The sequence below is a fragment of the Dendropsophus ebraccatus genome, chromosome 8, assembly GCF_027789765.1.
Source record: "Dendropsophus ebraccatus isolate aDenEbr1 chromosome 8, aDenEbr1.pat, whole genome shotgun sequence".
Taxonomy (NCBI): Eukaryota; Metazoa; Chordata; class Amphibia; order Anura; family Hylidae; genus Dendropsophus; species Dendropsophus ebraccatus.
The window spans coordinates 91,326,151-91,387,098 of NC_091461.1; the positions used below are offsets into that span (position 1 = coordinate 91,326,151).

The following is a 60,948-nucleotide window of genomic DNA, read 5'->3' on the forward strand; positions in this document are numbered from 1 at the left end:
GATCCCCCAGGACGCCATTAGTCCCCATCTTATATAATCCTAACATCCCCGAAAGTATGCAGGGGGGGATGATTAGACCCTGGCAATCGGCTAAGCTTTTCCATCTGGCGGATGTCGTGGATATATTTCAAAGAAAGCTGTTACCCTTTGCTAAGCTGCGTGATAGATACCTTCTTCCACCACAGGCATACCCCTATTATGTTGTACTGGCTCGATGGCTGGGGGATCTCCACGGAACGGAGCCGGTTTCTAAGCCTACCCCGTTTGAGTGGTTATGTAAATGTACGAAGACTACTAGGGGTTTGATCTCAGACATATATGATCTTTTGACACCCTCGGCAGACGATCCCGCTTCTAAGCATGCATATATGACTAAGTGGGAAACCTATCTGAATAGGGAGCTGTCTCCTGAGCTCTGGAGTATTATTTGGTCTCGTGCGGCCAAATCATCCTCCTGTGTGTCCTATAAGGAGAATCAATACAAAATCTTAATGTACTGGTACCATACCCCAGACTTATTGCACCGCATCTTCCCTCAGGTGTCCATGATGTGCTGGCGTTGCTCTCGGGGCCGGGGGACCTTGCCCCATATATTTTGGGAATGTGCTCTCCTACAGAATTACTGGAGATCAGTAAAAGAGATTGTTCACTCGGTCTTATCTATAGATTTGCCGCTTGACCCCCTCCATTATATTCTTAATGTTCCTCCTAAGCACTTAGGCAAACCTGCAGCTAAGTTGCTGCTGCATATTCTTACGGCTGCCAAATGTTTAATAGCTAACTGTTGGAAATCAACGGTCCCCCCGTCCCGAGAGCGACTGCTGACTAAAATTGCAGATGTTCGCCGCATGGAGTACCTGTCGGCTCTCAATGAGTCTAGGATGGAGAAGTTTGAGAAGGTATGGGATCCTTGGGACAGTGCCTTTCCTATACCTGTTTGATATGGTGAGGGATAAGCCCTTCCCACCCCCTTTCCCCCCCCCCCCCCTCCCTCCTTCTGTGTCCCCCCCTGTGATTTGTTTGGTCTACTTGTGTTGATTAATGTGGTTAGATTGGAGTTTTAGACCCGAATTCCAAACCATGGTTATTGTATCTTCTGATGTTCCAGTTATATGGCAGTTTCTTCTATCCATCAAGTTCGAGCCCCTCATTTTGCGAATCTATGGTTTGTACTGCACTGTTGGCGATTGATGATTTATGACTCATGTTTGAGCTGACTCACTGTGATCTATCCAGTCATGTCTGTTATGTGTTTGTAATTGATAAAACTTTCTGAAAATAAACAGTTATAAAAAAAAAAAAAAATAAACTCAATAGTGTTAATCACTCCAGTGACGTGACCAGAGAGTAGTGATCGTCATAAATGGATCAGATAAGGCAAGTGCTACACAGCGACCGCGGTCATGTGACTGCAAATCTCATCCAATTCATGTGACCAAAATATATTGTACAAGCAACTTTCAGTCACACAAATTTATCACTGTTGCAACTTGACTATTAAGTCACATTACGACCTGTGACCAAAAATGCATCATGGACAGGTTGTTCACGTCACTCGTGCACCTGGGAGCTAGGAGAGCAAACACAGGGGCTGTGCCTGGCCAGGTGAGTATGTATATGGAGGCTCTTTTGTGGCTGGAGGTGCAATGCTACCTATAGCCACAAGAGAGACTCACAGGGCAGGAAGCCAAATCAGTCATACAGCCATAGGGTAGCTTCACACGTACCGACTCGCAGCGTTAATAACGCTGCGAGTCGGCTAGGTCCTGGCAGATCACTTTCACTACATACACACAGCAGTCTGAACGACTACTGCGTGTATGTAATTCTGCTGGCCGTTTAACCCCTTCAGCTGCCACCCGGCTCCCGCTCTGTATACATTACCTGTCCTCGCTGCACGGGGTCCCGGCGTCCTGCTCTCCCGCCCGGCCAATCAGTGTGTTGCCCTGCCGCAGCCACTGAATGGCCGGGCATTAACGCTGCAAGTCGGTACGTGTGAAGCTACCCTAAGTGTCAGGAGAATTTTCTTTGTCTATCAACCACGGGACACGGATGATCTGAATTAAGGATAAGGTTTATTACTTGTTAACAAGGACACCCAGCTTCTGCAAAGTGCTTCTACCAAGTGCAAAGAATTACAACGTCCTTTCACCTTATATACAGGAAATGTGCGGTTAAGACGGAAGTTTCAGTGGAAAACAAAAACATAAGTGAACTAGAGGTACAGGGCGTTAAGCCTCCTGTCTAGAGATGCAAAGAGCGGTCAACCAGGCGTTTTAGCTTTATTTCCACACGTCTGCACCTTTCACAATCTAACTTCTCTAAACATCTTTAAGGTTCAACACTTAACCCATTATATACCTCTTCAGTAACACAGTATATATGTTAATTATATATATTGCCTCTATAAGCTTCTCAATACTTAGGATTGGGCGCAATCACTTAAGTTTCATTAGCGCATAACTATTCTATGAATATATTTTAGTATGATTAACCTATCAAATATACTGGAGATAAGGAAAATGAGTACAGATATAGAATTTCATTTCTAACACTAAGGCTGTATCCATCTTTTCCTAGCAGCCCTATAATGGCAGCATCCAACTTCTGCAGATGCAGGGAATCAAATGCAGAGCATTCGGGTTCAGATAACTTTGCTGCACCAGAACATTTTGACAGGTTTGCTCAACTCTATTCACCAAGCCTCGGAACCTGGAACTTGACTTTGATTATGCATGTAACTGGTCACATGATCACGATGTCATTAAAGGTCCTTGTAACTTCTCCAGCAGTACAGCCTCCAGCCTGGACTCCTCCTATACATGTAACTGATCACATGATCATGATGTCATCAAAGGTCCTTTAGCTTCTCTAGCATCCCAGCCCAGGGACTGACTCCTCCTATGCCTGCCTGTTACTGATCACATGATCATGACATCATCAGTGGCTTTGTAGTTCAGGAAGTTTTTGCAACTAATTCCTCTGTGGGTGAAGGTATGTTATTATTAATGGTTTTTATTTATTAGGATCTATTAGGTTTTACTAGTAGTGATGAGCAAACCTATAAAATGTTCAGGGACGGCAACATTGTCTGGACTCAAACCCTCTGCATTTTATTCCCCACGGCTGAAGAAGATGGATGCAGCAATAGGGCTGCCATTAAAACATAGGCTTTTAAAAGCCATTTAAATGCAGCTGTCTGAATTGACTGCAGCATCTAGATGGTTAATTAGCAGGCATGGCCGATTCTGCCGTGCCGGCTAATAGCTGCGGTCCCCGACTGCTGATAGCAGTCAGAAGTGGTGTAGTACAGAGAGGGCTCAACTCATGAGCCCTATCTGTACCCCCTTAGCAATGCTATGGCATAGAGGTATGTTATGGGCCATCTAAAGGTTAAAAGAAAGCAGCTGTTTTTCTAATCCCAGATAACACCCTGTTTAAGGGCTTGTCCATGTAATACAATCAATAAAACATCAGTACAATCTATTAAAGTTCCACCATGCCATACGTCGCCATAGCTTTTCACTGGTGATGAAAGGTGAATGTGTGTGTGGCAAAGAATGTGACAAATGTGTTCAACTAGTTCTCTTCAATTGTTTCTCAATATTTCTGTTACTTGCAGTTTTTGTGTGACTGACATTGGCTCATTTTCCTTATATTCAGATTCCTACAATATAGGATCCTCTCTTCTATATCGTCATAAGATAATTTTCCTTAGGAATGACCGAATCTAAAGTATTAGGAAAGCACTTTGCTACAATCGGCTGTCAGCTTGTCAGCCGGCTGCCTTTGATCTCCGCTCCTGGTGCCTGGCAAATCTGAATGCTGTCCTAGGACTGCATCCAGCTTTTCCAGGCACCCGGAGCGGAGTTCAAGGGCAGCCGGCTGACAAGCTGACAGCCGATTGTAGCAAAGCGCTTCACTAATACTTTAGATTCGCTCATCTCTAATTTACTTCCACCATTTTGTTCAAAAAAGGATGCATAAGGAAAAGAACAAGATGGCAGACGGTATATTAAATCTCACCCTAGAGATAATCTTCTGGCTTACTGGAGAGGTAAGATATCCTGAGAATGATGCCATATTACATGTGTATGAATGAAGAGATGAGGGGGTCTGTAAATGTATTTGAATGTATCTCTGTATAAAAAGGATTACAAAGTGGTGAAGAAGGCCTCTAGTGAGCGCTGCCAGGAGCCTGTGTCCGAAGGATCGGAAAGAACGCTGAGCCAAATGACAGAGACTTCACCTCAATTCCTGATACAGGAGGAAATAAATGAACAGAAGATCCTAGAACTCACCAACAAGATCCTAGAACTGCTGACTGGAGAGGTGAGCGCTGCTGCTGGGAATGCTGGGACATTATACTGTAATATTAATGGTGTTATGTGTCTGGATGATGACTATTATTATTATGTGTCAGGTTCCTGTTAGGTATCAGGATGTCACTATTCATTTTTCCATGGAGGAGTGGGAGTATATAGAAGGACACAAATATCTGTATAAAGACCTCATGAAGATCCAACAGCCCCAAACTGTATCAGGTAATACACAACTAAATATATAAACCTGTAATGTGGCGTAGATACTATAGAGGCAGGGCAGACAGCTGCTATGGGGCCCTTGCAGGCCCTTGGGGAAGGTAAGAGCCCTTCTGTGTCCTTCTGCTTAACCCTTATGTACTGCAGTGTATAGGTGACCCACTGTTCACTTACTTGCTGCAACATAAAAAAGGGTTAATAGGCAGAGGAAAAGAAGATCTCTGCTTCACTGCTCTGATAATCTCTGAACTCTGTTCTCCGGCTGCTGAAATCAAGTAGGAAAATGTGCGGAGCTCCATGCAGAGATCAGAGGTTATCAGTGCAGGAGCAGTGAAGCAGAGATCTCCTTGTCTTTCTTTTTAACACTTTTGTGTTGCAGCATGTAAGAGAACATTAGGTCACTTACACACAGCAGTACATAAGGGGTTAAGCCGAAGGTGGTCTGCTCCTGTACCCATGTATTTAACTATAAGGGCTCCTAATGGGCCCTTATAATTAAATACAGTGGACTGACAGAGCAAGCAGCCATTGGCTCTCTGCTCTGCCAGTCAGTCTTGTGGCTGCAGGCAGGATTCTGCCTCTGGCCACAAGAGATTTTTTTTTGTCACATCACAGAGAGAGCCTATATTTTATAATATATATGCAGTTCTTAGTGATGTGCGTAGGGGAGGGGGGGCTCCGTACAGTTTTTTGCTATGGGGCCCCATAAATCCTAGCGACGCCCCTGCTGCCACCCTGGCACATAAGGTCTATTGCATTGTCTAACACTGTAGGAGAACAGGAATAGTAAAAGAGTATTAGTGGGTCTCCAAAGCGTTGGCTGATCTCTGGCACCTATACATGGGCCGATTATTGGCTCAATAAGCATTCCTAGGAACACTTGTTAGCAATTATCGACACATTTGAAAGGGCCTTAAAGGGGTTATCCGGGTAACAAAAACAATATTCTAAAAAATCCCCCTTCCCAATACCACCCTACATGTAATAGACATGTATAACCTAACTTGCACCCTTTCCCTGTTTTTTTCCTCATTTTTATCCCCTCTAGATGTCTAAAATCCTCTACTATGGGTCCACTATGACCACGCTCAGCTCCCTCTTCCCCCTCCCTCACAGGACATGTGATCTCTTCTATCGGGGGGCTGAGTTAGCTGTCTATTGACTTGGTAACTCGACCCCCAGGAGACATTATCTGCATCATCTCCAATGCACCTGTGCTGCTTCCATAGACTTACATGTGTCCCGGAGCCTAGCTTTCTGTAATATGAAAAGTTATAGTTCTATCTGTGTTTGCTGTCAGTGAATGTAGGCATATGCACCTGTCTTTGCGTCACAGCTTTGTATATTGTAAGTGTTATAGATGTTCTTAAGAGTCTGGATGGAGCTAGAATGCTTTCATTCACAGTCAGCAAGCAGAGATCTAAACCTACAAAAACAGATGCCTTTTATGCAGCACATAGGTAGCCATGAACAGGTCAAAAGGGGGCAACGGACCCCTCAGTCTGAAGATAGGTGCTGGTCCCAGATGGGTATGCACCCTCACTCAGGGCCCTATTACACAGAGCGATTATTTGCGAAATTAGTTCGATTGGGACAGATATATATATATATATATATATATATATGAAAGCTGAAGGACTAATCATTTGCTGATCGTTGTCTTTTAACATGTATAAAGATAATAAGTTCTTGAAACAATAATGAAGGTTACGGTAAACATAAATGAAAATCTGTTTTATTTTTTGGCAGATTGCATGACCAGGAACTCAGGGAAAGATTGTACTGCTCAACATACAAATGAAGACCATGCCAATAAATCAGATATAGACTCCACTCAATACAGCAAAGGCCCATCATCTAATTTATTTAAAAAGGTGCAATCCTCTGATTCATCATTGACTGTTAAAAAGAAAGAGAATTACAGAAGAGGTGTTAAGCATCGAAGAGCCCATAAAGAGAAGTCCTTTTCATGTTCAGAATGTAACAAATGTTTTTCCTTCAAATCAGCTCTTGTTGTACATGAACGAATTCACACAGGGGAAAAACCATTTTCCTGTTCAGAATGTGGGAAACTTTATAAATATAAACACCAACTTGTTGCACATCAAAGAAGCCACACAGGAGAGACACCATTTTCATGCCCAGAATGTGAGAAATGTTTTGCTCAGAAATCATTCCTTCTTGTACATCAAAAAACACACAAAAGAGAGACTAAATATTCGTGCACCGAATGTGATAAATGTTTTAAGCGTAAATTACTACTTGTTGTTCATCAGAGGACTCATACAGGAGAGAAGCCATTTTCTTGTACTGAATGTGGGAAATCCTTTATCCACAAACAATATCTTATTGAACATCAGAAACGTCATAAACCGACAAAGCCATTTTCATGTTCAGAATGTGGCAAATGCTTTGCCTTCAAATCAATTCTTAAGGTACATGAAACAACTCACACAGAGGAAAAGCCATTTTCATGTTCAGAATGTGGCAAAAGATTTAATCAGAAAACACATCTTGAAAAACATCATAGAGTTCACACAGGGGTGAAGCCATATGTATGTAATATATGTGGAAAAGGTTGTTCTCAGAAGTGTGATCTTGTTAAACATCAGATGACTCACACAGGGGAGAAGCCATTTTCCTGTCAAGAATGCGGGCAGTGTTTCTCACGGAAAGCAACTCTTATTAAACATCAGAACATTCACAAGAATTCATTATTTCCTTATCCAGAATGCGGAAGTTCTTTCTCAAATGAAGCACCTCTTATTGCACATCAGAAAACTTACAAAATAAAAAAAACATTTTCATGTTCAGAATGTGGGAAATGTTTCTTGACTAAACAAAATCTTGTTAATCATGAAAAAACTCACACAGGGGAAAAGCCATTTTCATGTTCAGAATGTGGGAAATGTTTCCCGAGTAAAGGAGCTCTTGTTAAACATGAAAAAACTCACACAGGGGAAAAGCCATTTCCATGTTTAGAATGTGGAAAATGTTTCTCGTGTAAAGAAACGCTTGTTAAACATGAAAAAACTCACACAAGGGAAAAGATATTTTCATGTTCCGAATGTGGCAAAAGTTTTAATCAGAAACAAAATCTTGAAAGACATCATAGAATTCACACAGGTGTGAAGCCATATTTATGTAATATATGCGGAAAAGGTTGTTCTCAGAAAGCTGATCTTGTCAAACATCAGATGACTCACACAGGGCAGAAGCCATTTTCCTGTCAAGAATGCGGGCAGTGTTTCTCACAGAAAACAACTCTTATTACACATCAGAACATTCACAATAATTCATCATTTCCATCTCCAGAATGTGGAAATTCTTTCTCAAAGGAAGCGCCTCTTATTGCACATCAGAAAACTTACAAAGTGGAAAATACATTTTCATGTTCAGCATGTGGGAAATGTTTCTCAAGTAAAGAAACGCTTGCTAAACATGAAAAAACTCACACAGGGAAAAGGCCATTTTCATGTTCAGAATGTGGGAAATGTTTCTTGAGTAAAGGAACTCTTGTTAAACATGAAAAAACTCACACAGGAGAAAAGCCATTTTCATGTTCCGAATGTGGCAAAAGTTTTAATCAGAAACCAAATCTTGAAAGACATCATAGAATTCACACAGGGGTGAAGCCATATGTATGTAATATATGTGGAAAAGGTTGTTCTCAGAAATCTGATCTTGTCAAACATCAGATGACGCACACAGGGGAGAAGCCATTTTCCTGTCAAGAATGCGGGCAGTGTTTCTCACGGAAAACAACGCTTATTAAACATCAGAACGTTCACAAGAATTCGTAATTACCATATGCAGAATGTGGAAATTCTTTCTCAAATGCACATCAGAAAACTTATAAAGTGTAAAAAACATTTCCATGTTCAGAATGTGGGAAATGTTTCTCAAGTAAAGCAACTCTCGTTAAACATGAAGAAACTCACACAGAGGAAAAAACATTTTCGTGCTCCATGTGTAAGAAGGTTTTAAACCAAAAGTCGGCTGTAATTTTACATGAAAAAACTCATGAGAAAATATATTCATGTGCAGGATGTGGGAAACGTTCTACTCGCAAATCACTTCTCCTTAATCATCAAGCAACTTGCACTAAGAAGTAGCTCAGATCTTGTTGTCCTTCAATGTAATAATGAAGAATGTTCGATTTGGGGATAATGTAATGGTGGTACTGCCCCACGCTGCACACTTTTTAACCCCGGTAAATCCATACCATGCAGGTTTGGTGAATAATCTATAGGAGAAAAGAGATTTCGGTCTCCAGCTTCTTAAAAAAAATTCAAAATTTTATTGAAGCATCATCATCTAAAAAATCTGAAGTTAAAAACACGCCGACGCGTTGCGAGGTAGACACCTCTTAATCATGGCAAAGAAGATATGGTTACATTCAAGTATAAAGCCAACCTTCTAAATCCTCACAGGCTCGGAATCGGAAATACTATGCTGGCCAGGATCCTCCAAATACACGCTCCAAGAGTGGAGATAGAATGGAGCTTCCACCAAAAAACGATCAAGGCCCCGCCGGGCGGGCAGGAAACACTGCTCGGGGAGGAGGAAGGGGCAATCGGAGGAGGTAAACTCGGCAGACAGCTTAGACGTCTACAACCTTTCGGCTTGCCATCTGTCCTCGGACCAAATTAAGGTACTGTCTAAAGGTTTAACTTTTGTCCCATCAAGAAACTTTGATCTGTATAACACGTTGCAGGACATTAACCGCTTCATGCGGGCACTTACTGTCAAGAGACATTTTTTGGTTGAGCCAACCGAGATTGAGTCAGAGTCTAACGACTCAACACTAACATCTGATAATATTAAAAATGACTTAAATGTGGTTGGTATTGATAAGGTGCCCCTGAATTTGGTTTTCTCTGAACAAGTGTTGGTACATTTATTGCAGGATTTACAAAGTAACAACTTATGTGATACAGGTTTGATACACAGTACATCCAACAGAATGAACATTCCTAACCCAGGCTTTTACCCTATTAACTCTAGAGTTCCCATTATGGACACGTTCCAACATAAGGTAGAGGCTGAACTTACACTCTTGAGCAATGGGTTAAAAATGGATTCTACTAGGGACAACCTGAATATTGTGGAAAAGATAGCCCTAAAAGAATTACATGAGAATCCCAATATAGTTATACGTAAGTCTGACAAAGGGGGCTCAGTGGTGGTCCTGGATAAGACTTTGTACATACGGGAGGTTTTGGGCATTCTGAAGGATACCGTCACATACAGAGAATTACGTAATGACCCCACCAACTGGGTTAGAGAATCACTCATAGATATCCTGGACACGGGGGTTGAGCTGGGCGTCATTGACGTTAAACAACGGGACTACCTACTACCTGATTTTCCGGTGGTCCCCGTGTTTCACGCCTTACCAAAGGTACACAAAAATGTTTTTCCCCCACCCCTTCGCCCTATTGTTTCGGGGATAGGGTCATTACAGGAACGGTTATGTGTGTGGTTAGATAACCTACTGCAACCACTTGCGAAAAGAACAATAGGATACATAAGGGACAGTAAAAGTCTTGTAGCTAACATTGAGTCCTTACCACGTTTTCCAGGGGGTAAATGGCTGTCATGTGATGTGGTGGCCTTGTATCCAAGTATACCTCATGATAAGGCCCTACAAGTCCTGAAATTCCACCTTCGAAAGTATAGCAACTATAATTTGATGTTACAAGATTACATTTTGAGAGTCACTAAGTTTTTGCTATCCAATAATTTTTTTCAATTTCTGGACATTTTTTATTTACAGTTGGTAGGCTGTCCGATGGGAGCTAGCTTCTCCCCATCTTTGGCGAACATCTACATGGCATACTGGGAGGAGGTCGTCCTGTACAGCACCCACAACCCATATTTGGGGGCCATTGGGTGGTACGGTAGGTACATTGACGACCTCCTCCTGGTATGGCTCGGTACAGAAACTCAGGCACATGACTTTTTACAATACATCAATGCTAACACACTTAATTTGAAATTCACTGGAATCTATTTCTTTTTTAGATCTATCTTTGAGTTGGGTGGATGGCACCATTCACACTAGTTTGTACCGTAAACCCAGTGCGGGCAATGGCCTACTGCACGCCAAAAGCAGTCATCCCCCACATGTGACACGGAACCTCCCAATAGGAGAATTTATTAGAATACGCCGTAATTGCTCAGATTTTGACAGCTACAACCAGAATGTACAGGAGTTGACAGTGAGGCTAGTAGCCAGAGGATATAGAAGAGAAATAATTGACCGGGCTAAATTAATAGCTGAAAAAGAAAATAGATCATATCATCTGATGGACAGGGTTAAAAATAATACAGGGGTTAAAACTAAAACTAACACGGGACAAAATAAGAAATTTAACAATAATTCCAACAAAAACAACAAAAACCCTTTTCTGACATTTTCAACCATGTATAGCCCCCAATACAAGGATGTGTGTAACATTATACGCAAATACTTACCCATGCTATACCAAGATCATAAGTGTGAACGAATACTTACTTCGGGGGTCAGATGTGTAGCACGTAGAGGTAGGACGATCGGTAATTTATTATCCCCAAGCGTTCTGAATTTTGAGAATAAATGTAACAGAACATAATTGGCTTTCAACTACCGTTTTTTTCAGATGCGCACAGCCGCGATGCGGTATGTGTGCGTTAGTCACTAAACAATCAGTTAACACATCATATAGTACGGGGGTAAGTTACTCTATAAAGTCACTCTTGAATTGTTCAACTACCTATACTGTTTATATTGTCCAATCTACTGAATGTAGATTACAGTATATAGGTTCGAGTGTGAGAAAATTAAAAACCCGCATAGGTGAGCACTTGGGAGATATTAGGAGAGGCAGTTCCGATAATCCACGTAGTTCCGTTTCGGGTTTCTCAAGACATTTCATAGAATGCCATAATAGCAGTATAGCCACCCTACGGGTGAGTGCCCTGGAAAGAGTGAACAAACCTAAAAGGGGTGGTGACTGGGAAAGTCTGCTTAGAAAACGTGAGGCTTTTTGGATCTTAAAATTTAATACCAGATTTCCACATGGTCTAAATTACAGGAATGATTTACTATATATATACTGATCCAGTCCACGCTTTTGTTTTCCTTTCTGATGTAAGCAGGTCATGTGGTTCCCTCTGATCAGGTGTTACCCACGGAGGTGGGGTTTTATCCCCCAGAGGGCGTCACATCATGCACAAGGTATTTATACTTGAATGTAACCATATCATCTTTGCCATGATTAAGAGGTGTCTACCTCGCAACGCGTCGGCGTGTTTTTAACTTCAGATTTTTTAGATGATGATGCTTCAATAAAATTTTGAATTTTTTTAAGAAGCTGGAGACCGAAATCTCTTTTCTCCTATAATTCACACGGGACACGGCCCGCAGTATAGGTCTCTCGTGCTTCTAATTCCGGAGAGCCTCAATATAACTATCACTGAGGTATGGTGAGCTGATACAATCATGTTGCAGTGTTCCTTCTTGGTGAATAATCTGCTTGTATTGGAAATATACAAGAATCCCATACCTACCCTAAACCGTGCTAATCGGTGGTGATACTCTATACTAGCATCATTGCTCAGCGATGAGAGCCATGATGCCAGTAGTACAGCCATCACTGAGGTCACAGAACAAATGTAATGGAGAGGCAAGTAAAGGGGTTTATTACATTTGAGGCTCTTTATTTTATTATTTGGATTTTTAAAATTTAAAAAGAGAACATTCTTTCTAGTATATTTTAGATTTTTTTTTTATGCAATACTTTAGATTTTTTTTATCCTCTATATGTTTGGCTTTAAATTAAAAGAAGGGAGACAGGGGGCGCTTCCTCGTGTAGTGAAAAGTGGCCAGGTGGATGGAAAGGAGGTCTGACAGGGATCCACTCACCTGAGTAGGTTGTGCGAATATTAGGCACAACTCTAAATGCAGCATGAAGGGGTGTACTCCGCAGCTATACTGGGGGACATCACCACCGACGGTGGGAGAAACAAATGTAGAAGTATAGTCAACCGACTACAGGACCGAAGACCAAATCCACACCAGAATACGATGAGCGCAGGAGTATACACAATTTGCACACAGCGGTGCAGCCAAAAGTCATCCAAGAGTAGATGGCGTAGTAGGTAAATGTTCTTTTATTGCAACGCGTTTCGGCCCTATATTATCTAACATGGGCCTTTATAAAGCATACAAAGCAGACACTGCATGAGGTATATATAGGCACAATTTGATGACATCATGTGGGCATTCCGGGTCAGTGACCTCAGGAATGCCCACATGATGTCATCAAATTGTGCCTATATATACCTCATGCAGTGTCTGCTTTGTATGCTTGATAAAGGCCCATGTTAGATAATATAGGGCCGAAACGCGTTGCAATAAAAGAACATTTACCTACTACGCCATCTACTCTTGGATGACTTTTGGCTGCACCGCTGTGTGCAAATTGTGTATACTCCTGCGCTCATCGTATTCTGGTGTGGATTTGGTCTTCGGTCCTGTAGTCGGTTGACTATACTTCTACATTGGCTTTAAATTACATACATGTAAAAAAGGTGTTTTATGTAGGTACTGTATGGAACTTAAAGGGGAATGCTGATAAAAATGTAATTCTTTCAGATCAACTGGTAGCAGAAAGTTATATAGATTTGTAATTTACTTCTATTTAAAGCGAATGTACCATCGCTTTAAGTGTTGCATATGTCCTCTTTTTGAACCACGGCCAGTTCCCACGCATGGCTCTGGTCTATTACCGGGCATCGTCCGGGGCTGAAGCACTGGAGATGGGCCGGCCCACCCCCTCTGTGACGTGGCTTCTTTAGAATCAGTGGAGCCGCATCACAGGGGGACGGGGGTTTCCTCAGACTGTGGGTTTGCCAGCCCGCCTCCAGTGCTTCAGCACCACTGCCCGGGAATAGAACGGCTCCGTACACGGCGCTGGCTTCCCCGGGCTGGCGCCATTCTATCCCTGCGCAAAACTTAAAGCGAATGTACTGATGGTGCATTCACTTTAAGCTCAGGGCACACCATACCCTCTCCCCCCCCTTCTTTCTACCTTTCACCACGGCACTGGCGCCATTCTTTTGATATGCAACACTTAAAACGATGGTACATTCGTTTTAAAAATCTGAAATCTTCCAGGGCTTATCAGCCGCTGTATGCCCTGCAGGAAGTGTGTATTTTTTCCAGTCTGACACAGTGCTCTCTGCTGCCACCTCTGTCCGTGACAGAAACTGCCCAAAGCAGAAAAGGTTTTTGTATGGAGATTTGCTACCGCTCTGACACCCTTAGTGGCATAATAAAATAAAAAATCCTTGCGGTAGACAAATGATGGACGCTAAGAGCTGCAGGAATGATGCAGGGATTGTTCATGTGGTTGAGCCTTGTCAGATCTGTAAGATTGGTGCTTGCTAACAGTAAGCATTGGGCTAGGTAATAGGATATGGGGCGTATAAAAGCATATACGTTGGTTGACATTCTAGGGGTCAGATCCAAGTGTGCATCAATAGTTCTATCTACAGGCAAAGTAACAGAAGATTTATCAATTTATGTGAAAGAAAAACTGTTGTGATTCGTTCCATTTCAACCAATCACAGCACAGCATACAGTTCTGGTAAGACGAAACCTGAGCTGTGATTGGTCGCTGTGGGCAAAATGACACCAGTTTTTGTTTCACACAGATTGATACATCTGGGCCCAGATATTATAGGTGCCTGGGTCTTTACTGTTATTTCTCTCTTCTATTTTTTAACACTTGGTATGCAATCTTTTTCAGTCTTCCTGTGTGGGTTTTTTTTTATAATAAAGCTTTAAAAGTTGATATATTTGGTCCTCTTTTTTTTATAAACCCCTTCATGACCGAAGGTCTTTGATACAAGGATGTCCAGGTCACATTGAAGCGATGTTCCTCCCCGCCTTCTAAGAGCCATAATACTTTTAGTTTTTATTGGTATCATATAATTGAAAAAATAAAAATACATTATAGATCACTTTTTATTACTTGGTTTCTGATACTCTTTTCATTTACGCAGTTCACCATGCAGGAACAATGGGGGAGATTTATCAAACATGGTGCAAAGTGGAACTGGCTCAGTTGCCCCTAGCAACCAATCAGATTCCACTTTTCTTTCCTCACAGACTCTTTGGAAAATGAAAGGTGGAATCTGATTGGTTGCTAGGGGCAACTGAGCCAGTTTCACTTTACACCATGTCCGATAAATCTCCCCCAATATTTCTATATTTTAATAGATAGAACAATTCCGCACACTATGATATATAATTTTTTGTTTGTGTGTGTGTGTTATTTATTTATTTTTTACATATTTTTATTTGTATAATGGGAAAAGAGGTATTCAACTTTCATTGAGGGAGGGTTTTCTGAAAATATTAAATTTTTTTTTTTTTTTTTTTACACTTTATTAGTGTTGATCAGTATTAGCGGCAGTCTACACATCGGGGGACATTTACAAACGCTCCAACAGGGGCGTACGCCAGGGAGATGGCGCAAATTCGCCCCTTCTCCCCGGCATACGGCTGCCGGGGGAGCTAAGGTGGGCGTGGCAAGGCGGAGAGAAGCCGTGGCCTTCTCCTGCGCCACATTTATCATGATTAACGCCTGCTCGCAGCAGGTGTAGTTTTGGTAAAGTGGGCACAGGTTCGGGCGCCCGGCTGGCCGGATTCACTAAGAGGCATGCACCTTGGATTCATCCCCCATGGAAAAGTGGGGGGGGCCTTATTTAATTTATAAATCCCCCCCATAGAGTCTGCCTAATGACAGGATGGAGGTAAGTATTATACCCCCTGCCTGACTGGGAAAAAGATTGGAACCCTCGCAGCCTTATCCTGTCACTGACTTCCTTAAACGTGGTAATCGCTATAGATTGTGCCGTTTGAGGGGTTAATGACAGCAGAATGATCGTGGTAGCCAACTGGAGGGAAAAAATACAGTGTTCACACAATGAGATGACTGTCAAAAAGATGTCCCTCTTCTAATAAACAAAGGCCGCAAATAATGTTCATGAACATTATGTGCAGCCTTTATTACAAATACTCTAGCCATTATTTCATCTAAAAAGACATTGTGGTAACAAGTTGGACAAAAAGAATATCTCTCTTCCCAGAATTCTTACTAGAGCATGAATGGCTTCTAAGTCTCCAGATCTGTATCTGTATCCTGTATCTGAGCTCTACAGGCAGTCCTTTCCATTGGTCAATTCTTTACATTGATTGTGACACCTTCTATAGACTCTATAAAGGGCCCTTTACACAGGCCGATTATCGGCCAAGAGAATTGCTAGAAAAACTCCTTCGGCCTGTTTAAAAATGACAGCAATCAGCTGAGGAGCGGCAAATTCCCAATCATCCACTGCTTGTGTCTTTAGAGCAGGCTTCAAACTTTGTTAACGGTCACACATCTTCCTGTGTAAACGGGATGTGCGGCCGATAGTGATTAAGGGAAACTGTCAGCACAGATATGTATATATCCGTGCTGTCAGTTTCCAGATCACAAGCAGTGTATACTTACCATCAGTGCTGCTTGTTATCTGGCATCTGTTCTTGTCCTCTGGCTACTGCTGTATCTTCAGGCTGCCGCCTCCTCCAGAATGATTTACGCCGTATGAGGCAGGAGAGCAGCACTGTTGGATGCCAGATCACAGCAGCAGAGCAGGAGATAAGTATGCATTGCTTGTGATCTGCAAAACAAGAGTCCGTGGAGTCTCGGTTGCGAGTCTCAAAACACGGGATAGCCAGATATCTCTAGCCTGTTGCCACGGGGTGCCTCAGTGATGGGAAGAGCACCACACCACCCTGATAAATAGCCCCTTAAGTCCCACTCGGTTGCGAGTATTGGAACACAAACAGGGAAATACCAGGGTGGCCCCTTTTTGTCAATGTCTAACTCAAGGTGCGAGTATTGCGATCATGACAAGGGCTTGCCAAGGCAGGCTTCCATCCACAGACAGCCGTTTCGGGGTATTTGCCCCTCGTCAGTGTGGGGTAGGATTCTGGCTAGTTTGGGCAATAACAAATCAACCAACAAAACACAGTAATCACTGAACTCAAGGAGAACAGTGATAAAAAAAACTCCAATGAAGTAATCAAGAGTCTCCACTGATGCCCCCAAAAATTTAAATATGCAAAACAAGAGTCCGTGGAGCCTCGGTTGCGAGTCTCAAAACACAGGATAGCCAGATATCTCTAGCCTGTTGCCACGGGGTGCCTCCATGATGGGGAGAGCACCACACCACCCTGATAAATAACCCCTTAAGTCCCACTCGGTTGCGAGTATTGGAACATAAATAGGGAAATGCTTGTGATCTGGAAACAGACAGCCTGGGTATATACATATCTGTGCTGTCAGTTTCCATGGTTGCACGAATGATACAAGGAACATTCATGCAGCCCAGTTGCTCAATTCATGCCGCATAAAGGCACATGTTGATAACAAATCTTTAAATGTAAAAGGACCCTAAGTCCTGTCCCAATCAGCTGAATTTATGACAGGTAACTCCAATCAAGGTCTAAAGGTCCGCTCTATTCTCCCTTTGTCATTTTGGGGTACTGAGTGCTGAATGATGGGGAGTGCATAAGCCTGGTAAAGCATTCAGCGATAACTTATATGACATTTATTATCTAAATGAAAGGGAACCTGTCCCTGATTTCCACAGGCAGCTTGGAACTTCGATGAAAGTAAACTCTATCATGATTTAGCATCTTACAAATCGCAGTGACGGTGTTTGCAAAGCTGAAACAAGTAACATAAACCTCGCATATACGTGATCTCACGAGGAGGGCTAGGTTCACACTGCTTTTTTGTTTCCATAAAACATACGTTTTATACCCTTGAAAAGGAAACAAATGTGCACGTTAATGGCTGCTGCTATATGACATACAGCAGAATCAATTTCCCATTGATTTACTTATACTTTTCTTAAATACAAGTGTGGTTGACCAATTTTTTGTACGTCAAAATTATAAATTCACCCCCTCCCCCCATATAGTGTACCTAGTGCAAGCAGCATTGTTTACAATGGAGTAGTGTAATATTATAATATTATAATGTAATATATAATATTATATATTACTCATTGTAAACAATGCAATCAACTGCGCTGCTGGAAGAAAACTGTATCCGGCATGTGCTTGCATGGGGAGCGTGGTGACAGGTTTTTTTTCACAGCGTATCTTGATGGCCGTTGATTTTTAAAGTTACCCTTAAAGGGGAACTCCGGGTAGAGGAAAAAAAAATGAAACTTCTGCAGAAGCATATAACAATACTTACCTATCTATCCCAGTTTTGAAACTATCAAAAATCTATTTGTTTTGGCGGGTTTTGTTCTGTTTTGTGTTTCTGTATTTCCTGGTTGAGCAGATGTACTTAGTACTACAGGTTCCAGAATGCAATGCTTTCCCTCAGCTGTTCCATCACAGCCCCCCAACCTGCCCAGTCCCCGCCCAAAGCTGTTGCAGAACATCTAGGCTGTGTTCACACATTGCAGTTTCATTGTGTTACTGAATTATTTGCAGTACTTTTTCATGTCATTGTGGTCCCACCGGCAGAGCGCGCTGTATTCTCTACCTGTAACACCACACAGTACACTGTATTCTCTACCTGTAACACCACACAGTACACTGTATTCTCTACCTGTAACACCACACAGCACGCTGTATTTTCTACCTGTAACACCACACAGCACGCTGTATTCTCCACCTGTAACACCACACAGCACGCTGTATTCTGTACCTGTAACACCACACAGCTCGCTGTATTCTCTACCGGTAACACCACACAGCACACTGTGTTCTCTACCTGTAACACCACACAGCATGCTGTAATCTCTACCTGTAACACCACACAGCACGCTGTATTCTCTACCGGTAACACCACACAGCACGCTGTATTCTCTACCTGTAACACCACACAGCACGCTGTATTCTCTATCTGTAACACTACACAGCACGCTGTATTCTCTACCTGTAACACCACACAGCACACTGTATTCTCTATCTGTAACACCACACAGCACGCTGTATCCTCTACCTGTAACACCACACAGCACACTGTATTCTCTACCTGTAACACCACACAGCATGCTGTATTCTCTACCTGTAACACCACACAGCACTCTGTATTCTCTACCTGTAACACCACACAGCACACTGTATTCTCTATCTGTAACACCACACAGCACGCTGTATTCTCTACCTGTAACACCACACAGCACGCTGTATTCTCTACCTGTAACACCACACAGCATGCTGTATTCTCTACCTGTAACACCACACAGCACACTGTATTCTCTACCTGTAACACCACACAGCACGCTGTATTCTCTACCTGTAACACCACACAGCACACTGTATTCTCTACCTGTAACACCACACAGCACGCTGTATTCTCTACCTGTAACACCACACAGCACACTGTATTCTCTACCTGTAACACTGATATTGGAATAAAGCAAAGAACTTTTCAAATTATTTTTTCCCCTTTCCACACACATATTATGATCAAGTATCTTTTATCTTTGAAGTTGATTCCCACAAAAAGGACTTTATTCGATACTATCTTACATGGGATATACCTCGTTTTTTTGTGCAGGTGGGATTGGCAGTGCCAGCTCTTATCCTCTCTGCCGTTTAGCAATATCTATTTGTGTTACTGCATCATTTTTGTGCAGATACTGCAGTACTGCAATGACACTCCAACATGTGTGAACACAGCCCTAATTTCTCTGTAGACTTTTTCACAATCAGCGAAAGTTGAAACACCTGCTGAGACTAGCAGACACACACAATGTGAGACAGAGGCATGGAATATTTGTCTCCTAAGGGGGGAGAGCAGAAGGAGCAGGAGACAATGTGGATTGACACAGAGGCCATTTTTTTCCACTTCCTGGATTTCTATCAGCTACCAGTGTGGCAGAACCATACAGATACGGTAATACATTGTATAGACACATCTATATAACTTTTAATGTACTTTTAATAGAAATTTTTTTTTCTTATCCGGTGTTCCCCTTTAAAGGGGTATTCTGGTAGAAATTCACTTTTCCTCTATCCACAGGGTAGGGGAAAAGTAGGAGATCGCAGGGGGTCCGACCCCTAAACCTCACGGTGATCTCTGTAACAGACCCCGCCGACTCTGTTATGAATAGAGCCCTGGGTTGGCACGTGACCCGCGGCTCTATTCATTCCTATGGAACGACAGAAAGAGCCAAGTACACCGGAAGAGCGCTGTGCTCTGCTCTTTACCTTCCCTGGCCGGCCCACCCTCCTAATAACTTCTTATCCATCTCTCTGCAGTGGGGAGCGCCGCCCCAATATTCATTAGAAGATGCGGGCTGCATCGGTGCGCTGAGGGTGGTCCCGCCCCCAGGGCATCAAACTGCCTAATTTACATATCTAATAAACTACAAAGATCCTGAAACCGCGCAAGGGACAAAGTAAGAAAATTACCTTCATCCTCAGCTCCCGCCAGCAGGTTAGATGTTTCCCTTTAATCCAGTGCAGATGCTATGGTGGGCTCGCTCACTAGTAGTCTGCATTAGGGCCCTTTTACACAGAAAGATTATCTGACAGATTATCGGCCAAAGATTTGAAGCCAAAGCCAGGAATGGAATTGAAAAGAGGAGAAATCTCAGGCTTTCCTTTATGACATTATCTCTGTTTATAGTCTGTTCCTGGTTTTGGCTTCAAATCTTTGGCAGATAATCTGTCAGATAATCTTTCTGTGTAAAAGGGCCCTTAGTGTTATGCTAAGTTTACACGAGGCGATTATTGGCCCGATCGTACGATTAACGATTTAGAAGTAACGATTTTTTTTTATAACGATCAGCGTTTAGACGGTACGATATATCGTACGGAAAAATCACTTTGCGATCGTGCGCCCGCAGCCCGGCCCGACCGCAGCCCGCCCCCCCGCTCAAGAGCAGCCCCCTACGCCTCCCCGATCGCCACCCCCGCCGCTCCGATCGGCACCCCCACCGCCGCTCCAATCGCCCCCCCGCCGCCGCTCCGATCACCACCACCACCCCCCCGTCGCCGCTCCGATCGCCCCCCCGCACCGATCGCCGCCGCCGCCGCGGCCAAAAGCATACGTTACCTGCTCCGCGCAGCAGGTCTTCCGACATCCCCGGCTCCCCTCTTCAGCGCACTGATTGGCTGAAGAGATGAGCCGGGAATTTCAAACGGCTTCTCTTCAGCCAATCAGTGCTCCTCTTCAGCACTGATTGGCTGAAGGGGAGCCGTTTGAAATTCCCGTCTCATCTCTTCAGCCAATCAATGCAAGGCAGCACTGATTGGCTGAAGGTGAGCCGTTTGAAATTCCCGGCTCCCCTCTTCAGCCAATCAGTGCTGCCTTGCATTGCATTGCATTGGCCGCGGCGGTGGGGGCGATCGGAGCGGCATCGGGGGAGGCGATCGGGGCGGCGGGGGTGTCGATCAGAGCGGCGGGGGTGGCGATCGAGCCGGCGCAGGGGGCTGCGGATGAGCGGGGGGGGGCGGGCTGCAAGCGGGGGTCGGGCTGCGGGCGGCCGGACTATCGGGCGACGACTGTTTACACGGAACGATCGGCGAATTTTTGGCGATCGGCAAACGACGATTTATGAACCTGTTAAAAGATCAAAATGAACGATTTTTCGATCGTTCGCCGCGTTTACACGTACGATTATCGTTCGAATTCGATCGTTATTGCAAAAATTCGCCCGATAATCGCTCTGTGTAAACCCAGCATTATGGTGCGTTTACACAGACAGATTTATCTGACAGATCTTTGAAGCCAAAGCAAGGAATGGATTTGAAAAGAGGAAAGATCTCAGGTTTTTCTTTATGACCTGTTACCTGTTTATAGTCTGTTCCTGGCTTTGGCTTCTGCAGCCATGAGGAATCAAAGGCCGAGCGTTTGGGTCTGGGTAATGTTGCCAAATTCAAACATTTTGACACATCCTCTCAACACTAGTCTGCATGGGACAGCTGCAGAACATTGTCCTTACTGGTCACATGCAGTACTACTGGCGTCCCCCTCACTGATGGGAACCACCAGGCCAGTATTATGGACTACTAGTCCATTGGATCTGCACTGCATTGCTGTAGGTAAGTATAAGTTTTGAGTATAAAGGGACACTCTGGCAAAACTTTTTTTTCCAAATCAACTGGCTTCAGAAAATTTTATATAAATTTGTAAATGACTTCTATTTACAACTCTTAAGTCTTCCAGTACTTATCAGCTGCTGCATGTCCTGCGTGAAATCTGACAGAGTCCAGTCTGACACAGTGCTCTCTGCTTCTCCCCCCCCCCCCATTTACAAATCTATATAACTTTGTAAAAAGTTTATTTGAAAGAAAAAAAAATCATGGAGTACCTCTTTAACTGCACCCAAGAGACCATTCTTAGTTAGTTTTTTTTGTTTTGTTATTAATACTCCATTTTTCGCATTTTATTTTAACTTATATGCAAGAAAATTAGTTTATTGTGGATGTACAGTGTGCTGATTTTGTTATCAGAATAAAGCCTTTAAACTGGACTGGAATGTTCATTGCTGCGTATGGAGGGGTTACAATTGTATTTGGTTCTCCACTTTGCATTTAGTGTATTTTCACGCATTGCATGCACACGTCTGGGGTACTCTAGTGCAATGTCTAATAGGCATGAGTTTTGGAAAGGTACATGCAACCCACCAGGCTTACCACAAGCATAGCAGAACAGAATTATAAAATCTTTTTGGTCCTTAATAGAGCCTGATATGCACTTATGTTTACTGCTAAATAATAAAACACTGGGTAAAACTGCTACCACAAAGGACCTGGGGGTATTGGTGGACACAGGGGAGTAGCTGGGATTCACGGGGCCCCATAACAAAAAACTGCTGGTGCACTGATAACCCCTGACCTTTGCACATTTTCCTTTTCTACTTGATTGCGCAGCTGGGGAACAGAGGTTATCAGTGCAGTGAAGCAGAGATCTTTGTCTTCTGCTTGTTAACCCTTTTTTTTTTTCGTGTTTCAGCATGTAGGTAAACATTGGGTCACTTACACATTGCAGTACATAAGGGGTTAAGCAGAAGGACCCACGCTCCTTCTCCCCCGGGCCCCCTTCTGCACGGGCCCCATAGCAACTGCCTACCCTGCCTCTATGGTAGCTACGCCACTGGGTGGACAGTAAACTCAACTTTAGTGATCAGTGCCAGACAGCGGCTGCCATGACTAATAAAATAATGGGATGCATCAAAAGAGATGCATGCCATGCTTTTTTATGGTAGGGGCTAGAATGGAGTGGGTAAGGAGGTCTGATGTCACTGGTCACAGGGCCCCGCCCTTCACGTGACCCTATGGTATATAAACACGTGACAGCCTCTGAGCGCGCGCTTTGGTGAACTTGATGTTGCAGAGGGAGGTAGCTGCTTTGCACGTCCTCTCAGTCACAGCCCGAACAGGAACATTAGGAGAAACAACAAGGTGTGTGTTGGGGGAGCTTATTTTGAGATATTTGGGGGGTGCCAGGAAGTGGGCTTACGCGGAGTTCACATAAAGAGACAATGGGGTGCAAGGAGAGATGTGGGGTGGTTTGTTTGGGGTGCCGGGAGAGGAGTGGGGTCTTGTTTATGTGTCTAGGGGAATTGCATAGTTGAATATGGGAGAGCTTGTGAGGAGTATTTGTGGAAATGCATGATGGGAGTAGTCGTTTAGCAATTGCTGGAGGACCAGGGGTCTCAGTGCATGATGAGAGTTGCTGTTTTGCAATTGCTGGAGGACCAAAAATCTCAAAACACGATGGGAGTTGTAGATTTGCAAATATTGGAGAGCCAGGAGACTCCCTACATGATGGGAGTTGTAGTTTTGAAACTTCTGCAGAGCCAGGATGCTCAGTGCATGATGGGAGTTGTAATTTTACAACTACTGGAGAGCCAGGAGTCTCTGTGCATGATGATGGGAGGTATAGTTTAGCAATTGCTGGAGGACCAAGAGTCTCTGAGCATGATGGGAGTTGTAGTTTTGCAACTACTGGAGAGCCAGGAGTCTCCGTGCATGATGATGGGAGTTATAGTTTTGCAACTACTGGAGAGCCAGGAGTCTCAGTGCATGATGGTTGTTGTAGTTTTGCAATTGCTGGAGGACCAGGAGTCTCTGTGCATGATGGGAGTTGTAGTTTTGTAAATATTAGCGAGCCAAGGCTTTAAGGCAGGTATGTCAAATCTGCCAACCTCCAACTAATGCGAAACTACAACTCCCAGCATGCTCTTACTGTGCAAGTATCAAACCTTCAAGGTTACCTGTCATTTGGACAGTTCCCACCCAATATTCAGGCACTTCTTCCATGTTGGGTGGTCCCTGTTGCTATGGATCCGACACGCGCCCGAAGGGCGTGAGTTGGATCCATAGCAACAGCGTCTGCCCAACATAGAAAAAGTGCCTGAATATTGGGCAGGAGAACTGGGAACTTTCCAAATGACAGGTGCCCTTTAGCCTTCCAGCTGTTGCAAAACTGCAACTCCCAGCATGCCCGGACAGGCGTTGGCTGGGGGTTGTAGTTTTGCAACAGCTGGAGGGCCACAGGATTGACATCCCTGTCTAACAGCCTTGGCTCTCCAGTAGCTGCAAAACTACAACTCCCAGCATGGGGGGGGGGGGAGGGCTTTGCTGGAGAGATGCTTGTGAGGGGTCTGGATAAATATGTGGGGGGTCCTGGAGAGATGCTTGTTGGTGTGGACTGATGAAATATAGGGGAACGTGTGTGGCGGGGGGGCCTGGAGAAATATGGGGGAGCGTGTGTGGGGAGGGGGTACTGATATATAGGTGAGCATGTGTGGTGGGAGGGGAGGCCTGGAGAGATGCTTGTGGGGGGTCTGGAGTAATATGGGTGTGACGGGGTGGTGGTCTTGGGAGATGCATGTGGAGGGTGTAAAGAAATATGGGGTGGGCCTGTATAGATGCCTTTGGGGGGGTCTGGAGAAATATGGGGGAGCATGTGTGGTGGGAGTGGTCGAGAGTAATATAGGGGAGCGTTTGTGGGTGAAGTTTCTGAAGAAATGTTGGGGAGCGTGTGTGTGGGTACTTGTGAAATATAGGGTAGCTTGGGGGGCCTGGAGAAATATGGGGGAGCGCATGAGGGGGGGTAATTATGATATACAGAGGGGTGTGGCGGCCTGGAGAAATATGGTGAAATGTGTGTGGGGGGGGTGCTGATATATAGGGGAGTGTGTGGCGGGTGGGCCTTGAGAGATGCTTGTGAGGGGTCTGGATAAATATGTGGGGGGTCCTGGAGAGATGCTTGTGGGGGTGTACTGATGAAATATAGAGGAGTGTGAGTGGCGGGGGGACCTGGAGAAATATGGGGGAGTGTGTGTGTGTGGGGGGGTACTGATATATAAGGGAGCGTGTGGCGAGAGGGGGGGCCTGGAGAGGTGCTTGCAGGGGGGTCTGGAGTAATATGGGGGAGCGTGTCGCGGGGTGGTGGTCTGGAGAGATGCTTATGGGTGGTCTGGAGAAATATGGGGGAGCGTGTGGGGGGGTCCTGTAGAGATGCCTTTGGGGGGTCTGGAGAAGTATGGGGGAGCATGCGGTGGGGGGGTCTGGATGTTCTTCAACTATCCTTTTCTACTGAATGGGACTGCCATTTTTGGCCAAAAAACTGCAGTTTTTTTAGCCTTTTTTGACCAAAAACAGGAGAAAATGGCAGTTTTTTTTTGGCCAATTGCGGATGTGAATTATGAGTGTGAACGCAGCCTCACACTGAACCACTCTGGTTGGAGAAAACCATGAGGTACCAATTTGAAGTGTGTAAAGGGGCATAAATGGGTGCAGCTGTGTGGTGAGGTTTTGCTTGTTGCATCATTTGAGTAGGGGGTTGTTCATGGGGTTTAGTAATGTGTATTGAAGCACTGTGGGTGTAGTGGGTGATTGGGATCATAGTGTAAGAAGGGCAGTGGGAATGGTAACAGGCTGCAAATCTTTGCTATTGGTGTTTTTATTGTGCAGGTTGTATGCTTGATGCGTTGCTGAGGGCTTTTTCTTGTTTGACAAAGATGCGAAATGGAGGTTTGTGAGGTAGATGGGTGGGGGGTGGGGGGATCTTTTGTGGCAACGCTGTGGCTCTTACAGTGGGGGTAACATGTAGATTAGTTGGGGGCCATGTTGTACAACCTGTGTGAAAGAATGTTTGTTAATAGGATGTTGTTGCTAGTTGGATTGGTGTCAGTGGCCACATGAAGTACAGGGGGTTGGAATTATATTATGTCTTGGAATTTTGGTATCTGATTTGGTCTGTGGTGTGATGCATGTCCTGCCCCATGCAAAGCTTAGGCTTTCCTCAGGATTTTATGCCTCTACTGTCCCCATCGCACATATTACCTTTGTGTCTGATAGGTTGTTGTCCCCTCTTAAACTCCACAGATTTTACTCCTGGGAACAGAATGGCCCAGCAGACAGGTAGCAAGTCGTTCGAACCAGAGCAGAGCATGCCAGCACTGACTGCTGTACAGAGCGCAAAGGAGTCTGATAACAGTGAGTATGGCAGCCCTGGACCATTAGGGAAGGGATACATGAGAGAATAGGCAGCAAGGGAGGAAGGGGTTAACATGGCTTTAATGAGTGTAAAAGTTGAAGACTTAGGGGGGCATTTATTAAGTCCGGCGTTTTTTACGCCGGACTTAAAAATGCCCCCGCAGCTCCGGCGCTACGGAGATTTATGTAGAGGCGAACCGCCTCTACGTAAATCCCGTGCGCGCCGGTGCGCACCGCCGAAAACCTATGCCAGCTGAGGACTGGAGTAGGTTTTCGACGTATATTTGGGCGGAACGGATGGTAAATCGCGCGGACTCTCGGTCCGCGCCCTCCGTTCCGCCCACTATACGCCCCCTTTCCGCCCCCCTGGCGTACTCGGCGGAAAGTGCCGATTTGCGAATATTTTATTCGCAAAACGGCCATTTGCGTATAAAATAATACGCAAATCGGCACTTTCCGCCGAAAATCATCCGTTCGCCGGATGATACATGTGGCCCTTAGTGCTGAGGTGAGTGGGATTGGGATAGGTCAGAAGAGTAGCCAATAGAAAGTGTGTAGCTGGGGGATATGTAATGAAGTGTTACCCAGATACAGGTTTGTGATAGGCTGTCAGGAATAGTGGGAGGTAGAATTAGCGAAGGTAGAAAATAGGGGTTGCTCAGGCAGACAGGGTCTGTCTGCCGGAGCAACCTGAGGATAGGAGAGAGCTAGTGAGCTGCCCGCCCACCCTCCCAAGGCTTCCTTCTTTTCTTTCTTTAATTTTAGGAAGGATGTTTAATTCAGTCGTGTGGGGTGAGCTGTTCAGTTAGAAGAACAGGCGTGACCATTACTATTTATATTTGTAATTATTTAAGTGTAGCCTGAGCAAGCTGGCTGGGCTAGTTGTACTTCAGTTAATGAACAAAGTTATTTTTAAAAGTTTAAATATATTTTGAAACATAGGCCTTTTGGGCTTTAAAAATTTCCCATAACCGTTGTCTTGAGTGGATTTATTTATAATGGTTAAGGAAGTCTGCGGTATTATCTCATTTGTCTTAAAGGGTAACGGTCATTCATAATGTTCCCAGTTCTGGTGTGCAGCCAAGTTGCCGACTGCATGGGTTGAAAGGGGTGTTACGTCACGAATTGTAGTACTCGAGTTATTTCCTATTGTGGTAGCTTTAACTTTGTGGGGTTGTCAGCTGGCTAATAGGAGAGTTTTTTCATTCAGATAATAAAGTTGTTTTATATGCGGTGAATTGCTTGAATTCTTCCTGTCCTTATGTTATTCGTTTAGTGCGTTATTTGGTGTTGCTATGTTTACGCTGTAACATTTGGATAAAAGTACAGTATATCCCTGGGTGTCGCAATAGTTTAGCTGACGCGCTTTCTCGCTTTCAGTTTGGCAGGTTTCGGGAGCTGGCGCCTGAGGCGGGACTGGAGAGGGAACGCTGTCTGGCATTTCTGTGGGACCTCATCTGGGTTTGATTTTGGACTTTGTGCAGCAGTCCTTGGCTCCTGGTACCTGGTCAGCATATGTGTGTGCATGGCGGCTGTGGTATGCTATTTTGGTGCCTCGGGGGATTTCCCCTTTCAGGCACAGCGAGCAGGCTGCTCTGGCCTGTCTGTTTCAGTTAATGTCTGAGGGGGTGTCTGTCAGTTATTTGGGGCATTTCCTGGCGGGGGTGTCGTTTTTTTCTAAAACTGTTAGGTGAGCCGCCTTTGCATTCCTCTTTCTTGATCCGGCAGGTTATGAAAGGGTATGAAAAGGACAAGCGGCGACCTGACAGGAGGTGCCCTGAATCCAGGGCCAGATTAAAGGGAGGGCACAAGGGGCACGTGCCTAGGGGCCTCCCCCACTAGGGGGCCTCCACCAGCCCAAACCCGGAAGTGGTGTCTGGGAGCCAGTCTCATGCGCAAAAAGCCTACCTGGACACAGCACTGGCCACACTGCATGCTGTCCAGGGAGGGAGGAAGGTGTAGGGTTAATCCTATATAAGAATCTCCCTCCCGGCAGGCTCAGACTCCCCCCTGGTGGGTCTTTTCATGGATTCTTCCTGTCAAGCTTCCGGGTGCCTGTCTCCTGCCAAGGTCCTCACTCCCCCTTGCCCCTCCCCCTCACTGAGGAGAGGACAGCTGGGACCTCAGCAAGGAAATCTGATTTCTCCAGCAGGGATGTGACATCATGGAGCCTGCTAGAGGATCTGTCACAGTGGCTGACAGGCTAAAAGAACAGAGAAGAGCCAGAAGAGAGAAGACCTTTCATCTGCCCAGATAAGGTGAGTATGAGGTTTTGTTTTGTATTGGCACATCAGAGCAGGGGTATATACTATAGAGGCATATATCAGAGCAGGGATATATACTATAGAGGCATATATCAGAGCAGGGATATATACTATAGGGGCATATATCAGAGCAGGGGCATATATCAGAGCAGGGGTATATACTATAGGGGCATATATCAGAGCAGGGGGCATATATTAGAGCCGAGGGCATATACTATGGGGCATATATCAGAGCAGGGGTATATACTATAGGGGCATATATCAGAGCATATATATATATATATATATATATATATATATATATATATATATATATATATAGCCTGTGTGCAGTGTATGGTATATAGTTTGTGTGCAGTGTATGATACATAGCCTGTGTGCAGTGTATAGTATATAGCCTGTGTACAGTGTATGGTATATAGCCTGTGTGCAGTGTATGATATATAGCCTGTATGCAGTGTATGGTATATAGCCAGTGTGCAGTGTATGACATGTAACCCGTGTGCAGTGTATGATATATAGCCTGTGTGCAGTGTATGATATATAGCCTATGTGCAGTGTATGACATGTAACCTGTGTGCAGTGTATGGTATATAGCCTGCGTGCAGTGTATGGTATAAAGCCTGTGTGCAGTGTATGATATATAGCCTGTGTGCAGTGTATGATATATAGCCTGTGTGCAGCATATGACATATAGCCTGTGTGCAGTGTATGGTATATACCCTGTGTGCAGTGTATGGTATATAGCCTGTGTGCAGCATATGGTGTATATATAGCCTGTGTGCAGTATAAGGTATATATAGCCTGTGTGCAGCATATGACATGTAGCCTGTGTGCAGCTATATATGCCATGATCGTTAGGGTATATTCACATGTAGCATATCCGCTATAGATTATACACAGCCTTTAAGTACTTTCTAGGTGCTTTTTACTGCTTCAGATAGTGTACATGGTTGGAAACTGAAGATGGGACTTAGACTTGCAAGTCCAGGTTACTTCAGCGATTCACAACTGCACATGCTAGCTGTGGTGGCTGACACAGTGGGCAAGAGAGTACAGAAAGTGCTGAAGTGCTGTGTTCTCGCACTGAATTAAGTGGGAACACATCGCGATGCTCACCCCTCCCCCATCCTGTCTCTAGGGCCTGGCATCCTCCTCTGGACTGCAGCCTCTAGTGACCATCACATGCAGAACAGAGGAGGATGCTGAGCCATACAGCCAGGAGTGAGGAGGGGTAGGTGCTAAGTCCCCTACAGTAATCAGCCACCTGTATAGCTTGCTGTATGGTTTATTTGTGGGGGAAGAAAAGGGGGGGGGCCCCAACAAAATTGTTGCCCAGGGCCTCCACCAACCTTAATCCGGCCCTGCCTGTATCCCCCGAACTGTTGCTAAAGTTATGTATGGTATGTCATGTCTGCTGTTCTTCTCCTTTTGAGGCCTCTTTATTTAATTTTGCATTTGCCCTCATGTTCTTTGGTGCGCTGCGTATAGGGGAATTGCTGCCGCGTAGTCATTTTGCTGATGGTGGTTTATTATTGCAGCATGTGACTATTAAGCCACGTTATCTGTGCATCTTTGTCCCACGCTCAAAAATGGACCAGGTGGGACGGGGCAGTTGGTTGCGGGTAGGCGCTTTGCAAGGTAGGGCTCTGTGTCCTGTGGCTTTTGCTACTCGATACATGGCCTTGCGTCCTGGCGCTGTGCAGTTGCTTGTTCATGCTGACTTGGGTCCTCTGACCCAGTTTCAGTTTCGGGCTGTTCTTCGGTGCTGTCTGCTGGCTCTGGGGCTGGAGGAGGCGTGTTTTTCTTCGCACTCTTTCCGAATTGGCGCAGCGACTAGTGCGTTTTCTCTGGGCTTATCTGAAACTGCCATCAGGCGCCTGGGGAGAAGGGATTCTCAGTGTTATAAGCGCTATGTTCGTCCTGCTCTTATGTTATATTAATGTCTCAGTTTCATTGCAGGTCTTATCATTTGGATTGTTGGTCACTCCTTTGTCCGTCGAGCTGAACACAGAGCTGCCGGGTGCTGTTATACCTCCAATTTGTCTCTTCCTCCTGAGTCGGCTTCCAGTTATTGGCTCGGTATCGGGGGTCAGCGGTGGGATGATCTTATCAACCAGCTGCTTCTCCTGTCTGTGCAATCCTCGGAGCCGGACGTCATCATCATCCGCTTGAGTGGCAACGATGTTGGTAAGATGGGAACTGTCGACTTATTGTTTTTGATGAAGCGTACTTTTGTCACCATTCAGGGTATGTTTCCGGGGGCTCGGCTGATTTTTTCGGAAATTGTTCCTCGTTTGGTATGGTTGCGTTCGACAGATCTCAAGTATTGTGATCGTATACGCAAGCGTATCAATCGGGTGATGTCCAAGTTTTTGCCTTCCCTGGGCGGTTTTTCCTTCCATCATGTGGACCTGGAGGGTGGTGTGGCCGGGCTGTACCTGGCGGATTGGGTTCACCTTTCTGATGTGGGACTTGACATCTTTATTCTTAACCTGCAAGCAATGATTGAACTAGCGGTCGGTGGGGTGGGGCCGGTTCCGTAGGACGGTCTTGGCCCCGTTGGGGTGAGCTGTTCAGTTAGAAGAACAGGCGTGACCATTACTATTTATATTTTTAATTATTTAAGTGTAGCCTGAGCAAGCTGGCTGGGCTAGTTGTACTTCAGTTATTGAACAAAGTTATTTTTAAGTTTAAATATATTTTTAAGTTTTAATAAACATAGGCCTTTTGGCCTTTAAAAATTTCCCATAACCGTTGTCTTGAGTGGATTTATTTATAATGGTTAAGGAAGTCTGCGGTATTATGTCATTTGTCTTAAAGGGTAACGGTCATTCATAATGTTCCCAGTTCTTCCGCCCTGTGTTAGGACATTCCCTCCATGTTGGGCAATCACTTTTGCTATGAAACAGACTCACGCCCAGCAGTTTATATTGCTGGCGGTCAGTGGTCAGACCGCCAGCGATGAGGAGAATGAGCTGAGAAAAGTGGTGGCATAGCGCAAGAACTCCCGTAGACTTCTATGGGAGTGTTAAAGTCTGACCCGGGAGAGGAGAGAGATTGTGAACTAAGTTGCGCTTCTCTCCACTCGTTCTCCTTATTACTGGCTGTCTGAACACTCGGACTGCCAGTGGTATAAACTTTTGACATACTAAACTCAATCCAGCAGCACAACTGAAAAACCAAGGCTTCTACATGACATCATTCACACACGGCTGCTACTGCTATGGTGGCAAAGATGAAAAGAAGCTCTTGGCACATAGTTTGATCAAAGTATTCCTCCCATCCACTGCGCAGAAGCTGCCGTCCCTTCTGATACTTGCACCCACCTATCTGCTCGGTGTCTTTTAAGTGATGCATGGTCAGGTCTCAACCCACCTTGTTTGCCTGCGTGTACGCATGGATGCCCAGAAAAGGTGAGACTTAGGGACCTATCCTACAAGAAGCCGCTTCTACGTAGTGGATAGGAGGCATACTTTGAACAAACTATGTGCCAAGAGCTTATTTTCATCTTGGCAAGCATAGCGGTAAGTGTGTGTGAATAGTGTCATGTAGAAGCCTTGGTTTTTCAGTTGTGCTGTTGGCCTTAGTTTAGTATGTGTGTGAATACTGACCAACCCAACTTACACCTGAGTTTGTATGCCATTGGAAGTGATGATCAGGTTTTTGTGTGTTATAAACTTTTGACATGTTTCTGACGACAGATACACTTTTAAATTACTAGAATTGTTATATATTTTTTTCACTTATATTTTTCTCTCAAGCTGTTGCTGCCATCTCTGAAAACGTCAAGAGCGCTGATCACATTAGTGCAAGTGGCACTACATGTACTGTGAACGAGAGCAGTGTTGAAGAAAAAGAGCTTGACACAGTATTTTTCATTTATTTTAACTAGAGATGAATCAACTTTTCAAATGTTTGCAATCTGTTTTGGCCAAACTTGACAAATCAAAATTTGAGTTTGTCTGAATTGAACCCAAAATAAACCACAATAAATCAGCTAAACTGTGAGTGAGTAAATACTTTCCTGTCCTGGCACCGATAGCTGTGGATGCATTGAGGACCTTCCTTTGCACATGTGAAGTTGGACCTCCAGGGTCTGCAATGTCTGTTGTTTGACTACAGCACAGGCATGAAGCCCTAGTCATTCACAGCTGATGGCAGGAGAGAAGAGAACTCCCATTAGGACAGTTAAGTATTCTCTCTACTTTTTCATGGTCCCTGTTTTGTTAGATTCTGTCAGCTACATAGAATATCATTTTCTCTGTGAAATTGTGTCTTGTGCTTTTTGGTGTCTTGTGTTCTTTTTCACATATACAGGTTTATTAGTGGAGCTGTCTGATAGACGGTTCCATTACTATGTACATTGTTAACCCTAAAAAGCTAACAATAAACCCAACTATTACCCTGGTGCCACCTGCTTTCAGGGGTACCGCCAAGAGCTGGATATTGTCCGGCCCAGAGCGTCAAAAATGACTCTGGGGCAGCAGTGATCTGGTATTGTTACGGTGGGAAGGGCCAGCATATATGGCTATTCCCATACTGCCTTCATTAGGTTACTGTTTCCTTATTTGTATCTGGCTGGTTATCGAGATGCTGGGGGACCACACTTCTCGGAAAAAAAAAAATGTATCGGGATCTGATCCCCTAGCATCTTCTTAACCAGCCATATCAAAACAAGGCAACAGCAACCTAATAAAGCCAGGATGTGAAAAGCCATAGATACTGGCCCTCCCCACCCTAACAATTACAGCCTGCAGCTACCCCAGTACCAGAGCATTTTTGATGCTCTGGACTTGACTGTGCCCAGTTCTTCTAGGTACCCCTAGCAGCGGTGGATACTGGGGTATTATTGTGGGTTCATATTAGCTGTTTTAAGGCTAACAGTAAGCCCCTGGTTAGTAATGGAAAATCTTTAAATATAACAGAGTACCTTTTTTTGTTTTAGGTATATGGAAAAGAATTTGAGAAGCTGTGGACATTATTGTAAATGTGGAGTTAATGTGCCACTGTTCTTGAGAAACCGTCCTCAGGAATTTATTAAACACACAATGCAACGCTACTTCTCTTGCTTGGATGAGACACACGTTTTGGAAAAAGATGAGCAGAATGAGGTTTTTAAATAAAAAGTGAATTGGAAAAAGACCTGATTTATACTGTTAACTTAGGTGGTGAGATGCCAACCTGCGGATGCAAGGACTGGCAGAAGTACCTGATGCCTTGCAAACACGTGTGCCATTTTTAGTCTCACTGAATACATGTGGGAAAAATTGAAGCCTACTTACAGCCTAAACCCACTCTTCCTCCTTGACTCGGAGTGCTTTAAAAACATTCTAGAACTAGATCTTGGAACAGACTTTGAGCTGCTGGACATAAGTAAATCTACAAGTTTATATGCACTTTCTTATCCATTAATAAAGAGCTTGCCTCCCTGTCGAAGAAAAAAACCTAATATTTTAATGAGGGTCTGCAGTCAGTGTCTGAAACAGCTACAGGATTTGGTCTTTGTTTCATATGAGGAATATCTAACAGAGTTATCTGTCACTTTGAAAGACCTGGTTGCAAAATCAAGGGAGAAGGCACCCAAGGATCATGGGTTAATGCTACAAGACATTACCACAAAAATTGTAGTTCAGATAATTAAGGATCTACCACAAAGAAAGTATGGTAAATCCAAACAGCCAGACTTGCGGAGATTTGGTTTGTAGGCTGATAAAATGAAAGAGGATGTGTGGGAAACTCTGGCTGATTCAGATGAGGCAGAGGTGTTTAGCACAGAAATAACAGAATCAATTTGGGTGACTGTGAGCAAGTTTCGTTAGAGTATGAAAGAAAGGGAGGTAATAACACAAAATGAATGGCTAGATGACAATTTAATAAATGCATGACAGTTTTTGCTCTCCAAAAGGAGAGATGAGGTCTCAGGTTTCATTGACACAATTGTAATGTCCCACACAGAGGTACCAATGTTAGACTGTAATGAAATCATACAGATCCATCATGTTGGAGCTCACTGGCTGCTCTCTCATAGATTCAGAAAAGGCGTCACAATCTATGATTCAATGGCAGTAACCAAATTTTTTTAACAGTTTGAAAAAACAAATCATCAAACTGTATAAACCCTTGTTTGATGGGGAGAACGAAGTTCTAGAAGTGAAGAGCATTTGCTGTCAGAAGCAAAAGGATGCCAGTGATTGTGGTTTCTTGCAATAGCAAATGCCCTTGCCTTATTGGAAGGGATCAATTTGAAGAAGATAGTTTATACAGTCAGATATGCGTCCTCACTTAGTTTCCCGTCTAGAGAAGGGGCAACTTGTTATGTTCCCTTATGTGACAAGAGGAAACAGAAAAATACATCAACCAAAAATACAACTGACAACATTGTGCACATGCCACATTTACCAAAACGGAGAGCCCATGGTGGAATGTTCAAAATGCAAGTGTTGGTACCACTTCTCATGTGTCAGCCCTGATAAGGATGACAAAAGGGTAAAGACAAAAAAAAACTTTTATTGCGATCTCTGCGCTAAGTAATGCAGTTGATTTTGTAAATTTATGTTAAATAGCCTGTTCATAAAAATGTCCAAGAAGCACTTTGAAAAGCAAATATTGTTGCACAGTTGAATGACAAGTTTGTTTTACAGTATATTTAGAAATGCAAGTTTATTATAATCTGTAGACTCTTCGTGGTCTGTTTACTGTTAAGAATGTTTGAAAAGTGTGTATGTGTGTAGAGAAATATATATATTAAAAATTGTATAATTTTTTACTGTCTCTGGACTAATTCTGTTTACACTTACAAGAAGTGAGGAGCAACTTGGCATAACCAATTGCCCTTATGAATTTGGTGACAGGTGCTTCTAAACACCTTGTGCTTTCAATATTCCAATCCTTGGTAAAGTCTGCTATGATAAATCAATTGCTCTCAATCCCTGGAGAAGTCATACCAGACTTTACCAAGGATTAGGAGAATGCTTAGGATATATCTTCCCCTCTCATTAGGTCCTAAGGCATCCAATGTCTGCACTGACTACAAAGTTACAGCTCAGCTGTCAGGTATTACTGCTGTATTTCTATCAGACACTGAATGACAGAAATCCACTAAGGAGCAAAGTTCAATACATACTGACACTATCAGCGTGCTATGTTTGATGCTAGTAGACCAGAGGATGAGAAAAGAGGAAGATTTCCATAGTAAGTAAAAGTAACATGTTAAAGCTAGCAGGACAAGGGAAAAAAAAATAATCAAAATGTACAGAGATGTGACTAAAAAGACTTGATTTTACCTATATTGGGTTATACAGTATACTGTAGTCAAATGCTCAACATCGTCTCAAACAACTTTCATGGAAGAGCGATTGCTGTAAAACTATGTAGAATAAAGTTGGTTAGATGAGGCACACAAAATAACCAATATTCCTACCTGCTATGTCAGACAGAAAATTGAAGAATAAAAGTTAAAGTGGTTAAATACCTGTAAACACTGGCTGATGTCAGTAAACTTGCCCCAATCTAGATCAGCGCTTGATTACTTGAGCCTTCACTTTGCTTGATGAAGTGGGTGTCTTGTATAATTCAGCTCTGTATCGTTTGTACAGCCCATCATTATTAGTGTTGCCCACACATCCCATTACACAAGGAGATGTGAGGACGATAACTGATTGCGGCCATAAAAGATGTGATCTGCTGGCCAACTGTTTATTGGCTGATGCCGCATTTAAACTGGCCAATTATTGGAACTATTGTGTCTGCTGATTGGCTGGTGTAAATGGCCCTTAAAGTGACTGTACCACCAGGCCCAGGCAGGAGCACTGGAGGCGGGCCGACCCACCCTTAGTGGGAAGAAACTCTAGCCCCTCCATGCCGTGACTCCATTAGAATCAATGGAACCCTATCATAGAGGGGCGGGGGTTTCCTCCCACTAAAGGTGGGTCGGCCGCCTCCAGTGCTTCAGCCTGGGCCTGGTGGTACATTCACTTTAAGATCTCTCTGATTCTATGCAACCTTGATTGGAGATGCAACTGTATGTTGCCCGCTTATAACTGCTGCTTATGGTTGATCTGTCAGATCTCTGATCTCTTTTACTGCACAAACATTTCTGTAGGATACAGTATACTTGCAGTTGGCCAGCAACTCATAACAAAGATCAGAGGTTGTATTTATCTAAACTGCTTTAATGGCAATCTGTCACTAGGTTATGTTGCCCTATGGATGGCAATATAATGTGCTGACAGAAGCAATGGGTAGAGGAGGCTGGCAGCAGTCTGCTGTAATGATGAAGACCCGGCAATAGCAATGATAGAGGAGAGGCTAGGCTCACACAGCTTTGGGGGTGTACCAGCAAAACATATGAAAATCCAAATGTGAAGGAGAAAAAAAAGGATGGGCACTCACCCGAGTAATACTGAAAACTTCTATTGTGTGCAGGTAAAAATCATAAAAGGTGGTACAGGGAAGACGCCAGACATCAGTGGTGGCTGGATGACGGCATTTCGTGCTCCTGGCTGAGTGCTTCTGCTGATCCTGGAGGATATAGCTGAACTGACAAGTAGTGCTTGGGTTGGCAGAGTCAATGTGTGCTGAAGAATGCTAAGAATGCTAAACTTACAGCACTTTCATTAATATCTTGGGAACAGCTTCAGAACGATCTAAGTAATCATTCTAATCAGTGTCTGTCACTAGGTTATGCTCCCATGTGATAGAATAGCATAAACCTAGTGACAGTCTCTTAAAAAGTCACATAGACGATATTAATCAGATGATATACACCCTATATCTCAATCTAGATTCTAGGTTTACACTAAACATATGTTGTCTTGCCCATACAAACTTGAACTCTTATTTTTGTGAGATGAAAGTTGAGCTCTGGTTGCGAGACGTTATTAAATTATATTTAAGGTGCCTTCACTCCACTTAATCTTAACCCCTTAGCGACCCATGACGTATCTGATACGTCATGGTGCCGCTCAGGGTGTTCAGAGCGGGGTCCCGCCGGGACCCCGCTCTGAACGGCGCTGATCCCGGCTGACACGTGCAGCCGGGCAGTGCCTCTATTAGCCGGCGCGGGTCCCGTTGCCGCGCCGGCAAATTAAGCCTCTAAGTGCAGCTGTCAAACCTGACAGCTGCACTTAGAGGCTTAGGTAAACACATCCCTGGTGTCTAGTGGGACGGATCTCCCCCCCGCGATGCGATCGCGGGGGGGAGATCCGTTCTTCTGCCCGTGCCGGGCCTCAGCGTCGGAATGACGCTGATCCCTGCTCGGCAATAGATTGCTATGGCCTGCAGCAGGCCATAGTAATCTATGACCGATCTAATCGATCTTTGCTGTGTATATACACAGCACTGAGAGATCAGTGCTGTCTATATACAAGTCCCCCAGGGGGGCTTCTAGTTACAGTAAAAAAAAAAAGTAAAAAAGTGTTTTTATTAATAGAAAATCCCCTCCCCTAATAAAAGTCCAAATCACCCCCCTTTTCCCATTTTATAAATATAAATTAATAAATAAATAAACATATTTAGTATCGCCGCGCACGTAATCGCCTGAACTATTAATTAATCACATTCCTGTTCTCGCACGGTAAACGGCGTCAGCGCAAAAAAATTCCAAAGTGCAAAATTGCGCATTTTTGGTCGCATCAAATCCAGAAAAAATGTAATAAAAAACAATCAAAAAGTCGTATATGCGCAATCAAGGTACCGATAGAAAGAACACATCATGGCGCAAAAACTGACACCTCACACAGCCCCATAGACCAAAGGATAAAAGCGCTATAAGCCTGGGAATGGAGCGATTTTAAGGAACATATATTTGTTAACAATGGTTTGAATTTTTTACAGGCCATCCGATACAATATAAGTTATACATGTTATATATCATAGTAATCGTAACGACTTGAGGAACATGAATAACAAGTCAGTTTTACCATAGGACGGACGGCGTAAATGCAAAACTCCCCGAAATCAAAACAAATTCGTTTTTTTTTCAATTTGACAGCGCAAATGATTTTTTTCCGGTTTCGCAGCATATGTTATGGAAAAATAATGCCTGTCATTACAAAGTACAATTGGTTTCGCAAAAAATAAGCGCTCATATACGTCTCTAGGTGAAAAAATGCAAGCGCTATGGACTTTCAAACTTAAAATGGAATAAGCAAAAGCGCAAAAACGAAAATAGGCTTTGACCTTAAGGGGTTAATATAAAAGTAAGGCTGTGTTTACATTACCCCACGGTCAGGTAAACGAGCGCCAATCTATTAGACCGGTGCTTGTTTACTCGAGGGTTCACACTGCTCGATTAATTGAGCAGGTGGGCAACATGGTCGATTTGCTGTTTCCTTCCTGCAGCCTGTCATTAGTGTCGGCAGCACATCCTGTATCTACACCCGGAGATGCGCGACTAAAAACAATGATTTTATGGCTGTAGCAAAAGATGGAATCAGCTGACAAACGACCACTTGTCCATTTGTGGGCTAATCGCTGCTGCATTTACCCCGGCCAATTATCGTCCGGATCATTCTGATAAACTAACATTTAATCGGCTGATAATCGGCTACTGTAAATGGCCCTTATAGCGGTATTTCTATCTAGGCCACTTCTCCCCTCCCAAAAGGAAAGGGGATAACTTGCTGAACAGACTTTGACCGACTGCTGGTGCCCCACCGTTCAGGATACCAGCTTCGGTATCAAGCAGCTGTGAGTGCACTTTAGTGTGGCCATAGGCATTAATCTGTATATAGTTTTAGAAGTGGTAAGGAACCGGCACTCCAAATGATGAATTAAAAATCAAAAATTTTATTAAATCATGTCTAAAAATCAGCTGAGCAACTCATGCTGTGTGGCCTGAAGTACTGACGCGTTTCGCGCATTGCGCGCTTAGTCATAGTCTAATGGTCAGTATGTGACCGGAGATTTAAAAACAAATGATGGCCAATAGGGTGTCTCCCAGTGCACATGTATGCAGGTGGGATGGGTGCGTGCAATCAGTAATGTGATCCTGCTTGAGCACTGCTCGGTTAGCACTACGGCTAATTCACATTGCAAGAAATAAGTTCACTAAGCGTGACCATGTAATATATGTGTATTAACAATCATGATGAGGTGTGGAGGATAGATGGTGGAGTGTGATAACACATAATCCACATTGGAGCGTTTGGCGGCTGAGTTATATATTAATGCAATAGGATGCCCAGTCCTGTCATATATGAAGTAACTAAGCCGCACAGTGTGAACACCGCTCCTAGAGTAGACCCTCTATAGGCAGGTCAGTGTGCATAATGTAAGCCCTGTTCCTGTTTTTAGATTCGCTGTAATGACGTGCATGAATGGTAACACTTTGTGTACATGCAGAGTGCAACCCTATGTTATGAATAAATTAATCTGTATAGCGTTTCTGAAAATTGCCAAGCGCCAAGCTCAGAAACACCATAGAGCTTAAAGGGGAACTCCGGGTAGAGGTAAAAAAAAAATGAAACTTTTGCAGAAGCATAAAGCATTACTTACCTATCTATCCCAGTTTTGAAACTACCAAAAATCCAATTTTTTTTTTGGGGGGGGGGGGGGGGGTTGTTCTGTTTTGTGCTTCTGTAGTTCCTGGTTGATCAGATGTACTCAGTACTACAGGTTCCAGAATGCATTGTTTTCCCTCAGCTGTTCCATCACAGTCCCCCACCCTACCTATTCCCCGCCCAAAGCTGTTGCAGAACATCTAGGCTGTGTTCACACATTGCAGTTTCATTGTGTTACTGAATTATTTGCAGTACTTTATCATTTTTATTGTGGTCCCACCCGCACAGCAGGCTGTATTCTCTGCCTGTAACACTGATATTGGAATAAAGCAAAGAACTTTTTAAATAATTTTTTTCCCCTTTCCACACACATATTATGATCAAGCATCTTTTATCGTTGATGTTGATTCCCACAAAAAGGACTTTATTCGATACTATCTTACATGGGATATAATGTTTATGCCTTGTTTTTTGTGCAGGTGGGATTGGCAGTGCCGACTCTTATCCTCTCTGCTGTTTAGCATTTTCTATTTGTGTTACTGCATCATTTTTGTGCAGATACTGCAGTACTGCAATGACACTCCAACATGTGTGAACACAGCCCTAATTTCTCAGTAGACTTTTGCACAATCAGCGAAAGTTGAAACAGGAAGTTTTTCACTTCCTGGATTTCTATCAGCTACCAGTGTGGCAGAACCGCACAGATACGGTAATGCATTGTATAGACACATTTATATAACTTTTAATGTACTTTTAATAGAAAACAAGTTTTTCTTATCCGGAGTTCCCCTTTAATGGTATATGGCCGCGCAGGCGCACTAAAGTGCACTCATAGCCGGTGAGATACTGATGCCAGTATCTCCGGAACGGCAGGGCTCTCAATGATCAGACAAAGACTGTTCAGCAAGTCAGGAGCCCTGTATAATAGTTTCCTTAATACTCCCATCTTAAAGCAGATGTAAGCCATGCTTCTCAAGTGAAGTGCAAATGTGGTGTAAGTCATGTAAGGCCTCCTATACACCAGCACTTGATATGCGATTTCCCTGTCAAAGTGGGATGCTAAAGTATCTAAGTCACACACACACCTCCATCCATTCAATTTCATTGCCAATGCTTTTTGCTCCAAGGAATAAATCTTAGAGGTGCAGAATGGAAAGAGAATGGCTGCAGGGATATCCATAACTCAAATACTTCATTGGGGTAATCACGTCACGAGTCATGGATGCCCAAATGCTGGTGTCAGTCAGTTTTGATCCCCCACTGCATCCTCAAGTGTCGGTGTACCTGTTGTTCCAAAACAGTTCGACATATCAAAAGTGTGGATCAATGTGAGTGATGAGGGAGTGGCTGTCAGTTGCTTGAGTGGATTGGAGGTGCACTAAGCCGCGCTTCTATCCTCGCTGGCGGTCTGAACGTCCGGACTGCTAGTGATCTAAACTTTTGAAATGTCAACGGCGCCCATTTCAACTTAAACCACTAGTTTATTTTAATACTTATAATAACAACAGAAAAGAAATGTGATGCTTGGCAATAGTTGTACTTATGTAAACTGAAATTTTGAAGACACTCCTTTTACCCACTCCATTCTAGCCTGCTCTACACTCTCAACCTTGTAACGTCTTCAGCAGTACAGCCCCCAGCCGATCACATGATCATGATGTCATCAAAGGTCCTTGTAACTTCTCCAGCAGTACAGCCTCCAACCTGACTCCTCCTTTCCATGTAACTGATCACATGATCATGATGTCATCAAAGGTCCTTTAGCTTCTCCAGCTCCCTAGCCCAGGGTCACACCCCTGACCCTGCAGAACATCGCATAACAGTGCACCCACACACCCCTCACCCCACAAAACAGTGGTTTACCTCCTGCTGATCATATACACTGCACTCACTATACTGCTGCCTCATAGAAAGCCTTGCAGAGGAATATAGCTCCTCCCACACAGGAGACTGGTCACATGGGCATGATGTCATCAAAGGTCCTCAAGACAGACCTCTGGTAACTACATTCTAGCCTCCACCCTCCTCCTATGCCTGTTACTGATCACATGATCATGACATCATCAGTGGCTTTGTAGTTCAGGAAGTTTTTGCAACCAATTCCTGTGTAGGTGAAGGTATGTTATTGTTATGTCCTTATGTTATTCGTTTAGTGCGTTATTTGGTGTTGCTATGTTTACGCTGTAACATTTGGATAAAAGTACAGTATATCCCTGGGTGTCGCAATAGTTTAGCTGACGCGCTTTCTCGCTTTCAGTTTGGCAGGTTTCAGGAGCTGGCGCCTGAGGCGGAACTGAAGAGGGAACGCTGTCCGGCATTTCTGTGAGACCTTATCTGGGCTTGATTTTGGACTTTGTGCAGCGGTCCTTGGCTCCTGGTACCTGGTCAGCATATGTGTGTGCATGGCGGCTGTGGTATGCTATTTTGGTGCCTCGGGGGATTTCCCCTTTCAGGCACAGCGAGCAGGCTGCTCTGGCCTGTCTGTTTCAGTTAATGTCTGAGGGGGTGTCTGTCAGTTATTTGGGGCATTTCCTGGCGGGGGTGTAGTGGAAGTGGTGTCTGGGAGCCAGTCTCATGCGCAAAAAGCCTACCTGGACACAGCACTGGCCACACTGCATGCTGTCCAGGGAGGGAGGAAGGTGTAGGGTTAATCCTGTATAAGCATCTCCCTCCCGGCAGGCTCAGACTCCCCCCTGGTGGGTCTTTTTATGGATTCTTCCTGTCAAGCTTCCCGGTGCCTGTCTCCTGCCAAGGTCCTCACTCCCCCTTGCCCCTCCCCCTCACTGAGTAGAGGACAGCTGGGACCTCAGCAAGGAAATCTGATTTCTCCAGCAGGGATGTGACATCATGGAGCATGCTGGAGGATCTTTCACAGTGGCTGACAGGCTAAAGGAACAGAGAAGAGCCAGAAGAGAGAAGACCTTTCATCTGCCCAGATAAGGTGAGTATGAGGTTTTGTTTTGTATTGGCACATCAGAGCAGGGGTATATACTATAGAGGCATATATCAGAGCAGGGATATATACTATAGGGGCATATATCAGAGCAGGGGTATATACTATAGGGGCATATATCAGAGCAGGGGGCATATACTATGGGGCATAAATTAGAGCAGGGGTATATATTATAGGGGCATATATCAGAGCATATATATATATACATATATATATATAGCCTGTGTGCAGTGTATGGTATATAGGCTGTGTGCAGTGTATGATATATAGCCTGTGTGCAGTGTATGATATATAGCCTGTGTGCAGTGTATGGTATATAGCCTGTGTGCAGCATATGGTGTATATATAGCCTGTGTGCAGCATATGACATGTAGCCTGTGTGCAGCTATATATGCCATGATCGTTAGGGTATATTCACATGTAGCATATCCGCTATAGATTATACACAGCCTTTAAGTACTTTCTGGGTGCTTTTTACTGCTTCAGATAGTGTACATGGTTGGAAACTGAAGATGGGACTTAGACTTGCAAGTCCAGGTTACTTCAGCGATTCACAACTGCACATGCTAGCTGTGGTGGCTGACACAGTGGGCAAGAGAGCACAGAAAGTGCTGAAGTGCTGTGTTCTCGCATTGAATTAAGTGGGAACACATCGCGATGCTCACCCCTCCCCCATCCTGTCTCTAGGGCCTGGCATCCTCCTCTGGACTGCAGCCTCTAGTGACCATCACATGCAGAACAGAGGAGGATGCTGAGTCATACAGCCAGGAGTGAGGAGGGGTAGGTGCTAAGTCCCCTACAGTAATCAGCCACCTGTATAGCTTGCTGTATGGTTTATTTGTGGGGGAAGAAAGGGGGGGGGGGGGCAACAAAATTGTTGCCCAGGGCCTCCACCAACCTTAATCCGGCCCTGCCTGTATCCCCCGAACTGTTGCTAAAGTTATGTATGGTATGTCATGTCTGTTGTTCTTCTCTTTTTGAGGCCTCTTTATTTAATTTTGCATTTGCCCTCATGTTCTTTGGTGCGCTGCGTATAGGGGAATTGCTGCCGCGTAGTCGTTTTGCTGATGGTGGTTTATTATTGCAGCATGTGACTATTAAGCCACGTTATCTGTGCATCTTTGTCCCACGCTCAAAAATGGACCAGGTGGGACGGGGCAGGTGGTTGCGGGTAGGCGCTTTGCAAGGTAGGGCTCTGTGTCCTGTGGCTTTTGCTACTCGATACATGGCCTTGCGTCCTGGCGCTGTGCAGTTGCTTGTTCATGCTGACTCGGGTCCTCTGACCCAGTTTCAGTTTCGGGCTGTTCTTCGGTGCTGGCTCTGGGGCTGGAGGAGGCGTGTTTTTCTTCGCACTCTTTCCGAATTGGCGCAGCGACTAGTACGTTTTCTCTGGGCTTATCTGAAACTGCCATCAGGCGCCTGGGGAGATGGGATTCTCAGTGTTATAAGCGCTATGTTCGTCCTGCTCTTATGTTATATTAATGACTCAGTTTCATTGCAGGTCTTATCATTTGGATTGTTGGTCACTCCTTTGTCTGTCGAGCTGAACACAGAGCTGCCGGGCGCTGTTATACCTCCAATTTGTCTCTTCCTCCTGAGTCGGCTTCCGTTTATTGGCTCGGTATCGGGATGGTCTTATCAACCAGCTGCTTCTCCTGTCTGTGCAATCCTCGGAGCCAGACGTCATCATCATCCACTTGGGTGGCAACGATGTTGGTAAGATGGGAACTGTCGACTTATTGTTTTTGATGAAGCGTACTTTTGTCACCATTCAGGGTATGTTTCCGGGGGCTCGGCTGATTTTTTCGGAAATTGTTCCTCGTTTGGTATGGTTGCGTTCGACAGATCTCAAGTATTGTGATCGTAAACGCAAGCGTATCAATCGGGTGATGTCCAAGTTTTTGCCTTCCCTGGGCGGTTTTTCCTTCCATCATGTGGACCTGGAGGGTGGTGTGGCCGGGCTGTACCTGGCGATTGGGTCCACCTTTCTGATGTGGGACTTGACATCTTTATTCTTAACCTGCAAGCAATGATTGAACTAGCGGTCGGTGGGGTGGGGCCGGTTCCGTAGGACGGTCTTGGCCTGGTTGGGATGAGCTGTTCAGTTAGAAGAACAGGCGTGACCTTTACTATTTATATTTTTAATTATTTAAGTGTAGCCTGAGCAAGCTGGCTGGGCTAGTTGTACTTCAGTTATTGAACAAAGTTATTTCTCTTTTCGCCCTATGACGGCACCCCTGGAGAGGACCACCTCCTACTCCCATAGGACAGGAAACAGGATACAGGAAATCCCTGGATCATATAAAGAAGTAAACTCCCCTCCATCGCCAGTTTCTGTTTCCTGTCCCCATGGGAGCAGGAGCTGGAAGGGCTTTTCCCTTCCCTGGATGGAAAGAAATGACTGGGGGTTACCGGGTAATATCCTACCGGCTTCCCGGCGGCGTCAGGCTCCGAGTGGGGAGCAGCCTCCAAGTCTGGCCTCCTCCCCCGACACCTCCAGATATGGGTCCCCGGAGCTCCCCTGGCCCTCCTCGGCGTGGTCCGGTGCCCCGATCCGTAGCGCTGCGTTCGCGCGCCCTGCGGCATGGCTGCTGGATGATGCTGGGAGGGGGTTGCTCTGCTGGCCGTGTTCGGCAACTTCCGGGGCCTACGGCCTGCCTCAGGTGGAGCGCCGGGAGGGTGACGTCGTCTCAGCGCGGCGAGGGGGGCGGAGCCAGCCGGTCATGTGACTCTCGGCGCCAAATTCAAAAGAGCTGCTGAGAAGGACGCCAGGTGAGTGCTCAGTTTCTGTGTGCTCTAGCGGTAATTTGTTTCTGCTGCCTGGTGTCTTCTCTACTGTTCCTGACAACGGCTGCAGAGAGTCTTTTACACCTCCAAGACCTCAATTGTCCATTATGGAGGCTGAAAGCGCTGAATTATCAGAATCTACTCCAGCCAGGATTCAAGCCCCTGTGGTATGGAGTGGGTAAGAGGGGATTTTCCCCAGCAGAATTTCCTTCTTCCTTTGTCTAAGTTTGCCATGTTTCTCATTTTTAGGAGGGTACTACTAAAAAGAGTCATGCTAAGAGCAGAGATTGCCCCGTTTGTAGGAAAAGATTAAGTAGCTCTTACACTAAAGTGCTGTGCGGTAGCTGTATGAATAGAGTCCTAGAGGAGCAGGGACCCTCTTTTATGCGTAACATGAAGAACATGATAAAGAAGGAAATTAGGGTAGGTAGAATTTTTTCTTTGCCTTTTCAAAAAAAAAAAAAAAAAAAAAAATGTTTCTTTTGTACATTTATTTTTTTGGTTTCAGGCCTCTATGCCCTCTCAGGCTCCGGCCACTACCACAGCTTCTCCTCCAGAGCTGGCGCCAGCACCTCTGTCTCAGTTACCTTTGGCTACCCCAATACCCCCTACTATTGAGGTGGAGCAGTCTGTTCACAGTCAGCCTCCATCTACCTTGGGGGACGATGAGGACCTATCGCTGGGTATAGACGAACCAGAAGCAGGCCCATCTAACGTAGAGAGTCTGGAGGAAGAAGTGGCTACACCATTACCTTCTGCTGACTATATAGAATCACTAATTAAAGCAGTAAGGGAGACTATGGGTATAGAAGAGGTTCCAGAAACTAATACTATACAGGACCGTATGTTTGGAGGGCTAGCACCTAAGAAACGATTGGTCTTTCCCATTCACCAAAACATTAAGGCCTTGATTAAGCACGAATGGTCCAATCCGGATAGAAAATTTTTTGTTCCAGCTGCTGTGAGTGTTTTTTTCTGTTTTCTTGGATAAACAGGTAAAGATATAGAAGAGTATATATAACTAAACAACTAATTTTTCAATTATTTTTCAGTTCAAAAGGAAGTACCCATTTGACCATGAGGAGTCGAACTCCTGGGGCTTTGCTCCAAAGATAGATCCTCCGGTAGCCAAGATTACAAAACTTAATGCGCTACCTTTTGAGGACTGTGCAACTCTTAAAGACCCTATGGACAAACGTGCAGAGATTTATTTAAAGAAGGACTGGGAAGCATCCACTGCCTTGTTTAAACCTCTAGTGGCAGCAACCTCAGTCTCTAGATCTCTAGGGGTATGGATGTCTGAACTTAAAGACATGATTAGTAAGGGGACTCCTGCGGAGGAGCTCCTCAAACCCTTTGAGACCTTAGAGAATGCTGTCTCATTTATATCAGATGCTTCAGCGGATGCTCTTAGACTCTCCGCTCGTTCAGCAGCACTTTCAAACTCTGCGCGCAGATCCATGTGGCTTAAAGAATGGAAGGGGGACGTCACCTCTAAATCTAAATTATGTGGAGTCCCTTGTGAAGGCAACCTGCTTTTCGGTCCAGCCTTAGATAGCATTCTGGAGAAGGCTTCGGATAGAAAAAAGGGGTTCCCTCTGATCCCGCAGCAATCTAGCCGTCCTTTTAGGGGAAAAGGTAGGAACACACATAGAGCCCCTAACACGAATACTAATCCTAATACAAATAGGAAGGAATGGAGGCCCACCAAGAAATCCAAGGGGTTCCTCTTTAAGGGTTCTGACAATACCAAAAAACCTGCTCAATGACGCCAGGTCCCTGTGGGAGGTCGCCTTTCTCTTTTTTGGTCACAGTGGTGTGGTATTTCCAATAGTTCCTTTGTATTGGATACAATAAAGCACGGTTTAAAGATTTCTTTTGTGTCCTCCCCAGGGGAAAGATTCGTCATTACGGATTTATCATCCGATCCCATAAAACAGACAGCACTTTCTACGGAAGTACAGTCCTTACTCAGGAAGAAGGTTTTGGTTCCCGTTCCGGAGACAGAGTGTGGTGAGGGTTTTTACTCTACTCTGTTTTTGGTAAGGAAACCCAATGGTTCTTTTAGAACCATTATCAATCTTAAACCTCTTAACAGGGTTTTAGCCTACGAAAGGTTTAAAATGGTGTCAGTTTCTTCAGCCATTTTGAATCTTTCACAGGATTGTTTTATGGCCACCTTAGATTTAAGGGATGCATACTATCACGTCCCCATCCACCAGGACCATCAAAGATTCCTGAGGGTAGCAGTCAAACTTAACGATTCAGTTTGTCATTTCCAGTACCAGGCCTTACCTTTTGGCATTTCACAGGCACCTAGAGTTTTCACTAAAGTGATGTCAGAGGTTATGGCACATATCAGAGAAAAGGATATAATTATCATTCCTTATTTGGATGATTTTTTACTGGTCGGCGACTCAGTAATCTCTCTTCAGAGCCAGATCAAAATAGTAGAAGACATCCTGTCTAAATTAGGTTGGGAGATTAACGAGGAAAAATCCAATAAGATCCCCTCTCAATCTTGTCAGTTCCTGGGAATATGTCTGGATTCGAGAGCGAAGAGATCCTTCTTACCAGATAACAAGATTTCAAATATTCTTTCCAGAACACAGGAGCTTTTTGATAATCCCATTACTACATTTAGGAAGGCTATGTCGGTGTTGGGTCTATTTACTTCCTGCATTCCAGCGGTTCCCTGGGCACAGTACCACTCTAGGGTGTTACAATCACAGATTCTTGGTGAATGGGACGGTGCCTCTGAGTCTCTTGATTCTTGTTTCACTCTATCTCCACAGACTCTCAGATCTCTCTCTTGGTGGAAGGAAAGGGAGCATCTATCCAAGGGACTTCCTTGGATTCTGGACAACATTTTGACCATCACCACAGATGCCAGTCCCAGGGGGTGGGGAGCCCATACAGACACACAAGTATTTCAGGGCCTGTGGTCCCCAGAGGAGGCCAGGGACCCACAAAACGTGAGAGAAATGAGAGCAATATTCTTCTCCTTGTCCCAGGCTCTTCCGTTAATAAAAGACAGAAACGTGAGAATACTAACAGACAACAGATCGGCAGTGGCGTACATCAACCACCAAGGAGGCACAAGATCAGTACAACTTATGAGAGTTGCCCACTTCATGTTCAGGCTAGTACAGTCACATTGTCTGTCCCTCTCGGCACTTCACCTGAAGGGGGTAGACAATGTGAAGGCAGATTTTCTAAGCAGACACTCCCTAAACCAGGGGGATTGGGAGCTTTGCCAGGAGGTATTTCTACAGATATGCAGAATGTGGGGATCACCGGAGATAGACCTCTTCGCATCGCGGAAGAACAGAAAGACCCAAGAGTTCTTTTCCCTATGTCCTGCAGACAAGCCCAGGGCTCTGGATGCAATAGCCCAGCCTTGGGACAAAGGCCTACTGTACGCATTCCCACCCATCAGACTAATCCCGAGAGTAGTCAGAAAGATCAGGCAGGACAGGGCCCACATAATTCTAATAGCGCCCTTTTGGCCAAGAAGGGTGTGGTTTACTTGGCTCAGGAAGATGTCGCTGACAGACCCATGGATTCTTCCGGACAGGGCAGATCTCCTCGCCCAGGGCCCAGTATTTCACCCTCAGGTTCAAAACCTTCACCTGACGGCATGGCTGTTGAGAGGCAATTGTTGATAGACAGAGGCCTTTCATCCGAAGTAATCACCACGTTGCTAGCCAGTAGAAAGAAAGTTACCTCTACTATATATCTACGTACATGGATAGCATTTTGTAAATTTGTAAATAAACCTGTTAATGTCCTAGCTCCTCCTGACATTCCTTTAATCTTACAATTCTTACAAGAGGGTCTAAACAAGCACCTCAGGCCTAGCACCATCAAGGTACAGATCTCCGCCCTCAGTGCACTCTATGACTATAAACTAGCTGAACATCAGTGGATTAAAAGATTTGTAAAGGCAACCTCCAGATTGTGTCCCACGATCAGGTCTAGGGTTCCGCCTTGGGATCTGAACCTTGTCTTGAACGGACTTACCGCTAATCCCTTTGAGCCTTTAGCAGACTGCAGTATTAAATTCCTGTCTCATAAACTGGCTTTTCTATTGGCAATAACGTCAGCCCGTAGAGTAAGTGAAATTAGAGCCTTCTCTATACAGACTCCTTACATGACCATTAGAGAGGACCGAGTCGTATTATCTCCTGACACAGCCTTTCTTCCAAAAGTGGTTACGGACTTCCACAGATCTCAGGAGGTGATACTACCATCATTTTACAACACACCAGCTAACGATCAAGAATTAAGTTTGCATAGTCTGGATGTTAGAAGAGTTATCTTACATTATCTAAAGGTCACAGAAAGTTGGAGATTATGTAACAGCTTGCTTATATCCTTTCAGGGTAAGACCAAGGGCAAGTCAGCTTCCACACAGACAATAGCCAGATGGGTTAAACAGGCAGTTGGAGAATGCTATAGAGTCAAGAACATGACACCACCAGTTGGATTCGGGGCACATTCCACTAGAGCTGTGGCAACTTCGTGGGCTGAGAGGGCAGCGGTTTCCATTGATCAGATCTGCAGGGCAGCCACATGGAGTACTCCACATACATTTTTTAGACACTACAGGTTACAACTATCTTCCACCGAAGACTTAACATTTGGACGTAGTGTTTTGCAGGCAGTGGTCCCTCCCTAGGCGGTTATATTCCTATTCTACTCTCCAGGGGTGCCGTCGTAGGGCGAAAAGAGAAAATTCAAAATTACTAACCTGGTAATTTCTTTTCTTTGAGCCCATGACGGCACCCCGCCAAAACCCCACCCAAAAAAAAAAAAAAAAAAAAAAGAAAGAAAAAGGGATAATAATAGTAGTGATAATTTTATTACATAGATATAGAAAAAGTAAACTTCTTTATAAACACAAAAAAAAAAAAAAAAAAAAAAAAGGGGAGATTTTTTGTATATATTTTTCTTTTTGTGTGTCTTGTGAGCTTCGCTCCTAGGTCCTTGGTAAAGACTGGCGATGGAGGGGAGTTTACTTCTTTATATGATCCAGGGATTTCCTGTATCCTGTTTCCTGTCCTATGGGAGTAGGAGGTGGTCCTCTCCAGGGGTGCCGTCATGGGCTCAAAGAAAAGAAATTACCAGGTTAGTAATTTTGAATTTTTTGTGGATTTTGAGTGGATTTATTTATAATGCTTAAGGAAGTCTGCGGTATTATCTCATTTGTCTTAAAGGGTAACGGTCATTCATAATGTTTCCAGTTCTTCCGCCCTGTGTTAGGACATTCCCTCCATGTTGGGCAATCACTTTTGCTATGGAACAGACTCACGCCCAGCAGTTTATATTGCTGGCGGTCAGTGGTCAGACCGCCAGCGATGAGGAGAATGAGCTGAGAAAAGTGGTGGCATAGCGCAAGAACTCCCGTAGACTTCTATGGGAGTGTTAAAGTCTGACCCGGGAGAGGAGAGAGATCGTAAACTAAGCTGCGCTTCTCTCCACTCGTTCTCCTTATCACTGGCTGTCTGAACACTCGGACTGCCAGTGGTATAAACTTTTGACATACTAAACTCAATCCAGCAGCACAACTGAAAAACCAAGGCTTCTACATGACATCATTCACACACGGCTGCTACTGCTATGGTGGCAAAGATGAAAAGAAGCTCTTGGCACATAGTTTGATCAAAGTATGCCTCCTATCCGCTGCGTAGAAGCTGCCGTCCCTTCTGATACTTGCACCCTCCTATCTGCTCGGTGTCTTTTAAGTGATGCATGGTCAGGTCTCAACCCACCTTGTGTGCCTGCGTGTACGCATGGATGCCCAGAAAAGGTGAGACTTAGGGACCTATCCTACAAGAAGCCGCTTCTACGTAGCGGAAAGGAGGCATACTTTGAACAAACTATGTGCCAAGAGCTTATTTTCATCTTGGCCAGCATAGCGGTAAGCGTGTGTGAATAGTGTCATGTAGAAGCCTTGGTTTTTCAGTTGTGCTGTTGGCCTTAGTTTAGTATGTGTGTGAATACTGACCAACCCAACTTGCACCTGAGTTTGTATGCCATTGGAAGTGATGATCAGGTTTTTGTGTGTTATAAACTTTTGACATGTTTCTGACGACAGATACACTTTTAAATTACTAGAATTGTTATATATTTTTTTCACTTATATTTATCTCTCAAGCTGTTGCTGCCATCTCTGAAAACGTCAAGAGCGCTGATCACATTAGTGCAAGTGGCACTACATGTACTGTGAACGAGAGCAGTGTTGAAGAAAAAGAGCTTGACACAGTATCTTTCATTTATTTTAACTAGAGATGAATCAACTTTTCAAATGTTTGCAATCTGTTTTGGCCAAACCTGACAAATCAAAATTTGAGTTTGTCTGAATTGAACCCAAAATAAACCACAATAAATCAGCTAAACTGTGAGTGAGTAAATACTTCCCTGTCCTGGCACCGATAGCTGTGGATGCATTGAGGACCTTCCTTTGCACGTGTGAAGTTGGACCTCCAGGGTCTGCAATGTCTGTTGCTTGACTACAGCACAGGCATGAAGCCCTAGTCATTCACAGCTGATGGCAGGAGAGAAGAGAACTCCCATTAGGACAGTTAAGTATTCTCTCTACTTTTTCATGGTCCCTGTTTTGTTAGATTCTGTCAGCTACATAGAATATCATTTTCTCGGGGGGCGTGGCTTGCGGCGCTAATGGAGAGACCCATGTAAGCTTCTCTCAGTCAGAGGCCGCAGCAATCAGGGACATAGCGCCGATATGTCGGGTCCACAAGCGCAGAAAAAGAGGGAGAAGAGAGAGGAAACCCCCAGGACGCAGATAAGAGCAGCGGTGAAGGAATCCCCGCTACAGCCGAGAGACACGGGGCCGGTAATCAGCCGCGGCTCCACAGCTGCAGTCACAGCGGCCATATTGGAACCGGAGCAGAGCAGAGAGGCACCCGGAAGTGACCCGAACTCCAAGAAGGAGACACAGAAAGGGACGGCAAACGTGAGTAGGGACACCACAAAGTCCCGACTAAGCTCTACAGCCCACCAGCACGTGTCAGGCTTGCAGGGGGACACTTATACCGGCACTATGAAAAACTCCCGGCCGGCGGCCATCTTGGATGTGGCAGACCGCACCACAGTCTGTATAAGGGAAGCTGCAGAGGCTGCAGCTATAGAGATTACAATTAATGACCCTCTGCATGAACAGAATGTGAGAGAACACATAATAAAGCTCACTCCTGGCACAGATCAGAAAAGACATGCACTAACTCGCAGTAATGATGATGATAATGAATTTAACATTGTCAGCAATCAACAGCTCACATACCAGAATCTGCCTACTCCTCCCAGACCAACCCAGCAAAAAAGACTTTCTCTGGAATCTGAGGATGTGGAGAACTCAAGTTCTCCTTACGATTCTGACAGTGATGACAAACCCCCCAATAAAAAAAAGTTGTTAAAAACACCAAGAAAGCGAGTTATAAACAAGTCTTTTTACTCTAAAAATGATGAATTCTCAAACGACTCATCATCATCCTCCTCGCATTCAGTGATACATGTACCACTAAAGCCTGACACTGAACAAACACCTTCTAATGAAAAAGCCTTACATGCATTAGAGGGACACCCGGAGCTACAGGCACTCCTTTCGCTAATCCCCACAAAACAAGATATGTTGAACATTGCAACTGATTTAAAATCCCTGTGGAGAAAAGACCTCTCAGTAGTCCAAGAAAAAGTCACAGTTGTGGAAAAAAAGACAGAAAATCTAGAGAAATCCCGAGTTAAGCAAGAATCACAGATAAATGACTTGATTGTCACTACACAATCTCTCCAAATATCACAGAAAATGATTACTCTCCGCCTTGATGATATGGAGAATCGCAGCAGGAGAAACAACATTAGGGTGAGAGGATTGCCAGAATCAGTGAAGACAAATGAACTATATGATGTACTGACCTCCCTATTTAATAAAATCCTGGATAGAGCACCAAATACGCATATAGAACTTGATAGAGTGCACCGTGCCCTAAAGCCCAAAAGAGGTGACGACAAAAGACCCAGGGATGTAATCTGCAGGGTGCACTATTACACCCTGAAAGAGTAGATCATGAACAAAGCCAGGTCACTAAGAAATATAGATTGTAACGGCAACAAAATACAATTATACGCGGATCTTTCACTCCTCACCCTGAGGCAAAGAGCGACATTAAAACCCCTAACTCAAAAACTGCAGGAAAGACAACTGCAATATAAGTGGGGATTTCCATTCTCCCTGTCAGTAAAACATCCAGGGGGAACAGCTGTTCTAAAAGATCCAACTGATTTACCCGCCTTCCTGGACACTTTGAATCTACGCAACCTATACCTCCCTGAATGGTGTGAACTCCATCAAACGATGATTCTTCCTCCACCGACATATATCACCAAGGACACTGGCAGACCCTCTTCAAGCAGTACGAAAGAAGATTGCATTCAACCACCACTGCCACAGAGAGTGAGGAAATCTAAATGATCCACAAGTTACAGAAGTCGGCAGCGAAGAAGCATCATCTCTTGGAAAAAGGACTGTTCCATTTGTCTTCATTTTCTGATTGACCTTTTCTTTTTCCCCTGAGCAGCATGGTTATATAATGTGATGTCTATCTTCACTCCCGACTCCCCAATGACTCAACAGCACAATTTAGCTTTTGACGCATGGGAAGTTACTATTTGGATTATTTGAGAGCCGAGTGAATAGACTTCCCCCTAAAATGTTCTGTTTTAATACACATTGTCATTGATTATTAGTTGAATGATACTGTTACTCTCCATAGCAGGTTTAACCTACAGTTACAGATAGTAGTTAAAATATAGTTTATAATGTTATGGTATAATTGAGCTATAACCACTGTTAAATAACTCACCCTCAACCTTGACTATCATAATGTGTAAAATAACTCATTAAGAACACTATGTCACTTCCTCTAATCAGATCAAACAGATCTGGTTATCCAACATAGTCGGTGTAACTTCCAGTTCTAGATGACAACTGTGCCACAGTATTACAATGCTATAGTTTTAATATGTTAGGGCAAGGTTATACAACTTACTTACATATGTTCCTCACTAATTACAACAAGTACTATCAATAGCTCATTACTAGAACTCAGATTAACTAGTTTAATCACCTGCCATAGACGAGGGTCTGACTACAATATCTGAATGTTATAGCTCAACTAAGCTTTGATCATAATTTTCAACACCTACTTACCCCTTTCTTAGCGCTAAGTAACTAAAAGCGAATTACTGCATCAACCACTCCACTAGTTTAACATCCTTCTAGAGGTGCCAACCAAGTTACAGGGTTGTGACTAGATACTGCGAAATTAAGGTGATTATAATCAGCCCACTAATACACATATCTTCCATTCAATAACCCATTAACTAAACACCCAGCAGTTCGCACTAATAATCTATCCTTCCATGATACAACATAAATAAAAGACCCTCTGCTTTTTCTTTATAACAGTATTACGTCCCTCTCATTGAGTGTAATTCAGAATGTCATGGCCTAGACGAATAGACAATTACGCATATACTAGAGTGTATCCTATCCGTTAGCGTTTCATTCCACCCACCGAATAGGTTTCTTGTTAATCAAGATTAAGTGATTTATTCACACGTAGTCCAAGAGCGTATGGTATACGCTTCTTTCTTTATATCTAGGTTCGTTTTTTAGGTTTGTGTTAACACTGTAACTAATTTTTTTCTGTTTTCTTTTATCCTTCCTTCTCCCCCCTTCCCCTTCTAGCTCCTTCCCCCTCCTACGGCTGACATATCATAGAAGTTGGCGCCACGGGAACACCTCCTACCTCAATCTTCGTCCTTCTACCTGGAAACATCCACGTGGGACACAACTAGATACTGGAAAGATCTACAAACACACACAACTAGCAGTAAGTACTAACGCCACACATCATGACAGACGTAATTTTCTGCACATTAAATGTTAACGGATTTAATATTGCAGAAAAGCGTTCTAACATACTGCACTCTTTACACAAAAAGAAAGCCAAAATCATACTACTTCAGGAAACACATTTCAAACATGACAAAACACCAAATTTAACAAACAATAGATACTATAATACCTGGTTCCACTCCACTTCACCGGAAAAAAAAATAAAAGGGGTATCGATAGGAATACATAAAACACTCCCAATCAACATAATTGATAAAAAAATTGATCCAAAAGGCAGATTCTTATTCCTAAATTGCTCGATTGCAGAAGAGAACATCACAATAGCTAATATCTACGCCCCCAATAGCGATCAAATAGCTTTCATTACAGAAACCCTAAAAGACCTTCACTCATTTGCGAAGGGGGCCATTATTGTAATTGGAGGGGACCTTAATACGCCCCTGAACCCGATAATCGACACTTCTTCTGGGAAATCGTACATCGCCTACAAAAAAATCAGAGTGCTTCACAAAACCTTAAGGGATCTGAAGCTTTTTGACACATGGAGGATAAGCAATCCCACAACCAAAGACTATACCTATTACTCTGCACCTAACAACTCATACAGCAGAATTGATTTTGTTATTGCCTCACACACAGCCTTGAGCTTTCTCAAGGATTCCTATATAGGAAACATAGTACTCACAGACCATGCCCCAGTATTCTCAACCTTTACATTCCTCCCTAAAGTGAAAACGTCATTCACATGGAAACTAAACGAGTCACTTATAGATGACATAGTATGCAACGCGGCCTTAAAAGAAACATTTGACATTTTCAAACAAACCCACGAGCACCAGTCAAATGGGAAGCTCTGAAAGCTACCATCAGAGGCACACTCATTTCTCAAGGGGCCAGAATAAAAAGAGAAAACATCAAATCACTCAATAACCTTCTCGCTAAAATTCAGGATTTAGAAACAACACATAAAATATCCACACTGGAAAGTACCTTAGTAGAGCTCAACATAGCCAGAAGTAGAGTAAAAGACATTTTGCACGAAAAATATAAAAAAGTAGTGCAAATCTGCAACAAAAACTTCTACTCCTGGTATAACAAACCGAGTAGGTTTCTCGCCACAGCTCTTAAAAATAAGAGAACATCAAATACCATACCATCCATAAAAACTCCCCAAGGAAACATTTCCCACAACACAGAAGTGATAGCTGAGACTTTTAGGTCATATTACAATACCTTATATCAATTACCACCTTCCGATCAAGTAAACCCCCCTCCCCCAGCCAACGACTCCCTCTTTCAATACATAAACAGAACCAGTCTACCTACCATTACCCTGAGATTAAATCAAAGCTAGAGGAAAACGTCACTATGGAAGAAATAAAAGAAGTCATAAAAAACCTCCCCCCAGGCAAGAGCCCAGGCCCAGATGGCTTTACAGGTAAATTCTACAAACAATTTGCAGACACCCTTACCCCACACCTCTTAAATTCGTTCAATGCCATTTCAGACACACAAAAATTCCCCTCATCTTTCTTAGACGCCTTCATAACGGTGATTCCAAAGGAAGGGAGAGATCAAAATATCTGCAGTAATTACAGGCCCATCTCCCTTCTAAACATAGACACTAAAATTTTCGCCAAGATAATTGCAAATAGATTAGCTTTACTCCTTGAGTCTCTGGTCAACCCAGACCAGGTCGGATTTATCCCAAACAGGGAAGCTAAGGACAACACCCTGAGAGCGTTTTCCTTGGCTAACTATGCCCACATCTCAAAAAAGCTCAGAGAAGGCCTTCGACCGGGTTGACTGGAGATTCATGGAGGCTACACTGAAGCAAACACTGAAGATGAACGTCATACCAAGACTATTATATCTATTTCAGGCTGTCCCAGCAGTGCTTACGCACACCTTTCTGGCCAGGATGAACGCCCCATTGACTAAATTTATTTGGCTAAACAAACCAGCCAGACTGAACACAAAAACTCTAATGTGACCCAAACTAGAGGGAGGTCTTGCTCTCCCTAGTTGTAAATTATATCACCAAGCAGCAGTCTTAAACAGGGTCCTAGAATGCTTCCATTATAAAAATAAGAAGTTATGGGTAAAACTAGAAAACACGACTACTGGTTTTGACACTGCAGCCATCCTTTGGACACCTAAAAACTTACTGAAAAGTATCCCTTCTCTCCCACAATCCCCAATTAGCGCGACAATACTTGCACTAGCAAATTCTCATTCTCAGACACCCACGGACTTATTCAGTCCTGACGGACCTATGATGCCACTGGGAAAAAACCCTAGGTTCCTACCGGCGCTACATACCGATTCATTTCTAGGTATTCCCACAAACACAGGTATCACCTTCCGAGAATTACTAAACAAGGATGGCTTAAAACCATTAGCTGATCTCCCCTACAAGGAAAATAGAGAGACAGGAGACACTAAATTAATAGAAACCCAATACTCTCTATTGCAATCATTCATCGACAGACAAATCACAAACCTAAAACTGAACAGAAAATTGATGCCTTTCGAAAGACTCTGCGCCTCTGATTCTCCCATTCCGAAGCCGGTATCGACAATTTATAATTTACTCACAGCTGACGTAGAAGAATCTCCCCCGGACTTTATAAAAAGCTGGGAACAAGAGATGAACACGTCCTTTACTAAAGAAGAGATTGAAACTGCATTTTATCTAACGCACAAAACCTCGGTATCATGCAGTTTACAGGAGAAAAATTATAAAGTTCTGTCTAGATGGTACATGGTCCCAGCTAAACTGAAACTCATGTACCCTGATAGAGATGATGCCTGTTGGAGATGTGGGGAATCAGGAGGCACAATGTTACATATTTGGTGGAACTGTCCACGAATCCTTTCTTTCTGGACCCATGTAGTTGGTATCTGCAACCAAATAATGGAACAAAAAATACATGATAGCCCTCAACAAGCCCTACTTATGATGTTGCCTTTTCCTCAACACAATTATAAAAACTCCATAATAGGCTTCCTACTGACTGCAGCAAAAGCAATGATAGCTAAAAAATGGAGGTCCCCATCTTCCCCGACGTTACAAGAGTGGATGGAGGAAATTGACACATACGCTAGACTTGAGGAATTAATTTCTGACGACACAAAATCTAGACAAAAACATGCGAATAGATGGGCTGTCTGGTCCACGACAGCCCCGCTAAAAGAGAACAATCAACTCATGAAAGACATCATCAACAACTCCACAACTGACTAGATGGAAAATGACTTTAACATTTTCCTCATACATTTCTCTTTTTCATCTGGCCTTCCAAATACCCATACACCCAAATTTACACTGTATGCAAGGTTACGGAGGTGCACCCGTGTCGCCAACATATGGAACATGCAGGTAAGCAACAACAAGAATAACAATAAAGACTTTATAAATAAAATGACTTCGGTCCCAACATATCCTCACTCGACTGCATAATAGCAATACTTCTATGGATTGAGATGCTCAGCCGTACCCTACCCTTCCCTACCACATTCCTTTAACCCATCCCCTCATTCCTCTTCTTCCTCTTCTTTTTCCATTACCTCAGTTATGTTCTCATTTTGTTATATTGTAATATTGCTGTTTTCAATAAAATAAAATAATAATAATAATTATAATTATATATAAAAAAAAAAAAAAAGAAGGTGACAATGCGTTGTCATAGCCACTATCAATCTCTCCTAGAACTAACATAAACCAAATATATATGAAGTTATTCATTTTGTGAACAGTTGAACACATTGTCTTCAAGTGGCAATATGACATCTTCTACTGACATGTTATGCTATCTGAAACCATCTTCTCTTCTTCAATAAACCTTAAATTTGTGAGAATATCATTTTCTCTGTGAAATTGTGTCTTGTGCTTTTTGGTGTCTTGTGTTCTTTTTCACATATACAGGTTTATTAGTGGAGCTGTCTGATAGACGGTTCCATTACTATGTACATTGTTAACCCTAAAAAGCTAACAATAAACCCAACTATTACCCTTGTGCCATTTGTTTTCAGGAGTACCGCCAAGAGCTGGATATTGTCCGTCCCAGAGCGTCAAAAATGACTCTGGGGCAGCAGTGAGCTGGTATTGTTAGCCAGCATATATGGCTATTCCCATACTGCCTTCATTAGGTTACTGTTTCCTTATTTGTATCTGGCTGGTTATCGAGATGCTGGGGGACCACACTTCTCGAAGAAAAAAAAAAAAAAATGTATCGGGATCTGATCCCCTAGCATCTTCTTAACCAGCCATATCAAAACAAGGCAACAGCAACCTAATAAAGCCAGGATGTGAAAAGCCATAGATACTGGCCCTCCCCACCCTAACAATTACAGCCTGCAGCTACCCCAGTACCAGAGCATTTTTGATGCTCTGGACTTGACTGTGCCCAGTCCTTCTAGGTACCCCTAGCAGCGGTTGATACTGGGGTATTATTGTGGGTTCGTGTTAGCTGTTTTAAGGCTAACAGTAAGCCCCTGGTTAGTAATGGAACAGTCTATCAGCCAGCTCCATTACTTAGCCATTATATGTGAAAAAAAATACATGACATAAAAACTTTATTCAATATTGTAAAGAAGAATGGAGTTCTTTTACCCACGTATCGTGGCAGACGCCTTAAGTTCAGGAAAGAAGATGCTCTATCCGGGTTTAATTATAAGATACAGCGGTGTCTTTATTGAACATAATCCGACAATGCATTTCGTGGTAAAACCACTTCATCAGGTCATCCTGAAAATCTTTAAATATAACAGAGTACCTTTTTTTTGTTTTAGGTATATGGAAAAGAATTTGAGAAGCTGTGGACATTACCGTAAATATGGAGTTAATGTGCCACTGTTCTTGAGAAACCGTCCTCAGGAATTTATTAAACACACAATGCAACGCTACTTCTCTAGCTTGGATGAGACACACGTTTTGGAAAAAGATGAGCAGAATGAGGTTTTTAAATAAAAAGTGAATTGGAAAAAGACCTGATTTATACTGTTAACTTAGGTGGTGAGATGCCAACCTGCGGATGCAAGGACTGGCAGAAGTACCTCATGCCGTGGTCACATGTGTGCCATTTTTAGACTCAGTGGGAAAAATTGAAGCCTACTTACAGCCTAAACCCACTCTTCCTCCTTGACTCGGAGTGCTTTAAAAACATTCTAGAAATAGATATTGGAACAGTTCAATATAAGAAGAAGAAGCCGAGGGCACTCACCCGTTAGTTGTGCTGTTTCTTTATTTCATAGTGCAATAAAAACACAGGATTGCACACTGATCAGAGCAGACGCGTTGCTCTGATCAGTGTGCAATCCTGTGTTTTTATTGCATTATGAAATAAAGAAACAGCACAACTAACGGGTGAGTGCCCTCGGCTTCTTCTTCTTATATTGAACTGTTAAACGTTGTACAGCTTACACAGAAAG

General features: G+C 43.9%; 1 protein-coding gene and 1 long non-coding RNA gene across 5 annotated transcripts; both read left to right on the forward strand.

The window, feature by feature from the left end:
* Nucleotides 1–2,927: 2,927 nt before the first annotated feature.
* LOC138799566 (oocyte zinc finger protein XlCOF7.1-like) lies at nt 2,928–35,095 on the forward strand. The gene is made up of 10 exons (XM_069980930.1): nt 2,928–2,994; nt 3,979–4,057; nt 4,153–4,332; nt 4,424–4,544; nt 6,291–9,195; nt 25,954–26,064; nt 27,445–28,322; nt 30,291–30,518; nt 32,093–32,199; nt 33,277–35,095. The coding sequence occupies exons 2-5, from the start codon at nt 3,980–3,982 to the stop codon at nt 8,342–8,344; spliced, it is 2,433 nt and encodes an 810-aa protein (XP_069837031.1). The 5' UTR covers nt 2,928–2,994; nt 3,979; the 3' UTR covers nt 8,345–9,195; nt 25,954–26,064; nt 27,445–28,322; nt 30,291–30,518; nt 32,093–32,199; nt 33,277–35,095.
* A 6,998-nt stretch (nt 35,096–42,093) lies between these two features.
* LOC138799617 (uncharacterized) lies at nt 42,094–60,725 on the forward strand. 4 transcript variants are annotated; one of them, XR_011364281.1, is made up of 5 exons: nt 42,094–42,246; nt 42,665–42,773; nt 44,287–44,501; nt 51,733–51,839; nt 60,310–60,725. It is a non-coding gene; the product is annotated as an uncharacterized lncRNA (long non-coding RNA). The 4 variants fall into 4 exon arrangements; XR_011364280.1 differs by lacking the exon at nt 51,733–51,839; XR_011364282.1 differs by lacking the exon at nt 51,733–51,839 and having other exon boundaries at nt 42,094–42,216.
* The last annotated feature ends 223 nt before the right edge of the window (nt 60,726–60,948 follow it).

Bases quoted from the DNA above. Each gene is read 5' to 3' on its own strand.
- LOC138799566 (XM_069980930.1), top strand. From the start codon at position 3,980: ATGCATAAGGAAAAGAACAAGATGGCAGACGGTATATTAAATCTCACC. The intron at 4,058-4,152 runs GTAAGATATCCT...CTGTATAAAAAG, and splicing joins TCTTCTGGCTTACTGGAGAG to GATTACAAAGTGGTGAAGAA. The intron at 4,545-6,290 runs GTAATACACAAC...ATTTTTTGGCAG, and splicing joins ACAGCCCCAAACTGTATCAG to ATTGCATGACCAGGAACTCA.